A 72,089-nucleotide genomic window follows, 5' to 3' on the forward strand; every position below is an offset into this window, starting at 1 on the left:
ATGTTCGGTAAATTATTGTTCTTTCTGCTGCTTCCATTAAAACTTCTTTAGTGGGGAACAACTTCACTTCATTACCCTCCTTTTTAAGCATTCCCTTGAACTTGCTCACATCCTCGCTTTTTTCTTTTGTCACTGCAGCATAATTCCTTGCTTCCATTGCTTTGTCTATCTTCTTTATACATTCCACCATTTCTTCCTCAGATAACACAAAGTCCAAAGAAGGGCGGTTTACAACGTCTGAAACAGAACAATTCAAACTTTCATAACTCCTCACTCGACACTCATCCATTAAACAAGAGGACAAACGTTGCACTGCCAAGACAGCAAAAAAACCACGTGTGTAACAAACAAAACCAACAATCCAACTGACAAACGCTATACTGGAAGCAAGCTTCTTTCCACACAGCCATACCTGTGCCTGTTAATTGTAATGATGTCCACATGATTCCCAAGAATGAATTTTAGATAATATTGATTACTTACTTAGGTTCAAATTCAAAAGGTTACAGGAAATACTTTTCTTCTCTAGGCACAAGGCCTGAAATTTTGGGGGAAGGGGCGGTCGTTTAGATTGACCCCAGTACATAACTGGTATTTAATTTATCAAGGCAAAGTCAACCTTGGCGGAATTTGAACCCAGAATGTAAAGATAGACAAAATACTGCTAATGATTCTGCCAGCTCACCACCAAAGGTTACAGGAAATAGAAATGATATTATGTCATCTACTATGAACACTAGTTATGTAAGAAAATTGGAACAGGGTTGCAGTTAGGAATCAAAACCATATTATGAACATGGTGTGTTGGGGACTTAGTGTCTCTCTACAGAATTAACTGTTAATAATACAGCAGGCCAATCATTTGAACTAGCATCTACTAATATAATTGACAGTATGTCTCCTCTGTCTCTGTTTGTCCATCCCAATTAACTGCCATGATACTTTCACTATTCCTGTATATTATTAAAACACAAGTTGTTTTAGCTGAATGCAAAGTAGAAATGTATGTTGTAAGTTTAACTGTCCATGTTTAAATTCTATAGAGTTATGTACATATAATTCATTCATCATCATCATCATCGTTTAGCGTCCGTTTTCCATGCTAGCATGGGTTGGACGGTTCTACTGGGGTCTGTGAAGCCAGAAGGCTTCATCAGGCCCAGTCAAATCTGGCAGTGTTTCTACGGCTGGATGCCCTTCCTAACGCCAACCACTCCGTGAGTGTAGTGGGTGCTTTTTACGTGCCACCCGCACTGGTGCCAGACAGAGCTGGCAAACGGCCACGAACGGATGGTGCTTTTTATGTGCCACCGGCACGAGGGCCAGGCGAGGCTGGCAACGGACACGAAACGGGGCGGTGCTGGCAACGGTCGCGAAACGGAAAGTTCTCTTACATGCCACCGGCACTGGTAACACATCTGCAATTTCCATTGATCGATTTCCATTGATCGATTTCCATATTTTATAACTTATGCCTATGAAGTTTCTAAAAGTACCCCACTAGTCTTAAAATAATAAACAACTACATTTCCCTTCAAAACTTATCAGATTTTCTCTTAATTCTCAACAAGATTGGTTTCTTAACTTTAAATTAAATTGATAAAATTTTATTTTTTGATTGCTGCAAGTTCTCAAATTTATATAGATATGTAGTTGTCAGTTATACCTTTCTTAACTACCAAAATAATTTCAAATTAATTCCTTTTGACTCTACACAAATCTTGATTTGTTTATTTTCTCATTTATTTTATGTAGAAAAGTATAATTAATCAAATTAATTTCAATATGTTATAGATATCAATTTTATTGATCTGTAAGCTATTTGAATTCAGAATAATTGAACCAATTATAATAATTCATCTGACACGACCTTATATTTTCTTTGTCATTTTGGCAACCCTAAGATTATTTCAAATTGAATGATATGTAATAATGGTTTCAAATTTTAGCACACGGCCAGCAGTTTTAGGGAAGGGTGTTAAGATGATTACATCAATCCCAGTGCTCAACTGGTACTTATTTTACCAACATTAAAATGATGAAAGGCAAAATCAACCTCAGCAGAATTTGAACTTAGAATGTAATGTTCAGCAGCATTTTGTGTGCTCATAATTCTGCCAGTTTGCCACCTTAGAATGGTATGCAATAATATAACATAATGAGGCCTAGGTTTGAATACTTTAGAGCAATGTTTTCCAAAGTGTGCTCTGCATTAAAAAGAAGGAAAAAGAACAGTCCCAGGTAGGTGCCTGTGTGACACCTTGAGCAAGTGTCTTCTACTATAGCCTTGGATTGACCAAAGCCTTGTGACTGGATTTGGTAGACGGAAACTAAAAGAAGCCTGTCATTTATATATATATATATATATGAATGCATTTGTGTGTCAGTGTTTGTCCCCCCAGCATCACTTGGCAACCGATGTTGCTGTGTTTACAACCCTGTAACTTAGCAGTTCAGCAAAAGACACTGATAGAATAAGTACTAGGCTTACAAAGAATAAGTCCTGGGGTCAATTTGTTTGACTAAAGGCGGTGCTCCAGCATGGCTGGAGTCAAATGACTGAAACAAGTATAAGAATAAGAATAAAAAAGTTATGAATTAGCCATTTTTTAATAAAATTTCAGAATTTTTTTCTAAAACAAAAACAGAATATGCAATTTTCAAAATAGTAAGTTATTTTTTACATTTTGTTTTGTTTTTTTTCCTGTTAATAAATTCTTTTTCTGAAATAATTTTGGTTTCATTAAGGTGGCAGAGGTGTTTTGTAAAATTTAGGCATAGGCTTCTTGAATTTTGGAAAATTATATCAGTTTCTGCAACAAAATTACATTTGAGAACCATTGCCTTGGAATACTACTGTCACTTTCTGGGTTCACAGTTTTAAATGTTGTTGCAGATCTTTTACTATTATGTTAAATACATAAAATTTATATTTCTCAACTTGTTTCCATGTATCACACTGAAAAACAATTACCCCTGATTAGAGCTAGCAAACTAGAACACTTTATCCAAGATATAAATGTACAAATGTGAATGCTATCTTCAGTCTCTGCAACCTGGATGCAAGAGTACAATGGCTTTACCAAAATTATAAACATGAAGACCAAGTACTGAAGTTTAGCATCGTAGGGATCTTACTGTTTGCTTAACAAATAAACTCCATACGTTTTCAAATCAAAGGATTCAGTACATTTCGTCCCCTAAAGCATTATTGAGTCAATCAATGAGGGAGTCCAAACTTATAACCCAGTTTCGCAAGCATTCCACAAGACATTAAAGGAATTGTAATATCAAAGAGGAATAATCAAAACCAGCCCTTGTTCTCTTTACATTCTCACCTCTTATTCTAAGTTCGCTGATGCATTATGGGATTCAATCGGGGAAGGTGACCGCCATAACTGTTTACACCTAAGTTCCACCAGTCCCCATGAAAACGTTTCAACACATGAAAATTAAAAAAAAAGGTGGGAGACGTTTAAAAATCAATTAATAGCAATAATGCCACATGTTAATTGTTGCATCCCTTTCTGTTCTGCCGACTCTAAAAGACATGCAAGAATCCGTTTCTATAGTCTCCCTAAGGAAGAAACCCGTCGTGCTACTTGGGTTGCACTCATAAGAAACAGTAACTTACGTATTGATTCTAAGTACACAAGTGTTTGTAGTCTACATTTTCCCAATGGCAAAAAAACCCACGACAAAAAAGACCCTTCTTTTTTCCCTTGGTCACAGGAATGGCCTGCAATTATCAACAACTACAACATGATGCGAACCCAGTTGGGACTGGATAACATGTCGCCAGAACAACAACGTAAGAACCGGCCGATGACGCTAAGAATTCCTCCCATTTGTCCGTGGGCTAATAAATATATTAATGTGACATCGCAAAAAAGTTTGAATGAGTTGTTTTCTCCGAAGATTTTGCAATGTGACATCGACTTCGAAGACATAACTAAGGTCTCGAGTAATCGGGATTTTCTCAATCAAATCGAAGTGAGTTCATCCAATTATTTTCTCATTTAATTTTCATCAGGCTATTATTTATACACTACGGTCACTTGACACACGTGTATGTATGAGTGTCGTTTATATTCTATTTATTTTCATATATAAAAATCTTTGTTTCGCGTGTCTTGTTTCCCCAAATGAAACAAGAAGTGATTCCTTTAGTAAACTTCCACATGCATCAGTTTTGGGAAAATCTGCGAATTTATTAATTCATTTATTTTTCCATAATTAAAAACTTACGTATCGTTTTCTTTCTTTCTTTTTCTTGAATGTTTATTCTTGAGGAAATATTCAACTTGTGGACAGACTGTATACAGTATATTTTAATTAACACTTGCTAAATGTTGACAATTTAACCACCAGCTTTTTAGTCCTTCGAACTGTTAGTAGCCAACGCAATCATAATTTTATTATTTGTTTTGTTAATATTGCACTCAATATTTTAGAAATATCTCTTTTATTAAAATATGACAGTTAATCAATACAAACGCAAAATTTACAACACTGAAATATATACAATATCGCCTCCACCCTTCTCTACCTTTCTCTCTCCTTTTCTTTGACATTCTTTCAGCTGGTTTTATTTATTGAATGTTAGTATAAAACTAGCAAAAGATTTCATAATAAAATGTTATTTGATTGCATTTTCTTATTTCGGTTTCATAAACTAAACCAAGTAGATTGTAGTAGATACATTACCATTATCGATATGGCTGTGTCATTAAGTTCGCTTCGCAACCACATAGTTTTGAGTTCAATTCCACGGTGCGTCACCTTGGACATGTTTCTTCTCCGATAGTCCCGAACCGACTAATTCCTTTTGAGTAAATTTGGTGAACGGAAATTGTGTGGGAGCTTGTCATACACACACATATATGTATCTGTCTTCACCGCTTGACAACCGGTGCTGGTTTGTTTATGTCCCGTAAGTTGCCTATTCGGCATAAGCGATTGACCAAATAAGTTTCTGACTTTAAAAAAAAAAAGTGAGTATTAGGGTTGATTTTTATCAACTAAAACCCTTCAAAGCAGTGCTCCAGCATGGCTGCAGTCACATGGCAAACAAGTAAACGTGTGTGTGTGTGTATATATATATATATATAGGCATAACTACAAGTTTCGCCCCCTCCCCATAATGTAATTATAATAAAAATGGGTCCTTACAGAAATTAACAACATTGTGGTTCAATTTCCATGAGGGTTAATACAGTTATTGATTAGACAAGAAAGTTATATATCGTCATCAGAAAATATCTAGATTGTTTTATTTATTTATTTATTTGATAATGAATCACTGAAAGTAGTAATGTATTTCAAGTAATACTCCTCAGCAGAAAGGATGCTGTCTGAAACATTAGATGTTTCTTCTTCCTAGGTAATTTATTACACTTTTGAACTGAGTAATTGCTAACACAGATCATCCCTATTTTCCTGGGATACAAGCTCTTTATTGTAGTTGAAACAATCCTGTTTTAAAATATTGGGCAAGAAAATTTGGAACTGTTCAGTTTCACAGATTAAAATTTTTTTTTTTTTAAACTAAAGAGTTTGATACTTTGTATGTTGGTGTAATTTCTCACACTGAACACGGTTTACTTTCAACATTTTTGACAATATTTGATATTTTAGAAGTTATTTCGTGTTAAAGTTGTCGTATTTGGGTAGTTTTAACCAATCAATGATGTATATTCAGCTGTAGAAAGTTACTGCTGTTAGCGATAGTAATTGAAGAGAAACAACTTCTGGATCATCTCTACTAAATGTCACCACTGTGTTCTATTTTATGTTTGTTTACTCCCTGTGTTGCATATTACATGCTTTTTGGGGGGTGGGGGTGTCTTGCGTCAGAGTAACCAGTAAACATCAAAGAATCAACACCAAGAAGGAAGAAATATTATTTACATATATTTATTCATTTGCCTGAATGTAGTTAGAGATACAGCAGTAATTGTAGTGGTAGTGACAAGTTCGCTCACTGGTTGGTAGTTGATAGTGTAGAAGTGGCTGTCTGCCAGTAGAGCGGGAAAGAGTAAGGAATGCATGGTGCTGAATAGAAAGGAAGAAAGCTTCTCTTTTGTGTCAGCTGTGGCCAAGGAGCAACACTTTTCCTTCACCCTTTGCTTGACATATGAATAGAACAGAGTTGACATTTAGTAGAGATGACCCGGAAGTTGATCCTCTTCGATTACTATTGCAAACAGCAGTAGCTTTCTTCAACTGAATACATGTTGTTGATTGGTTAAAATTACCCATGTATGATAACTTTAACACAAAATAACTTTTAAAATACGAAATTTTGTCAAAAATATTGAAAGTGAACCATGTTCAACATTAGAAATTACACCAGTATACAAAGTTTCAAACTATTTAGTTAAAATATAATAATTTTTAAGTCTGTGAGCGAAACTGTACAAATCTGAAAATTCCAGCATAGTTCAAGAGTGAAATGCCTGCATGGATATAATACAAAAGACTGGATGTAATGCAGTTGATTAGTTTGAAAGAATACAATTTATAATGGAGGAATGAGCATACTCAGGTCAGCATCTGAGTGAAAGAATTTAGAGATTGTTGGAAAGAGGACTACAAATTCATTCAAAGTTCTTTTTTTTTTTTAATTTTTAATAAATGAAGGGGGACACATGTTAAAGAAAAGGTAGTGTGGTGAATTTTAACTTTTATAAAATATACAATTTGTTAAGTAATATTTGTAGCCACTTTAACATGGCTGTCCATTCAAGCAGACTCTACTGCGAGTTTTTAACCCCAAGAGGACATCTCTAGCTAGTTAATGATGCACTGCTGCATCTGATATAATTGCAAGCAGGGGAGCAAACCCCTACCATCTCCTAACAACAGGACAAGTAGACCAGTCCTGGTTTGAGCTATTTCTGCCACTCCTCAGTACTGGACACCTCATCTGCCAGAGATGATAGTAGCTCACTTCTGCTCGCAATATATATATATCAAGTGAACACCAATTTTGTAACAAGCAAAAATGCTAGTTCTAAAATCTCTAAGAGAACAACACAGTAGTTGTACTGACAAATAATATTCGTAGCTACTTTAACATGGCTGTCTGTTTGAGGGGACTCTACTGCAATTTTTTAACTCCAAGGGGACATCTCCTTTTGCTCATTAATGATGCATAGCTGCATTTGATATAATTGCAAGCAGAGGAGCAAACCCCTACCATCTCCTAGAAATGATAGACAAGGTGTCCAGTACTGAGGAGTGGCAGAATTGGCTCGAGACCAGGACTGGTCTACTGATCCCATTGCCAGGAGATGGTAGGGGTTTGCTTTCCTGCTCACAATTATATTGGATGCAGCTAGAGATGTCCTCTTGGGGTTAAAAAATCCCAGTAGAGTCTGCTCGAACGGACAGCCATGTTAAGGTGGTTATGAATATTACTTGTCAGTACAACTACTGCTTTGATCTCTTAGAGAGATTTTAGAACTAGCATTTTTGCTTGTTACAATTTGCAAATTTTGCTCAGAAAAGAATCCAAAAGTTTCTTGCATTAATTTCAGTAAGATTGAGTTCTTGGATTTCAGTGAGGTTTTTTTATGTGATTATCTTCATTTTCTAAAATATATGAGGGAATAGCAATTTCTTCTTTAAGGAAAGCTGAATTTACATTTTGATGGTAACTGCTCTTTGGTTCTTTAATTCCTATTAGAGAATACCATTGTTTTGTTGCTCTAGTCACTCCTAATGAAGCAGAGCTTATAGTATATAGATAATCGATCAAATGACTTGTTACAATCCACTGTACCAGTCCCCTTGATGTAATATGATTCTGCCTCATAGAGGACCACACAATATACTTGAATATATGGGATGTAGTCCTGAATTTAAGACTGTTAACTGCAAATAGACTAGCATTTTTCTGGAGGGAATTTTTCTCTCAAATGTTACAATCTGAATCTAAACATCTGCTTTAAAGTAGAAGTAAAATGAAATACTATTAAATAACTAGCTTGTTAATGGATCTAGAGTTCACATTTACTACAAGCATATTGTTGTACCAGCAAACTTAGTACTGCATACCTTGGAGCAATGGGTTCGACAAGAAATAATCAAAAACTAAGTTTGCAGTACCATATAACTTTTTACAGTATTATAGCATTGATAACATTGACTGAACACTTATAACAACAGTATTCATAACATTCCTTGATCGAGCAACTTTTCTTCCAACTTTTCAGGAACAAATATTTTAAACAAAATTAAGAGGTTATCAGATTGCTGTTAACATTTTAGAAATATATTTCAAATTCAAACAATTGTCTACTGAATCTTGTTGGCACATGAATTGCATGTTAATATTTGTGTTTTCTTAATTGCAATATTGTGTTTCTTCAAAAAATTCTTTAACTTTTCTATTATTTTTCTGTACCGGTCAATTTACTTCCAGTCACCTCCCTGTCTGTCATCAAGATTGTATGATCTTTATTCATCTAATTTGTACACATAAAAACCCGTAACATTTCTTTTTAGCGCCTTTTATCATATGCTCTTAAATATTTTTCTTAAATATTAATCTAAATATTGATTATGAGATCTCTAAAAAGAACTGCATTTTTTTTTTCATTTTACCGAGCAGAAGTTGCAGAGTGGCTCAAAGGCCAAGAGTTTTGCCCATTTGCACTTATGAAACTTATTGGTTTATCATCATCATCTTTGTTTAACGTCCGTTTTCCTTGCTGGCATGGGTTGGACAGTTTGACTGAGGTCTGGAGAGCCAGCTGCTGCACCAAGCTTCAATCTGATCTGGCAATGTTTCTACAGCTGGATGCCATTCCTAATGCCAGCCACTCCAAGAGTGTAGTGGGTGCTTTTTACGTGCCACCAGCACAGGAGCCAGTCAGGCAGGCCTGGCATCGATCATGTTCAGATAGTGCTTTTTATGTGTCACTGGCACAGGGGCCAGTCAGTAGGTACTGGCATCAGCCACATTTGGATGGTGCTTTTTAAGTGCCACTGGCATGGGAGCCAATCAGGGGGCATTGGTCACAGCTGCGAAATTGGTTTTATTTGACTCAACAGGTCTTCTCAAGCGTATCATATTTCAAGATGCATCAGGGATACTCTTAACTGGGCTGGACATGCATAGCTGCAACTCACTTTAGTTGCTGGGTCCTCTCAATCAGAAGAATTGCATAAAGTTTTACCCTGCATGTCCCTTATATGGAATAATATATTCATTACATCATTTAGATTTTACTTCTTGTTAAACCTTTTTTTTTTTTGGTGAAGATTCCATTTTACATATAATGATATTTATGAAATTTAAGGGTAACAACTTGCAGACAGTAGTGAGTAAATAACTACCTTAGCTGGAGTAGTGGTCCATGCAAAAGCCAGTATAATACATACAAAGGCAATAAATAGTGGGGCTCATTCAGTAATGAGAAAATCTATTCATTATTGTCAGCATCATCATCATTGTTCTACATTTACGTTTTATGTTTGAATGGTTTGGATGATTCTTGATCATATGGTATTTTATCTGGAAAGTCTAATATTCTTAGATTGACCCAACTACTTTCCATGTCTTTTTTGCTCTACATCTACTGCTAATACTTTCTGTCCTCAGTGCATGGCATTTTTTCATTTAAATATGTATCATCCATAGAAATATTAATATTTCTAAGTCTCTCTAAAGGAGACTACGGCAGCGGTACTGGATATTAATAGTTATCGCCAAGCTAACATGGCAGTCCAGGAAAATATATTACATCTATTTATCAGTAGCATCCACTTTTTGCAGATATTATTTAGTGTCTGGTTGATTTTTCAATTTATTTGCACACTTTCCTAAATTAATATTGCAGACTCAGTGGCTTTTTAATCATTCCTTGTCAATTATTGCAAAATTATTTTGTTTAGTGCTCTCATTTCACTACCATCCAGCATCACGTGCTCCAGCTAGAGACACGATATGCAATTAGTTTTATACAGAATGAGACACTGCACATGAATATTTAGAAGTTGTAGGTTTATATTTTCAGTTTGAGGAGATCTAATAATACCAAAACATGTCCAGAGTTGTCACTGTACTATTACGATCCACTCACTCTCCACTTCATTGCGTGCATTCTATTTTTAAATATTCAACATTTTAGGGTTGTTTCCCCTATATTTCTTGTATAGAATTGATCATTGAGCTAATGATTCTTTCATCTAACTATGGATGTAATTTTAATTAAAATTTCTGAGCTTGCTGCATTAAGTTATCACCGATATTATCATTGCTCAAACTGCATCTCACTCCTTGTTCAGCTCCAGAGAACTTTTTCTATTTTTAATATTCTTTGATTTCTATTTTCTGAGTACTATTTCCATCAGTTTCAAAACAGTTACTTGTTGAATAAAACATTGAGAATTAGCTGAATTAATCTGCGATAAATTAGACAAAAATCAATAATTAAAAGAATTTACCTCTTTAGTAATTTGGATATTTTATTTACAATGTTTTGGGTAGTGTTGCATTAAATTATAATTAAGTTGGACACGTACAGGATATACTATTAATTCTTTTCTATATCTTTATTCACATTTTGCATCATTATCATCATCAACATTTACCATCCATTTTCCTTACTGACATAGGTTGGAATGCTTGACAGGAACTTGCAAGGCCAGGGCTGCACCAGGTTCCATACTCTGTTTTGGTTTGGTTTCTATGACTGGATGCTCTTTCTAACACCAAATCACTTTACATAGTGTACTGGGTGCTTATTGTGTGGCATCAGCACCACACCAATGCTTTTTATGTTGCACCTTGGTTTTAGGATCTCAATTTTGTTGTGGTGGGTGGGTATACCTGAGTACAGGTAATGCACCACATATCTTGATCCTCTGTCATCCCCTTTGTAAGGTTCAGCATTTTGAAATTGGCCTTCAATATTTTGTCCTATGTCTTTCTGGGTCTCCTTCTTTCACAACTTCCCTCCCCTTCAAGTGATTTATTCCTAAAATTAGTCATTTATATGTTAGTAAACCTTTTTGTTTTTTAACATTGCAGTAAATTATTAACCATCTGTTGTGTTGTATTCTCTTTGTCTTTTTATGATCACTGTAAGTGTCTTTACTCTTTATAAGTTGGTAATCATTTCTCCTTTGTCAAAACCCACTTCTTCAGACTTGTAAACAAGCTTAATTCTACTTTCTCTGTATTATTATCCTCTGGAACCCATTCTTTGAACATGTTTTCTTTCAAAATATTAGCTAGAAGTGCAAACTGAAATTCAGCAGCATAATCTCATCAGTCTGAGAAAGTTGGCAAAGAGTATGGGCGATATTGCTGGTTTTCAAATGAACTGAAAGAAAAATTGTAAAACTTCAGCAGAATTCGTCAGCATAGCATATAATACACCCCAATTATTTAAGAAAATTCACATTGATTTTAAAGTTAGGGAAAACATGGTAATTGAGAGTAAAATGCTTTGTCCATGAACCCATGCAATGCTGATAGTAGACTCTTTAACAGGTAGTCTGGTACCTTCTCAAGTTAATCACCAATTTGCTCACACCTATTGTAAGATTTATCATACTCCTAAAATTTTTTCTGTTTTTAATATTTTTTGAAATATTTTATTGTTATGTATATATATACATATACATGTATATATACACGTATACAGGTGTAGGGTTTTTCATTTAGTGCTGTTCAGTATCCAAAATGTCAAGGAAGTTGACTACTGAGACTCAATGTATGATACATAACACCTTTCACATCAGCTTCTATTTCTGTTAGATCTTTTACAGCCTCTGTGAATTAATTATAAGCTTATGGAAAAGTCATTGCTGTGTAACTGTTTTCAAATTTGTCAGTGATGTGCTTCCATAAAGGTTTTCTCATCTCTTTAGTGCTTTTAGCATTAACATTGTTCATACATATTAAGCATCTGTCATGAGTAACTGCTCAGCATTGGCAGTATCATCATCATCATTGTTGTCGTTTAACGCCTGCTTTCTATGCTGATATGGGGTGGACGGTTTGACTGAGGACTGGCGAGCCAGAAGGCTGCACCAGGCTCCAATCTGATCTGGCAAAGTTTCTGCAGCTGGATGCTCTTCCTAATGCCTACCACACTGAAAGTGTAGTGGGTGCTTTTACGTGCTACCAGGGCCAGTCAGGTGGTACTGGCAATGATCATGCTCAAAAGGTGTTTTACATGTGCTATTTGCACGGGAGCCAGTCCGGCAGCACTGGCAACAACCATGCTCAAATATTATTTTTCATGTGCCAGGAAGGCAATGATCATGCTTGGATGGTGCTTTTAACGTTCCACTGGCACGAGTTGCCAATCAGGTGGTACTGTTATCGGTCACGTCAGCGATTTTGATTTCACTTGCCTCAACAGATCTTCGCAAGCAAAGTTTATTGTTCAGTGAATGAAGGGTACTCATAAGTGGGCTGGTTATACACCACTGGTATAGGCCACGGGTTATGGTCTCACTTGGCTTGCTGGATCTTCTCAAGCACAGCATATCTCCAAAGGTCTCAGTCACTAGTCATTGCCTCGGTGAGGCCCAATGTTCAAAAGTCATGCTTCACCACCTCATCCCAAGTCTTCCTGTGTCTACCTCTTCCACAGGTTCCCTCAACTGCTAGGGTATGGCACTTTTTCACACAGTTGTCCTCATCCATTCACAACACGTGACCATACCAGCGCAGTCATTTCTCTTGTACATCACATCTGATGCTTCTTAAGTCCAACTTTTCTCTCAGGGCACTTACACTCTGTTGTGTATGCACACTGACATTACACATCCAGCGAGTATACTGGCTTCATTCCTTGCAAGCTTACGTATGTCCTCAGCAGTCACGGCCCATGTTTCACTGCCATGTAGCATGGCTGTTTGTACACATGCGTCATACAGCCTACCTTTTACTCTGAGCAAGAGACCTTTTGTCACCAGCAGAGGTAGGAGCTCTCTGAACTTTGCCCAGGCTATTCTTATTCTAGCAGCTACACTTTCAAAGCATCTACCCCTGCTACTGACTCAGTCACCTAGGTAACAGAAGCTATCAACTACTTGTAGTTTTTCTCTCTGGAATGTAACAGAAGCTGTTCTTTGCACATTTTCAGTGTTTATTGCTCCTGAGCATTTGCCACATACAATAACTATCTTCACAGTTAGCCTTCCTTTAATATTGCTGCACCTCTTATGTGTCCATAGCTTACACTGGGTACATCTTATGGAGTTTCTACCTACGCCTTTTCTACAGACTGAGCAGGGTCATCTACCTGAAGGGATTTGTGGTTTGTCTGCCTTCCTACTTATTAAGACTTTGGTTTTAGCTAGGTTGATTGTAAGGCCCTTTGATTCTAATCCTCACTTCCACACCTGAAACTTCTCCTCTAGTTCTGATAGTGATTCAGCAATTAGAGCAAGGTCATCAGCATAGAGGAGCTCCCAGGGGCATCCTGTCTTGAATTCCTCTGTTATTGCCTGGAGGACTATGATGAATAAGAGAGGGCTGAGGACTGATCCTTGGTGGACCCTACCCCTACCTGAAATTCTTCACTGTACTCATTGCCAACCTTCACCTTACTGACAGCATCCCTGTACATGGCTTGCACAGCTCTCAATAACCATTCATCTATCCCTAGTTTCCTCATTGACCACTGGATAAGCGATCAGGGGACCTTGTCAAAGGCTTTCTTCATGTCAACGAAAGCCAGGTACAGAGGTTTATCTTTGGCTAGGTATTTCTCTTACAGCTGTCTTACCAAAATATAGCATTAGTGGTGCTTTCTCCTGGCACAAACCCCAACTGCATCTCATCTAGGCTGACACTCTCTTTCTAATTAGTTGGGTTATGACCCTCTCTAATTATTCGTATATAATGCATCACCTTTACCTTTGTAACAGTTGACTATGGTGCTGCTACACCAGTCATTGGGTATGACTCCGTCACATATCACCTGGTTGACTATATGGGTGACTAAGCTATAGCTGACACTGCCAGATATTTTGAGCATCTCAGCGGTGATTCCTGATGGGCCGGGGGCTTTCCCTGTCTTCATACCCTTAATTGCTTTAACTACCAAGGTAGTATGTATTAATAAAGTAAATCATCAATAAAAGACCTTATTGAGACTGTTGGTAAATATATTTTGACATTAAAAATATTTACTTAGAAATTATACACATGCACACATATATGAATATACATCAGTAAGAAAGAAAAAAAAACTTGAGTTGGTGTACTTGTGTATGCATGTAACCAAACATAAACACTATTATAAATACAAGGTAGATGCATATATTTGTGTTTTTTATACACTTGTATTTACACTCTCACACATATTTATTATTACTATTTTATGTGTCCACATGCAGTATAATGTTTCATGTTTCTATAAATTTTCAATAATTACAAGCAAATACACTGTTACACAGACATGCATACTTCCCACTCTGTATGCAGAATAATTTCTGCTTTTATGACTCTTTAATTCATTCTGCAGCTGAACTCACATCACATGAGTTTAAAAGCTTTTAAGTACTTGTATATATAATGATATTGAAAAGCAGTGAAAATTGTACCTCACATCAAAATAGTAGTCATTTATTGAATTTATACTGAATTTTACCCATTAGTAGTTATATAGGGAAATATACATTTTATATTTAATAACTTATGTTTGTAGTGTTTATTTGGGTAGGTACTGTCCACTTTGCTTACCCAGCAACACATTTCTAATATTCTTATAGTTATTACAAATATATTACAACTCCCAGTTTCCAGAACATTCTATTTCATAAACTTCTGGTCCTAGCTCACTCGAAATATAGTTTCTGTCCTCAAACATACCAAGGATATAGTGTTTTTGGACATACACACATACATATGTATTTATGTGTGTGTGTATATATAATGGCCAAGTGGTTAAGAAGTTCACTTCACAATCATGAGGTCTTAGTTTCAATCCCACTGCATGACATGTTGGGTAATTGTCTTTGACCATATCCTTAGGTCACCTCAAGCTTTGTGAATGAAATTGAATAGATAAAATCTGAGTGTATGGAAGCTTGTCAGATGGACTGTACCTGTAATTCAAAAGGCCATCCTGTCTGAGTATTATGTTAAGGTACATATGTGCATGGAATACTCTGCCACTTACTTGCTATACCAATGAGTAGGCAGTTCACTTGATTGAACAAAAAGAATATTCATTGTCAAAATCAATAGATACATTTACTTCTTAATTTACTTTTATTTACCTACCTATCTCCCCAAACCTTCTTAACTACCTACTACTTCTTTCCTTTGTGGGTTATTTAGGTACACCCACATATATAGAGGAAACTGTTTATTGTGACTACTGTGGGATGGAGTCTTTTGAAGCATGGAATAAACTGCCTGCGTCAGTTGTTGACTGCCATGACACTGCATCCTTTAAGGCCCTCATGCTTTCCGAAATCCGCTGAAACTACACCTGATTATATATACACTTTAGATGAGTTGTAGTGCACCTGAGCACTGTACACAATGTTTTATTATTATTATTATTATTAAATAACAACCAGTTAATAACATTAACTAGAAGATATAAGAATGTTCTGAGCATGTTTGGAACCCCACTCTAATTTTGATAACAATAACCCTGAGTATGAAATGTGACTCAGCTCTACGTTCCCTAGCAGATCAAGAAAATTGTATCACACTTTTATTTCATAGTTGAGAGTTAATAATATGAAAGCCATCTAAACATAAAAATAATTATCCCAACAAGAATATAAAAAATACATATACATGTGCAGGAGTGGTTATGTGGTAAGTAGCTTGCTTACCAACCACATGGTCATAGGTTCAGTCCGACAGCGTGGAATCTTGGGCAAGTGTCTTCTACTATAGCCTTGCTGGTGTGTTTATGTCCCCGTAACTTAGCGGTTCAGCAAAAGAGACAGATAGAATAAGTACTAGGCTTACAAAGAATAATTCCGTGGTCGATTTGCTCGACTAGAGGCGGTGCTCCAGCATGGCCGCAGTCAAACGACTGAAACCAGTAAAATAATAAAAGAAAGAAATACAAACCAAGGGTAAAAATGGATATAAATGCAAAAAGAAATGGATATAAAACTGTGTTTATGAAAGTAGGGTATAATTTGAGTGAGATTTGTCTGTAAATCATATTAAAGTCAATTAAAAAATGTGATAAATATACATGTATATATTATTGTTTTACTGCTTCTAGGTATTCAAATTATTCATATGTAAGAAAACAAAAAACATTTATGTGATTAAATATCTGGAGCAAAATGTTGATGTGTTTAACGCATTTGATAGAGATTTCTCTTAAGTCATTCTGTTGTTAGTTTGGTAGCTAAGCAGAAGAAGTTGTGGATACTGTCTTTCCTACCTGATTAAACAGTAAAAAAAAAAATCTATAACAAAGAAGTCAATTTTCAAGGAAACTGAGAATGGGCTCCTTGAATATACAAGATAGAAAAATAAAATGTGTGATGGTGTCTGCAAAAAGTTCTGAAAACCCATGAAAGATAGCATGAGAGGCCATAAAACTTTAGTGCTTGTTAAAGTTATTCTGATAAACTTCTGGAACAACCTACTAAGGGCAAAAGACCAAATTTATGATTAGTACAAAGTCCTGGCCAGACTGAGGTGATGTAGTGGAGAATTAGTCGAGATGAGATGCAGTTTGGTTTTGTGCCAGGGAGAAGCACTATAGATGCCATTTTTCTTGTAAGACAGCTACAGAAGTATTGTACTTGGCATTTGTTGGCCTGGTGAACTGATGGCCTCTGAAGAAGCTAGGAGTAAATGAAAGGCTGTGAGAAACATACAAGCCGTGTATAGGAATGCTGTTAGTAACATGTAGAACAACAAATTTAGTGTACAGTTTGGAGTTTTCATAAGCACATAGAAGATGCAGTGGAATTGCAGGAAGGTTAATTGGAAAGTAAACTTTGTATGTGGCAGTAAACATTAAGAACACACAATAGATTCTTTCAAATGCCCAGGAAGTTTCCTAGAAGTAGTACATAATTTCCGTTACTTAAAGGGTCCTGATTAGCAGTGGGGGAAGAAATTCTGAAAGTATGGTTACTAGAATAAGAAGAGGATAGAGAAAATTCAAGGAGTTATTACCTCTTTAGGTAACAAAAGGTCTCTCCCTCAGAGTGAAAGGCATATTGCACAATGCTTGTGTACAATTAACAATGTCACATGATAGTGAGATGTGTGATCTGAAACCAGAGGATATGTGAAGATGAGAAAAGAATGAACATAGTATATTCTGATGGGTGTGCAGGTACAACAAAGTATAAATGTGTTGAGGTCGAGATTTTGGATATAAGAAGAAACATGTTGTGAGAGAAGACTGCACTCATTGGTATGGATGATGACAATTGTATAAAGAAATGCTGATTACTTAACCCTTTAGCATTCAGATTACCATCAAATTTTTAATACTTTTAAAATCACTTAGTTGCAGGAGTGGCTGTGTGGTTAGATACTTGCTTCCCAACCACATAGTTCCAGGTTCAGTTCCACTGTGTAGCACCTTGGGCAAGTGTCTTCTACTATAACCTCAGACTGACCAAAGCCTTGTGGATTTGATAGATGGAAACTGAAAGAAGCCTATCATTATATATATATATATGTGTGTGTGTCTGTGTCTGTGTTTGTCCCCCCACATTCACTTGACAACCGATGTTGGTGTGTTTACGTTCCCATAACTTAGCAGTTTGGCAAAAGAGACTGATAGAGTAAGTACTAGGCTTACAAAGAATAAGTCCTGAGGTTGATTTGTTTGACTAAAGGCAGTGCTCCAGTATGGCCGCCATCAAATGACTAAAACAAGTAAAAGAGTAAAGAGTATAGTTTTGAATTAATCATGCAGTATCTTGTAACTTCGAGATTTCACTGAGTTGATTTTATATTTTTAGAATGACATTCTAGGGTAGATACAAGAGGCCAAATTTTGACAGTTTGAAGTTAAAACTAGTAGAATATTCAGGTTGGATAGGGCTAGTTTAAATGCTAAAGGGTTAAAGTGGATAGTACTTGTAAAAGAGGGAGACTCAGGAAGACATGGGATGAAGTAGTGAAGGCTGATCTCAAGATGTTGAGTCTTATGGAAGAGGTAACAAAAGACTGAGATCATTGATGTTTTGCTGTGCTCAAGGAGACCTGTCCATCATAGAAATAACTACCATAATTTGATAGTTATTTCTATCTAAAGCATCACCTTTACCCTTGTAGTAGTTGACTATAGTGCTGCCACACCGGTCATTGGGTATAACTCCTTCATGAACTATCTCATTGGTGATTCCTGATGGGTAAGGTGTTTTCCCTGTCTTCATATCCTTAATTGCTTTATCTACCCGGTTACTGTTGATTCTGGTAGCTGGTCCCTCAATTGGGTCAACCTCTGGCAGACCCACCTCCTCCCATTCATTCTCCACATTCAGCAGTCTTTCATAAAGGTATTTCCAAGCCTCTTTCTTTGCTGAATCATTAAACGCAAGGGCACCATCATCAATGCAGACACATTTCTTTCCTATGACATCACGGTTTTCTCTTACACACTGTCTTGCGATCTGAAATACTTCAGTTCTTTGGTCCTCACATCGCTGAACATTGGCAAACTTCTTTTCTGCTACTGCCTTGGCTATGTATATACCTGTCTCCTAGCTTCCCTTTTGGCTATCTGATACATTCTCCTGCTACCCCAACTCTTCCAGGCCTTCCAAGCCTGTTTTTGGCTCTAATGGCCCTGTCTACAGTATTGTTCCACCACCATTTTACCCTAGGTCTGGAAGGGACTTTGCACCAGCCACAGATTTGGTCTGTAGCACTCAACAAGCTGTCTCACAGGAATTCCCAGCTGTCTTCTATGCTGCAGGACTGTAGCTCCTCCTCCCTATCACCAAATTTCTCAGTAAGGATATCCCTAAACCTCTGACCATATATGTGTATGTGTGCATATATTTATGCATATTTGTCTTAATGTCTGTGTGTGTTCCCCCACTGTCACTTGACAACCTATGTTGGTGTGTTTATGACCCTGTAGCTTAGCAGTTCAGCAAAAGAGACCGATAGAATAAGTACTAGGCTTAACCCTTTAACATTCAGATTACTCTGTCAAAGGTAATGCTTATTTATTCATATCGCATTTTAATTATTCATGCATCATCTTGTAGCTTTAAGATTTAAATGACATGATTGTATATTTTCAAAATGACATTGTAGGGTAGATATGAGAAGCCTGATCTGGCTAGTTTGAACATAAATAAAGTAAAATATTTGGGCTGGTTTAAATACTAAAGGATTAAATAAAATAAGTACTAGGGTTGATTTGTTCGACTAAAATCCTTCAAGGCGGTGCCCCAGCATGGCTGCAGTCAATTGACTAAAACAAGATAAAAGATACTTCAAATTGAAAAAAATAAAAAGTGAGGGAACTGAGAGGCTTGCTTTTTACCAGATCAAAATATTTTGTTTGAGAAATGGTAGCATCTTATTAATATAGACCATTGAAAATTATTCTGAAACCGTACATAAACTTGTAAATGAAGCTTCATTTACAAGTTGTCTATCTCCATTTTCTTTTGCTTTGTTATCTTATGTGCATAGATATATATTTTTAATACCCAGTACTCAGTATTTATTTACAACAGCTATCCTTACCAATTGTCTTTGCTATATATGTTGGCTAGTACACTTTCAGCCCATATGGACTCTGCTTTTTGTGCAATTGTATGTCTAACAAATCATACCTATTTCTGCTTCATCCTGTTCTCAAGTTTCGACACTTACGCTTTACAAAGTCTGTTTTTTACATAGAGCGAAAAACCCTTTGTTACCAATAGAAATAATAACTACCTATATTTTTTTATACTTCTTACTTTGTCTTATAATTTTCACTACTTTTACCTCCAGTATAGACTACATCACCTAAGTATTAGGTCGTCAAGTATGAAATTTGTAGTAAGGTATATAGTAAACTTTGACAGCTGCTCATTTTGCACCATTATTATATTTTGAATCTTTATTTTTTGTTAGAAAGCTGACACGTCTATTTCTTTATTCTAACTCATTCATACAGTTTTGAAATATGAGTTCTTTCTTGGAAATGCATCACAAACAGCTCAGAATATTACTGGAGTATTTCAGACAGTATCAAATTGGTTTGCAAAATTTCGTTCTGGTAACTTTGACCTCACAAATGAGCAACACGGTCAACCAGAAACAAAGGTGGATAGTGACAAACTGAAAGCCACCATCGAGTCAGATCCATCTGAAAGTGCCTGTGAATTATCGTTGTTGTTTGGTGTTAGCAAGCAAATAATATTGACTCACCTAGTTCAAGTTGGTAAAGAGAAAAAGTTGGATAAGTGGGTTCTACATGAACACAATGAAAATCAGAAACAGCAATGCTACTTTCTTGTCACAAAAATGAATCATTTTTTTTAATCGAATTGTAACGTGATGAGAAATGGATCCAGTACAACAACTGTAAACATTCAGCGCAATGGTTGGACAAAGACGAGCCACCAAAACACAGTCCAAAAAGCTAAATTCATCAAAAGAAGCTGATAGTGTGTGTTTGGTGGTCTGGTGCAGGTATGATCCATTATGATTTCTTAAACCTGGCTCATCAATCATGGCCGAAGTATACTGCAGCCAACTGGACCAATTGATGCAGAAACTTACCAAAGAACAGCCTAGATTAGTCAATAGATCCACTCCTATTTTATTGCAAGACAAAAATGACATTGGTAAAACTACAGGAGCAGGAGTTGGAATTTCTCCATCATCCACCATACTCACATGATCTTGCCCCCACTGACTACCACTTCTTCCAGAATGTGGATAACTTTTTGATAGGAAAAAAATTAATTTCAATGGTACTATAAAACAGGCCTTCCAAGATTTTATTGACTCTAGATTCCCAGGCTTTTACAGTTCTGGGCTGGACAAGCTACCACTGAAATGGCAAAAGTGTATTGACAATATATTTTGATGAGTAAAACTATTCCTTGTATTTATAAAAGATAAGAAAACTTTTTTTTTTCTACAAATTTCATACTTGACGACCTAACAGAAATTATTGATTACCTTAAGTCAATCAATGCACTTCATTCATGGCTATTTCTACAACTAGACCCACATTGCCACATTGTGTATAGACTCACATTGCCAAATATACTGCCAGAAAAATTAGCTTCTATTCCAAAAAAAAAAAAAAAATTATGTACCCTAAATCAATTCCTATTCCTTATATTTTCCCCAAATCATTCAATATATGGTGTTATATTGAGATTTTTAATCAGTAGTTCTCTGAAGCTTTTTGCCATAAAAAATTTAGATTCCATTCTAAAACTAATCTACAAAACCCCTTTTATGTTTTCCTTACTTTTTTCCTGCTACTTGTAAAATTCTGTTTTGTCAGTGTGAACAGTTTGTGCTCATTCCATCATAAAAAGACTATATAAGCTCCTGTATTTACACATAATGAATTCTTATATTTTGTTCCATGCTAGCATGGAGAACGGACGTTAAACGATGATGATGATGATTTTATGTCTGTTTTTTCCAAGCTACCATGAGTTACATAAGTAAAATTATTGAGGCAATTTGTATGGTAACATTTTATAATACTTAAAGCTCGTTGCTTAGTTTATTGTAATGTCTAACAAAGTTGTAATTTATTTGAAAGCATCTCAAACATAATGTTGGGAGAGATTATAATGATGGAAAAATAACATCATTTTCAGTAATATTTTCTTTATCTTGTTTCAATATTTGGTTATTGAGCTAGAAACCAGCATTGTTTACTTTCCAAATTTCTAATACAATCAAAGACTAATTAAGTATTTTGTATTTATTTTAAACCAAAAAGAAATAAATATTGTGTGTTAATCTTTGTGTCAATATATGCAAAATTGCACTGTTTATACCTTTTGTATCCTTAGTAATTGTGTGTGTGTGCATCTAAAACTAATTACTCTGTTGTTTACAGTTCACACTATACTTTATTGACTATTAATGATTTTTAATTATACTGAATTAGAATTTCTAAAATCATTGATTGAAATAGCCTATCAATTTTCTGAATCTAATTTTTCATCTAATATAGTTTGATATATTGTAATAATTTTCTGCATGAATTAGGTTTCTAAATGAATCTTAATATTTTAAAAATATAATATGAAGAAATAATTTAAGTATTAATTAAAAATTGTGTTTGTGTTTTTCTCTTGCATCAATTTAGCCGGAAAGTAGCTATGAATAATAATATAATTTATAATAGAATTGTTGTTGCTAAAATGAGTGTTTTATTAAATAGTAGTATATACAAAACTTTTTTTAATGTTAAATACAAAAGTGTAATTCTTTCATTAACTAGTGTTTTTAATTAAGTGTTTATTTATAATAATATATGAAGATTGCTATGTTCTTCACATCCTCAATATATAATAAATGTTATTAATGTTCCAAGAAACTTGACCTCTACTGTTCAATTGCTAACACAGCTTTTCCTTTCCAGGTTGATTGTCAGGTAATCAAACAAGAACCACTCTCTGAAAGAAATCTTCCATTATTTGGGACTAAAACTGATATATCATCGAATTTAATTGATAAATTACCCTCAGATGTTATTGACAACTCTGGCCAGCTAATCATTCCTGCAGATTTGCAATCTCACATTAACTCTGAGAATTTAACCACTCACTTTAATCTACCTGATATTACAAACTATTTTAGTCAAACTTCTTCATTAAATGATTGCATCCTAGCACAACCCACTGTTTACAACCAATCTACCATGCCTAATAATGCTCAGATTCCAAGAATACAGTCTAGGCTTTCACACATGACTGTAGATGCCCAACAAAATATGGAACTTCAAAACCAAATACAAAGACAGAACAAAAGATCCTTATATGGGTAAGTTAACTCTTCTAGCTCTTAGTTTATGTTCTTTCAAAGTAGAAGAAAGGCTTTGGAAAAATACTCAACTCAAACTTTCATCAAATTCTAATAAAGACTTGTCGTTTGACTGTATGTCTATCCTGTTGACATCTAAGAGCCTCTCTTCAAACACTTTTTGAAGTGGTGGATGAATAACATAGGGGATATTTTTCAAGTCTGGATTCATTAATACAGAAAACTTTCATGATTACAGATCTCCTTGGACTGGGGCTCATTTTAAGCAAGGAGTCTACTGCATATTGACTTTATCAACTATTTTACATTGTTATCACCTTATTAATGGACATAAAACATATCAGTGAAATCTGGATTGAAATCTAGAATTGAAACCACTGCTTCTACTGTGAAGTTTGCTGTCTTACTGACTAGCTTGTACAACTGCCATTTAAGAGTTTCTAAACTGGAAATTATTTTATACCCTATAAATAAGGTTTGTTTTTATGAATTTCTAATTTTATATTGGATTATTTTATGTCAATAAATAAATTTCTCATAAAATTGCTGAACAACCAAAGGACAATTCATTTATCATCTTGAATAATATATAATTATTTAATAATCATTGATAGATCACCATACATTTTCATGGTCTACTGCTACACTACTAACATTTTTTATACACTGGACAAGACTAATTGTTACTTTGTTGTTTGTGTTTAGCTAATTTCTGTGCATCTTCTTTCAATTGTATCAAGTGTACATTAAAAAAAAATCATTTAAATTATTGTAATCACTTCAGAGTGATCAATAAAAGTATGTTTTTTATTTATATTTTCACCTGGAAATAGAAACAAATGTCACTTATCTCTTAATTCTTGTAGATATTTATTTGATTCAGATACTTAACAGCTGGTCCTCTTGATGTTAAACACTCACCATTTGATTATACAATCAGAATGGTAACTAATTCTTCAAATACCTTCAGTGAAACAAAGTGAATTAAAGTTCAGCAATGTTTCTCTCCTAAAAGAAGATTAAAATACTTATGATAGGTTTTGAACCCATAATTTGTAGGTTTGTAGAATATTATGTATGACAAAACTGAAATATTTTGTTCATATATTTTACTAAGTAAAAATTTCTGCAAGTACAGTCATCTTGCTGATTAACTCCATTGTCAGGTCTAATCAAGCAAACCTATTTTGACAAAAAGGATTCCAGCCTTGAATGTCTAGTCCCTTTTTTTTTTGTCTTTTCAGTGCAGCCTTTCTTTTTCTTTTCTTTTTTTTTTTTGTCGTTTTTTTTTCAGGCAGTAGGATGAGATTTGACTACTGTTTTTGATTACATTGATTGATCATATAGAGGTTCCTTTGTTGGTTTGTTGGTCAGCTTGTTTATATATGTGATGATTAAATCTGCTGAATATCTGAGTTTACCCAAAACTATTTCACTTATTTGGAACTGAAATGAATATTTTTTAAGTCAATATAAAATATTGAAACAAAGTAAAAAAAAAAAAAAAATGATTCACATCAAGAAGAACTATTTCAATATCAATCTAATATTTTAGTGATAAAGCATTTGTTATATTTTAGAAGTTTGAGTTATGCTATGGGGAAAAGGGCATGTTGCTTGTATATGTGATGAGAATAATTGTTTCAAATTAATGTGATGAAAATAATAAGAGTAGTAAATTGGATAAAAATGTTTTTGTTAACATAGTGTAGCTGATGTAGAATTAATTGTAAAAAACATTTAAGAATGTAATAGCTACAGTTTACAAAACTGAACAAAAATAGGAAATAAATTATTAAGTGATGTATAGTATTTAAATAATGTAAAAATAAACACATTTTGATTGTCAATGATGAGATTTTTCAACATCCCACAGATAACTGAACTGGAAGAGTAAACTGCAACAATCCAGATTAGTCCTCATTATAATTATAGTTGTCATAATGCTCATTTCAGTATTGGATTCCTGACTAATTGGTTCATCATTAATGTCTAATTTCCATATTTGCTTTTACTACCTTAATGTTCTGCTTCATACATTATCTTCATGCCATGCAATGCATTTGGAAATGTTGAGATTACAAATGTATCCTCTTTATGTTTATCTAGTTAGAAAGGATGTAGCCACAAAACAATTGCAATTAGAACCTTGAAAAATGTTCAAATTTAATCCATTGCACAACTGGTAAAAGATTGAAAATAGGTATAAAAAAAAAATAGTAATAATAAAAAGTGTGGAAAAAGTGAAATATATGTTATTTATTGTTGTTAACTCTAATTAAATGGATTGTACATTTTAAAGGCATTTAAAATAGAAGAATTATGTATAGTTTTGCTTTATATTCTAATGTATGAATACGTATGAATATATTTACCTTGTTGAAACATGTTCCATAGAATATGTTATTTAAGCTAAATGTAATATAATTATATAAAATTTAGATAATGCATTTCTTGGCTTGTTATGAATTCATCTGATAAATTTAGAACACTTCTGATATTGATTGCTTCTATTGATCTTTTAAAAGCTACTCGAGGTTTGGTGCTAGTTATTCATTAATTATTTTATATGCATTTTTTTCTTCATCTCTTTGAATTCCCAAACAGAAGCTATTATAAAACTCCAGATATGCTTAGTCAACTGCTAGTTAATTATATTGTATATTTAGCTCTAGTCCAGTGTACAGTTAATTAGATTAGAAGACAAATCTAGCTACTTACAAGCTTTCTTCTTTCTGTTCTTTGCCCCTTCTTCCTCCATTACCAATTACTTCAAATATTCCAACTCATTTTCAGAAGATTATTTCATTCTGTAGTTAAAATTTAACATTTAAAATTATTTCTGTTCTGTGTTTCTTTATTTGCACATATATTTATCTAAAACCTACATCTACCATACTGTTACAATCCAACAATACTAATATAGAACAACAAAACCAGAAATTTATTAAAATACTCTTTTTCTTTATTATAATTGTTTTCATTTAGTTTAATATTTTCTTGTGTGGGAGAGGTGAGGGCAGGTCTAGGTTTCAACTCAATATTTCAAGTTTCTAAACAAGTATTTAATTTTGTTTATTACATTCAACATTTTTTGTATACAATAAATATTTATTATTCACTTGCTTCAATGCTAAAAGGAATGAAAGAAATTTAACTAAAAAGTGCTATCAATAGAATATTTCATTATTTTTTTCAAAATATTTGACAGCTATTCTAATATTTGATATTAATTTCAGTTATGTTATCTTTGTTGCAAAAATATTTAATGTTATTGTGTTATCTTTATTATAAATGAATATTTCCAACCTCAAATTGGATTATTTTGCACAAACTTAATTGACAATAAACACAGTAACATGCAGGCACAGTATTGACAACATACATGCATTAACCCAGAAACACATATATTCCCTGAGTCCTTAAGTATCTCAAGCTGCAATTATCTGTAGATGTTGGATGTATTAAACAGTAACTAGAATAACTAAAGTAGTACATAAGAGCTGTTTGTAACATTGTGGGACATCCATACTTTGTGGAACTAACTTGGAACTTTGATTTCCTTTCTTGCTTGATTGTTTAGTAATCTGTTGACATAGCCACTCTTGTTGAAGTGGCTATGTGCACTTAGGTTATTTTGGGTTATTTTGGTATTAGGTTACCTGTGAACTTAGGTTATTTTGGATAAGCAGATTTTGTTGGTATCAGTCACCCTTCTAGTATCAGCTTTGCCATAAAGAGCAATATCATAAGGAGTTCTGCATGCTGTGAGTACATGCCAATGATAATACCCAATGAGACTGAAATGCATTTGGCATTCTCACTAGCCACTGCTGAGACAATTATATATTATAAACACAGCATGTCCATAAGAAATGTTATTTCAGGATGGATACCAGGTAAAGTGCCTTTCAACAATATATTTACATTAAGTATGATGCATAAATAGTATGTTTTTTTTTAAATTTATATTGCACTTTGTGAGTCATAGCTTCATTGGTTAGAGGATTCCAATGGGCTAATTATTGGTTTTACTGTATGTCTGATAGCAAGAATGACAAATGAGAATCTGTAAATTTGTTGATTCTTTTGAAGAGCATTGGCTTTACACTGGTATTGACATCCTTTATGTGTGTGTGTGTGTTTGTTCAAAAATATAAACATGCACACATATATATGCATTATGTGAATGTGTGTGTATACAATAAATATTTATCATTCATTGCTGTATATAAAGTCCAACACACACACGGAGTGGACTTCTGCAGAGTTTCTGTCTGCTACATTTTCTACTCAAAAGATATTGGTCAAACTGAAGCTATGGTAATAGATATTTTCCCAAGGTACCATAAAGTAGGCTCAAACCAAAGAACCATGGGGCTGTGAAATGAACTTCTTAACTATACAGTCATGCTTGTACTTGCAAATCATCCCCAATGCCTCATTGTATTCATACTGGTAAAAACTCACGTAACTTGTTTATGAGTTCTTAGGAACTCATGACAGCCAATAATACAAGAGGTATACCAACTTTTTGTATGATTGCTCACAAAAAGTATATTGTTTTGTTAAGTTGACTTTAATGTTGGAATTAGTTGTTCCTTTGTGTGTTAACAGTCTTGAATGTACATGAAGTTGTGAAGAGGAACATCAATGATCTATATTAGGGTCAGACATACTATACCATTTCCAGCAGAAAAATATACATAAAACATCTGGGAAAAAAATCTATGGTCAAAACAGCAACAGATTATGTCATAGTTTGAAGCAAGGGCTATAGAAATGAGAAGCATACATACACACACAACTAAATGTTGGTCTAACCTCTGGCTAGTGTGCATTAGTCAAGGACTTTTACCAAAAGAAGATGTCTAAGAAGCTAAATACTAGAGCACTGTATGGATGAAGCTTAGAGACTATATTTACTAAAGAGTACAAGGATCAAATTTCATATATCCAATTCAGTAGTTGCTGATGAATTTGATTGTATAGCACTCCCATCGGTAATGTACAGTCAATAAACTAGTTGCTTTAGTTTCTAGATAGTGTCCAAAAGAAGATTAAATTGCTTAACCCCTTAGCACTCGGATTACTTTGTCAAATGTAATGCTTATTTTTTCACATTGCTTTGAATTAATCACAGCTTTGAGATTTTGATGATGTGATTGTTTATCTTTAGAATGAAATTGTTGGGTAGGTGTGAGAAGCTAGATCTGGCCAGCTTAAATGCTAAAGGGTTAAAAATAGATGGAAACAAAACCTTTGCCTATTATGAATACTCATGAATCAGCATTAAACACCACCACTGCCATCAACATAATCAAATTCATATACACAAATATATGCATGCCATCATCAACATTATCAAATGTCTTTTAGAATCGGCAATTATAACCTTAATGTCATTGGTTGGTGTGCTTATCTTATCTACCACATTAGTTTGTCAATGCCTTTAGCCTGTATTTCTCTTCCTCCATCTAATTATCTCCGTAGCAACTAACTATCCAGTTGATATTGCCTTCATATATGTTTATTGGATGCTGCTGACATATGTTATGGTTGTCTTTTTCAATCACTGATTTTCTTTCATTTTGTTTACTCTCCAAAGAATTTTCTGCATTCAATTCAGTACAAAACCTGTTTCCATAGTTTTTATGTAGGTTTGGAGTATCTTCTTTCTTTATTTGCATGATACATTATCAGGAAAGATAGAGAAACCTCATCTCAGCTCTTTTATTTCATCTTTGAAGTTGTTGCTTGCAGTGACTTTAAAGCCCACAGTTCCATTTAAATTTCTCATTTTACCTTTATCAATGAAGGTGGCAGTGTGAGTTTCTCCACATTATCTTTCACTTGCAAAAATATCAGCCAAATCTCCCTCAAATTTTTCCAATTTTTCAAAGACTAATTGAATAATGTTGTCTCCAGATTCTGTACTTCTAAATAAGCGACCAAATAGTTACAACTGAAATGTCTTTGATCATAAACATATCTTATCACCCAATGACCTGAGGCTAAACAATAACTGATTGGCTTGCTAGCTTAATTACATTCTTAGAACAAAAAATTTGACTGTTCTCCACTCATGTTAAACTAATTCAGGATCTAATCTATGCCTCTCTCATTTAAGATTAATGGACACACTAGAATGGTTAACAGTTCAAAATTACCTTTTAAAAAACTCAAAGAACCTAATAAGGGAGAGCTGTTTCTCTAGCTTGATGCTCACCCCTCAATGTTCATTTTTGAAGCAGTGTATACCACCGTCAGTAATTCTCCTCATTGATCATGTGGTTTTAATAATGAAAAGATTGTAAGAAAATCTCCAGAAAATTTCATGGAATTAGGGCTTTATTTCAGGAATAGGATCCTCTTTGCAGAGATGTTTTTAATTTTGAAAAGAGTTTCCTAAAAAGAAATAGGTTTGATGTCTTTGTGAAAATAAATATTAAATGTCTTTAACTTTTTCTCTTTTAATAGTAATAATAATAATAATAATATATGCGCAGGCGTGGCTGTGTGGTAAGTAGTTTGCTTAGCAACCACATGGATACGGGTTCAGTCCCACTGGGTGGTACCTTGGGCAAGTGTCTCCTACTATAGCCTCGGGCTGACCAAAGCCTCGTGAGTGGATTTGGTGGACGGAAACTGAAAGAAGCCCGTCATATATACACACACACACACGTGTGTGTCTCTGTCCCCTCACCGTCGCTTGACAACCGATGATGTTGGTGTGTTTACATAACTTAGCGGTTCGGCAAAAAAAAGTACCGATAGGATAAGTACTAGGTTTACAAAGAATAAGTCCTGGGGTCGATTTGTTCGACTAAAGGCGGTGCTCCAGCATGGCCGCAGTCAAATGAAACAAACGTATATATATATATATTATTATTTCATTAAGATCACAGTCATTGTAATTACTGAAATTGATATTTATTACATCAGATAATTTTAAGTTTATTTTTTTAATGTTTCACTTGATACCCTTTCCCACCCTTCTACTACTTTCTTATATATATAAAGAAAAGAACTAGACAAAAATAATTGATAATTTCTTTTAAATAATGAGATAATCTTTCATGTATAATGATTTATTTCTATTCAGCTTTTCTGTAGTTTACCGAAGAGATAGATTGAGAGAGAAAGAGAGAGAGAGAGAGGGTGACTGCAGATATTGCCAGAATTAATATATTGGCATATGCACAACGTGTATGTGTGTGTTTATATATAGAGAGAGATACACACATATACAACATGCGCACATACACTATCAGATTTGTTATCCTCCATTAAGTTGTTTTGTTTTAAGAGGAACAACAGTTACAAGTCGAGCGAACTGCTTTCTATTGCTGTATTATTGCTTGTTTTGCAGGACCGATAGCCAGCTAGCAAGCTAACTGACAGCAGCGGGTCTGGTTTATAATCAGCTATTATTAGATTGGCTGGTCGACTTCTACCACGTACTACTACCCAGTCTTAAACAATTTATGTAACTTCTGTCGAAAATCTATCTATCCAAATTATCCTCAACTGTAACAGATCTATGTAGATTATATTTTGAAAACGAATCAGCGTTTGTGTATCTTTGTAATTCTTTCGCTGGAAAAAAATATATAAAAAAAAAAGATACCTCTGAACCTGTACTATGGGAAATTTTCTGCACTATGAGAAAAAATCTATTTTATTGAATATGTATTAACTGTCGTTAAGCCAACCTGACAAAGCCTCAACAAGATGGCGACTGAGTGGCATAAGGTGGTCCAACCTAGTAGTAATCTGACTGTTGTCGATAATTCAAGTAAACAAACTACTGAAGATAAACACTGTCAGAAAACGAAAGATAGTACGCAATGGGGGGTGCGAGTTTTCACCGATTTTTGCAATGAAGTTGGTTATAATGTGGAGTCTGCGACCCAAGATGTGTCATTATTATGTCAGGTATTGAAGCGATTATATGCTGGAGCGCGAACAAAAAAATGTGAACTTTATCAGCTCACAGCTTTCCGTTCTCTTCGTTATGCACTCAAACGACACTTTGAGGAAACTCTCAATCTGGATATTATTAAAGGAGATGCTTTCGTCGAAGCGAACGAATCCTTTGTTTTTATGGAGAAGCGTATTAAAGCCGAGGGCAAAGGCCTGATACGACATTACCCTCCTGTCGAAGAGCAAGACATGGCTCGTTTAAAAGAATATTTTAAAGCAAACATGCAGAATCCAACTCCACGGGAACTTTTGGAGTATGTTTGGTTTATTTTGCAATATTACATGTGCAGACTGGGAAGAGATGGACAGACAGAATTGAAGATAACTTCATTTGTTATTCGGACTGATGCTCAGGGAGAGCGGAGCATTGTTCAAAACGAATCTGAACCTCTGGATGGAAACGGGGAAAATGATGAGGAATTAGCTGGAGGGCTGATACCATCGTTGAAAGGAGATGTGCTCTGTCCAGTGAGGGCATACGAGTTGTATATTTCTAAACTGCATCAGGATTTTGATAGACTTTTCCAAAAACCTAAAAAACTGGTTGATTCTAGTCAACCGTATTGGTTCGATCGCATTCCGTATGGTAAAACTCCTCTGGGTGGTATGATGCCTACGCTAAGCCACAAGGCAGGACTGTCCAAACGTTACACTAACCACAGTCTGAGAGCTACGGCCATAGAGAAACTACTGTGGGGTGGCATAAACAGAAAAGATGTTCGTGCTATCAGTCAGTTATTCGGACAGCCAACATCTGTTTCACAGAGAAAGAAGATGGCATCTATTCTTAGTAACATTGCTGGAGAGCAAAGTACATCAGCAGTAGCAACACCCTTCTTGGAAGAGGCTCGATTAAATTCTAAGATCACCTCCAACAAAAGGGTAAATAATTTCAGAAATGAATTTCAACATCTCTCAAATAATTCTACTGCCTTATCGCAGAAAAAGAATATTAATCTCCTCACTTCATCACCAATATCATCCCTAAATACTTCGTGTTTACCAAAATCTAACGCTACAAGGCCGCATCTTTCAACAACCGGAGATTCCAGCGAAAAATCTGTCAATTGGAGAGAACAAGTTACAAACAGAAGACAACAGATAAGTTCCAGTGAGGCAAAAAACAACTTACGGTGTTTACAAAGTTTACATTTTGGAAGAGGGAGAGAATCGAAAGAAAAAAGTTCTAGCAGAATTGAAACTCAGGAAGAGAATCGTGTTGCCGACCAAAGTTCAGAGACATCCTCCTTTATGATTACAGATGTGCATTCTTGCGCCAACTCTTTCACGTAAGCATAACTTTTACACGATCGTCCCCAGTCTCAAGATTTTTTTTATATAGAACAATTCTTATATTTAAAAACAAGCTTTTTAATTTTCACACACGCATACACCATACATGCAATAAACACACACACACATATATATAATGTTTGTATGTCAAACCAAAATTATCGCACGTGTTTTCTGCGATGCATTCGGGTTCACCAATGTCATGGAGTGGAGGTTGGTAGTCGGAAACTGCAGAGGTCCGTCCTGTGTGTAATGTAGTGTTTGTGTTTATGTAATAATAATTCAGCTTTGTCACACGCTTATTTCGCTTGAGAAATACTTTAAAGATACATGTGTGTGTCTAATGTTTAGTGACTTTCACTTTAACAGTTGAATACATTTTATTGCAACTGACATTTATATATGTACGTGCGTGGTTGTGCTTTCCTTGAAGGGGTTCAATGTTAACTTCTCGCTTGTATGTTTCACTTTGGGCCGGAGGGGTGGGGTACCTGCCCTTCTTATTACCAACCACTTTACAGAATGCATTGTGTGCATTTTTCGGGGCATCACAACTAAAGAGATTGGCATGTCCTCTCGACCCTGCGTTGTTTTGACTGGATGCATTTTATGATGGTACAGTTAGTTTGCTTCGTACCCCATTAGTACTTACTACTTTATGGTGTGTTCATTCACTCACGATGTAATGAAGGTGCATTACAAAGGGTAAATTTTGACAAACTTGTCCAAATTTACCTTTAAAAAGTGAAAGAGAAGGGGTACTGATTGTCTGATCAGTTGTCAATGTGTTCTTTATTTTTCTGTGTATAAAGAGAATAATCATCATCATCATCGTGTTCATCAATATCTGTTTAAAAGTCCTACAACAACAAAAAAAAAGCCCTCAAAAACAATGGTTAAACTACTTTAAGTTTATCTGTTACTTCAACGTACGGCTGACAATACAGTTAGTCTAGCCTTTACATATAAATTCTATTTGTGTTTAATTTAAATAGCAATTTACTGTAAGTTCTTTTTGTGGGCAGAAGAATAATGGGGTACTTGCCCATCAAATGAGTGGTTAACAAACTGTGGAACATGTCAGGACAATCTCCTTTATTATTCTGTGTACTTGAAGAATAAAAAAATATATTCACCACAGCAAAAAGCTTAAAAACTGAAGTTTGTCTACTTTAAATTTATCATAGGTTTTCTAATCATACACTGCTTAAATATTTATATCTACACCAGCGATGCTGGTATGGATTGGTGGTCAGTATGGTTCAAGTTAGCACATTTGAGGGTGCTGCTAATGTAGTTGGGCTGGAAGACTATATGTCACTTGTGGGTTTCATTCTCAGCTTGGTTTCTATGGCCAGATGCCCTTCCTTGTTCCAGCTACTTTGCAGTATTGCAAGTTCCAAGTAATTTGCAGAAAAAAGTATTGAGTATTTTTTTCAAAGCATCAGTGCTTCAGAGGTAGCTATGTCTATGACATGACTGAAGAAACCTCTTGACTCCATGACTTCTTGCTCATGAACCTGTTTATAGAGTGGGAAGCATTAAGGATAAGATAAACAGAGGTATGGATGATAGTCATAAGAATGGTACTCAGTATTCTGAAGCAAGTATGTACAATCAGTGAATTGTGAGCAAGAGAATAGAGCAGTAACAGTGGCAAGATGATCCATGTGCTTGAGAGAGAGAGAGCGATAGCAAGGATATGTGGGTGAAAATAAGTAAGAGTATAATGGCAGGTAGAGTGAACAAGAAGAGGGAAAGATGAAGATTAGAGTAAAGTGTACTGGACACAACAGGTCCAATGTTGTGTGGTCTCCTAAAGATGGGTTAACAAATGGTGAGTATGGTAGTTAGTGGGGGCCCATACAAATAGGCAGATAAGGATGATGGGAGAGGTCCCATTCATATGAATGGCTAGGGATGTCAGAGAAGTGAAATAATGTCACAGTACAGAAAAAAAACAGTGATAGTCAACTAGGCTGTAAATATACCTACATACCCATGCAAACGGATACACATAAAATGTATACCTCTCAGTCTACATCATTACCATTATCCTTGTGAATTTCAATTTGTCATGCTTACATTGCTGAATAGAGGTTTTCTCCAACACTGCATATCACCAATCAACACTGTCCTTTGTCATCTCTTGCATAAGGTTTCACACAATTTCCATCTACAAAATATCACTCAGTGGCACTCCGTTGGTTATGACGAGAATTCCAGTTGATCTGATCAATGGAACAGTCTGCTCATGAAATTAACATGTAAGTGGTTGAGTACTCCACAGGCACGTGTACCCATAACATAGTTCTTGGGGAGATTCAGCGTGACAAGGCTGGCCCTTTGAAATATAGGTACAACAGAAACAGGTTGAAAGAGCAAGAGAAAGTTGTGGTGAAAGAGTACAGCAGGATTTGCCACCACCCCCTGCTGGAGCCTCGTGGAGATTTAGGTGCTTTTGCTCAATAAATACAACACCCAGTCTGGGAATCAAATCCTCAATCCTACGACCGCGAGTCTGCTACCCTAACCACTGGGCCATTGTGCCTCCACATCATTCAATAGACATTCAGTAAACCAAGACTGAAGTAAAAGACACCAACTTAAAAGTGTTGAACTCAAAATCACATGATTAAAAAGCAAATTTCATAACCTAAAGGTTATATATATAATTTTATACATGAATATTTTTATATATCTTTTTTTAAGTTTATTTGTGTGCATATGTATAAGTGTGCTGAAAACATTTTGCTGGGACTCTAGACTAGTAACATCAAAGTTCTTGTAAGTTAGTGGCCATGGAGAGGATGTGGGCAGGACATCACACATTTCTATGACAATGAAATACTGTCACTTGTGTAGTTTCCTCACTTACCAAAGCATATGGAAAGTATAGTTTATATATGTGACTATACTTCTATTTTTGTTTGTGTATGTGTACTATTATTCTCAACCTTTATTACAATTTTTTCATCCTCTTGTGTTCTACACAATTCTATTTTTACCCTATTTGAATTATTCTTTCCGAAGCAAGTAGTAGTTACTGGTTAGACATTTTATGTCCTTTAATAACTATTCATTAGCTAACCCTAATTCTAAAATATGTCTATCTTTGATCTCTGTTAAACTCTGTTACACTTCCAGTATTACCGATACTGTTTCTCTCTCTAAGTCATGTACACTTTCACCCAGGTATATATATATACACACATATATAAATAATGTGGATTTTTTATACTTCCTTTATTTTTCAAAATTAAGATAAAGTTCTTTTTTAATCTAAAATATATACTCTCCTTCATTTTTTACAATGCTCTTCCATCTATCTGGTAGACTTGCAAGGCCCTTCTTCCAAAATTCACTTGTCTGTGACAAAAATACTCCTCCAGTACTGTTCTGACCTCGTCTACAGAGTTCATGTTTTTTCAGTCCAAATGATTTTGGAAACTGTGGAATAAATGATAATCAGATGGGACAATGTCTGGCAAATATGGTTGGTGGGGCATCGTTTCCCATTCAAACTGCTCCATCCTTTAGAATGTCGTCCTTTTTGTATGTAGCCGAGCATTATCCTGATGGAAGAACACCTTTCATCTTGAAACCAAAGATGGTTGCTTTTCTTCTAGCGCTGACTTGAATGACTGGTTGAATGACCAAATCCAAGCTTCTCTGCTAGTTCAACAACAGTTATGATGGAATTCTGTTCCACCAGAGTTTGCAGGAAGTCCTTGTTGAGCTCTACAGATCTTCCAGGACAAGGGTCATCTTCGAGGCTATAGTTTCCAGCTTGGATTTTCTGGAACCATCATTGAAACTGGCTTATGCTTATTGTCTAATCCCCATATACTGCATTAATAATTCCTTGCACTTTCCATTGCATTGTTGCCTTTATTGAACTCATAAAGCAAAATATGCTGAATATGCTCCTTTGCCACTTCCAGTATAGCTTTGAAAAAATAACTGTTAAAATTGAACAGCACTCTTCAAAAGTTGAACTAAGAATAAGGTCAAGTTAAATTTACTACCTGCTTTTATAGCAAGTTGATGCAGGTAGTTTATCCTGTCTCCCTCTGACTTTTAGTTCATGCAACTGAGAAAACCGCTATTCTTTATGGGATGACCCAATATATATATATTTCTTGCACCTGTAGACAGCTCTTCAATGATTTCAGTGAATCCCTACACTCTTAGTAATCTTGCAAATTTGCAATCAACAATTGAGCTGCTACAAAGACAACTCACCTAGTAGTTTTGTTCACTCGGAATTGTATGTAACTGCTGCATAATTAAAGGCTTTGACTACAGTAAGTCAGCTTCTGTAATAGAACAAACAGACCTGTGCTGAAACATTTTTGGGGTCATAGGCTTAATAAAAGGGTACACTAGTTCCTGAGTGCATTAAGTGTAGTTGTTTTCGTTGCAAAGTCCAGATATTCAGGTTTGTGGATGGTACCAATATCTTGATGCGCAACTTCCAACTGCATCTTCCATTGTGTAGTGCTACTTCATTACTGCATGTGTACATGTTGAAAAGGTTTTCCAGTGGGCTGTCACTAGATACCATAGGAAGCTGAAAATTTGATTATTATATAGGGAAGCTGCCCTATCATATGGCACATAGTCATATATTTTCTTCACAATTTGGAACCTGTGCTCAACTAGTTAAGTAGTTTTGAGTGACTTTCTTCATTGACCACTAAATCAGTTCTTCTTCAATCTTGCCAGTTGAGAAACCTCTGCAAATGTCCTAGGCAATGCTAATACTCCTATGATTAGCTTATAGAAAAGTAACTGCAATATTACATCATACAATATACATGCTCAACAGATTTTCACAAAATTAGCTTTTACAAACCACACAAAAAACAAACTTGCAGAATGTCAGGTATGTCTTCTGTCTGAAACATGACTCTGTTGCATTCCTTTTAAAAGACATACAAAGTATCTTGTTTGTCTCTCATTTTTCAAGATGATTTATACTTCACCTCTTAGACACTATAATCTCTACATCATTGATAACCCTTTGTACTTCTTTTGCTTTTAATCACGTAGCCATGGATTTTATGCATATACCTAGCATTTCACTATCTTTTAAAAATTTAGAAGGACACTTAAATAATGCAGCCCTAAATACACTATGTCTGGAAAAGATGTGATGGTCACAATGGAGTGCTTTTAATCATAGATATGCTGGATCAGAACTGACCCAGATAAACAACAACAATTATATAATGAAAGCAAATCCTGTCCTGTCTGTTTAAGCTTATCCTTCACCTGTTAACATTTTTAGTCCTTAATAACGCATTAGTGACTAAAAACTTTCCAAAATCTACTGTCTTGGCCACTTTAGACATATCTTTAGGACTAAACTAAATGGGTTGCAAAGGGATTACAACTCTCTCACACTGATCAAGGCTACTTCACTCATAGAATTCTCAACAAAATCTCTATACGTATATAATTGGCATACTAGTTATAACATGGGAAATTTTCTCAGAGTTGTCTTCTGTATGCAAAAAAGCATAACTAGGGATTAACATAATGTAGTGAACCTAAAAAGAAATGTTAAATCAATTAAAATTAAAAATTACGCTGAAGAAAATCATTAGTGTGAAGAATAATAATTATTGTGAAAGGCAAGGAAGACAACTCTGGAGTCCAAATTTGTTGAAAATTGTATCATCTTGTACTTGTTTCAGTCTTTGAACTGTGGCCATGCTGGGCTACTCCTTTGAAGGGTTTAGTCAAGCAAATCGACCCCAGTACTTATTTTAAGCCTGTTACTTATTCTGTTGAACCCTTTTTGCCAAACAGCTAAGTTATGGTGACATAAACAAACCAACACCAGTTGTCAAGCAGTGGTGGGGAACAAACAAAAACACAAAAGCACACACATGCGCAACAGGCTTCTTTCAGTTTCCATCTATGAAATCCACTCACAAGGTTTTGGTTGTTCTGGAGTTATTGTGGAAAATACTTGCATAAGGTGCCACACAATGGGATTGAACCCAAGACCATATGATTAAGAAACAAGCCTCTTCTCACACTGTTACACTGCACCTATAGTTTGATCTTAGGTACATACAGTGACAACTCCAGAAATGTTTTGATCTTAACAGGTTTCCTTAGCTGACCATAGTCTTACAGGCCTTAAAACGAATGTGAAAATATATAGAAACAAACACGCTATAATGTAGTTCTGCATCATGCTCAAACATTTGAACAGATATCTGTTATAATGCAGTTACTAGTGCTTCATAGAAATCTGCAATTACTATCCAATATTAACACCAACTTACAAATACTTAGGCTAATGTTTAAAGCACTTCACTTGGTTAACCCTTTTCAAGCAGGTTGTTGAGTGTAGTTTGTTGTTCAACAGACCTTTAATCAAAGACATTGCAACTAATGCATTTTCAGACAGGAGAATATAATCTGACAGGAATTTGCCTACTATATCTAGCAGGCTTAATTACTGTGTAGCTGCTCAGTTAGATTATTGGTTATTGGTTAAACAACAAAGTGCAATATAAAGATCTATTGCTCTAGATATCCTCACCTCTGCCTAAAAGATGACCGCAGAGTGATCTCGGCCATATTTGATTGTTGATGTTGTTTAACCTCAGGTCAGCCTTGACCATGCATACTCATGTATGACTGAAAGTATTGCAGCCATGATTCATTATCATTATTTAACACCCGTATTCCATGCTGGATGGTTTGACAGGATCTGACTAGCCTGAGAGTTGCATTGGTCTCCAATGTCATCTGTGACAAGGTTTTTGTGATTAGATGCCCTTCTTAATACCAACCACTTTACAGAGTGCAATGCCTCATCTTTTGCATATCTAAGACTGCATTATCCAGTGTATCTGGAAGAGTGTAATCTGAGCTACTTTTGTAGCAGGTTGAAACAACCAAGTAGTCACCCTTTAATTGTATAGGATGTTCTGTGGGAGTCTTGGTTCAGTCTGTTATTTGTATACCTGTTATTGTTGTTTAACCCTAGGTCTACTTTGACCAGATAGATGTATAGCTGAATGCATTCCAACTATGACGATCCCACCTTTTTTCATACATATTATAGCTAAGACTCTATTATCCAAATGTGTCCCGTTTGTTAAGCTGATAAAGTATTTGTTGGATATGTGGCTACTATTTCTAGTAGGTCAATAAATTGTGTAGAGGTTTCCTATTAATCCAATGTTTCTTGTTTCATGTTAGAGCCAACATTTTAAAAATTTCTTTTCTCATATGGAATTGAATTGTTTGTTAATATGTGAATATAAAGAAATAAGTCAAATGCTTTGCTTCTATTGATAATAGTTATATAGTGTCTGAAAGGACTCTTTCATTGCAGAAGCCATCATGTATTCCTTGAATAAGATTTGTGAATTATTGTGGTTGAGTGAAGTTATCTGAATTCTTTTTGCAAGTTTCAAAGAGGAATATGTGAGTTGGTGATATCAAACATAAGTCCTCTTCAGGGATTTTGAAGGCGTGTATGTGAGTGTTGAGTCCCTGTAATGCTGGGGGGGGGGGGGGGGGTTCAGTTGAATTTTTAATATAAATTTGCTTTTTTTGTGATTTATCATAGGTACATATTTTTAACAGCTTTCTTTTCTCTGGTTCATTTTCTATTTAATTTCTCAATGAAATTTAATTCTGTTATGTATGGTATTAGTGTTTTGTTTAAGGTGGTTGTTCCTGGTTTTTTATCAAGCTGACTATGTCACTTGGGTAATTTGGATTTTATGTTTTTACGCATTTTTGTGGGATGAATGCATGGAATGAATTATCTATGTTTATGTATCATTGTGTCTTGCAATGTGATTGCCATTCTGTTTTAAGGAATTTTCTGTCAGGTATAGGCAACCTATTTTGAGAAGCAGACTACATGAGATGTTCATCATCAGGTGGGTCACACTACTAAAAAGACTGAAGGTAATTTTTCATTTAGGTGTGCCATTCAGAAAGCCCTATAGGCTGTAGTTTGCCCATGACTACTCTATGATTACTTGACCTGGTAAAAATAACAGCCTAATTTCTTCCAAACTACATCCTGTTGTCTTTAGAAGTGGGTTACCCTGGATAATACAATCATGGATTGTATTATCTACTGGAAAAAGAGATGGGTTGGTTTCAGCTGAAATACCTTCAGAATGATGGTCATGAAAGTAAAACTTAGTTGTGCCCTTAAAAGTCTCTGTATGTTCTAAAACTGTTATTTGGAATGGGTGCAATCTCTTCAATTGTTACTATAACTAAATTAGGATGTGGCTAGTTTATTCTTTGCAAGCATTAGTTACATTATCATCTCATTTAGGCAATTATACAGCTACTGGATAGTCTAAAGAAAACTAATTAAATGCCAGGTCCTGGTATTTGTAAGCCTTAATTATTTGAATTAATAAATCTAGATTTAGGGTAATGTTAAGTGTCTGAAGTTGTTTTGCTGGGTTAAATAACTTTTTGTTTATTGAATTTGTGATACGATTATTACAGACAGATGCAGGGTCCATTCAGAAAGGTGAATAAGTGTTGTTTTAACCCCAGATTATCCCTGAATGAGTAGACCTCTATTCAAAGCTGTTCCATCTATGATCAACCTATTTTTATTCAGACATAATGTATCTAAAACTACATTGACTTGTGTCTTTCCTCTTTTTAAGAAGTGAGAGATTTCACTGCCATTTCTTGTAGGCTCGACAACAAATGGTAGTGAACAATTTTAAAGCTGATCTAAGTTATTGAGACAGGTTTGACAGTATGTTTATTAGATTATTCAATGATTTTCTTCTGTAATTTACTAATATAACATTTGTTATCATATTTTTTTTTCTTCACTTGCAAGATCTTTCATGTCCATGTACTTCTCATTTTGAAAATTGGAACAGTTGAATAAGGTTACTTAAGTAATCAGTTACTGTTACATAGCATTTGCAGAAATATGCAACCATGTTTTACTTCTGTTGGCATAACATTTAAAAGTGAAATCAAAACATTTTATTTCATACATCATGAGCGGTATGGTCACTGCGAATCTATACATATTTCTATCTATAAAAGTGAATGCAGTGTTTCTGTCTGGAGTCCTAAGCTCTTACTTTACCTATTTCCCCCTATTTTTGCTTGCTATTGGAGCAAGCTTTTTGATTTATGGTAGCATTATGTTGTAAAATATTGTTGACAGAATTTTATATTAAATGCTATTAAATGTAAATTTCACTATTCATATATATTATGTGCTTATATATGTGCATGCACATATACACACAACAGTTATGCATGTGTGTGTGTGTGTGTGTGTGTGTGTTTGTGTGTATATATAAATAAAAGAAAACATAGAAGTGATAGTTTCTTTATATAAAAGTCTTTGAATTTTCTTAAAGAAATGAAATATTACTTAAATTCTTTTAGAATGTTTGTTTTGTCTAGCAATGTAGAGTCAGTTTCTGTTTTCATAACACACACATATGAGAGAGGGAGAGATTTCTGTGAATACATTTCATTAATGTTCTGTAACTTTAACATTTGTTTTTTAACATGGTATTGCTTTACACATTATATTATATGTTTATTTATTTCTCTGTGACATACACACCAGAAAAAGGTATAAAAGATGTTGTTCTGCTCTGGGATGATAAAATTTGGTAGAATGTAGCAGAATAATGTATGATATAATTGTCTTTAGTGTGATGATTTTCAAATAAGTGACGTAGCACTCATCTCATCTGAATTGTTTCTAAAGCTGGATTGATGAATAATGTTGCAATTGAGTTTTACTTCATGTTATAAGCCTCTTCATTTTTATTTTGAGCATTTTGTGGTGGCAGTTATTGTAAAAATGAGACCTGACTACAAAATAAGCTAGGTGAGGGTATCAGTGGAGGTATCAGTTACTACCCTTCAGCTATGTTTGGTGCAAATATTTGTGACTACTAAAATGTTGACAATTGAATTGCAATATTTTAATTTATTTTTAATGTTTTTGTCAATTTATATCCAACATCCATCATGTATTATATTTCATTTCTCTTTATGTACAGTGAGCAGAATACACCAACAACGTTTATGAAAACAGTTGAAAACCCTACTCATTCATATGTTGTGCACAAACATCAAGGCCACATGCTCTCCAATATGACCAATCTTTGGAAAAAAGGTAAACTCTGTGATGCTTCCATTGGAAATGGAACAATGAAAATTATGGTAAGTATTAAATATCAAATCATGATTATCTAACTCTGTATCTATTCATGTACACTTGTTTTTCTTTATTATTTAAGTATTTTCCTTTAGTATGTTAATATCAGCTGCTAATCCAAATCATGAGCACAGACATTATAGCACATAAGTATTTTAAAGCCAATTTTCCCTGCTAAAATAGGGGTTAACTTAATGGTTCCACTGACAGTCTACATTATTAATATGAGATAACAAATATGGGACAAATGACAGATCTCTTCAAGGTGAAGGCCCTGCTTGACATGTAGAAATGCTGTTGGGAGAAACTCCAAATGGTGTACTCAGTGCAAGTTTTGGACACATAAGAGCTGCAGTAACATCGCTGGAAAATTAACAGAGACAGTAGTCTTTACACGTGGCTAATGTGCAAGTACATTAAACACTAGGAATGTTAAAAAAAATAGACTCCCTCAAATGTCGGGGTGATCCTTAGAAGTAGTTAACAGTTTCTGTTACTTAGGTGAGGTTGTTCTGAAAACATAGCTGCTAGAATAAGAATGCACTGGGTAAAGTTCAGAGATCTGCTACTCTGTTAGTAATGAAGGGTCTCTCTCTCAGAGTAAAAGGCAGATTGTATGATGCCTGTGCATGAACATTTATGCTACATAGCAGTGAGACATGAGCTGTGACTATTGAGGACATGTGAAGGCATGAAAAAAATGAAGCCAGATGGGTAATGTCAGTGTGCATATACGACTGAGTATAAGTGATTTGAGAGAAAAACTGGGTATACAAGGCATCACGTGTAGTGTACAAGAGAGAAGACTGCAATGGTACGTTCATGTAATGCTTATAAATGCAGGTAGATGCATCAAGAAATGCTGATCTCTTATTGTGAAGGGGTAGACCCAAGAAGACATGGGATGAAGTGGTAAAAAAGGATCTTCAAACGTTGTATCTTACAGAGGAGACAACAGGGAACTGAAACTTCTAGTGATTTGCTTTGCTTGAGAAGACACATGAAGCTAAGTAAAATTGTGTTTGTCCTTGCATACAGGCATGACCTCTGGATCCCTTTTCAGCTGAGTGATCCTAATCTTGCTGGCTCATGGGTGCTGGTGCCACATAAAAAGCACCTATGCCAGTACCATGTAAAAGCACCCAGTACACTCTGTGAAATGGTTGGCATTAGAAAGGGCATCCAGCTGTAGAAACCATACAACAACAGACATGGAGCTCGGGCAACTCTTCAGCTGGCTAGCACCTGTTAAACCATCCAACCCATGCCAGCAAGGAAAACAGATGTTAAAAGATAATGATATATCATATTGGTACTTTGTAACATTGGAGTCCACAATGTGAAGTGGGTAAAAGAAAAATTAAATGTAATGAAAACAATCAAAATTGGAAAATTGAAATTGATAATAATGTATTTTAAATCACTTGCATTTGCCAAACAAGCCAATGAATTGTTTTCAGTGTAATCAACAACAGATTTGTTTGAAATTATGAATATTGTTTATGATACCTGAAATCTCATGGGCTCTTTGACTGGTTAAGAAAAAAAGTAAAAGAAAGATAACTAAAACTAAACCATGCAAACAAAGAGACAACTATGTATGTGTATATATCATCATTGTTTCAATGTCTACTTTTCCGTGCTTTCATGGGTCAGACAGAGTTTATTGAGGTAGATTTTCTATGGCCAGATGTCCTTCCTGCTGCCAACCCTTACTTGTTTCTAAGCTTGGTAATATTTCAATATAGCCAGACGTGTTTCCACAGAATATTGAAAATAAAGGACATTCATTTACAGCAATCACGCAATGTCATGACATGAAGACACAAGTTTACAGACATATACGTGTGTATGTATGCATGTATGCACATACATTAATACATAATTTTTATTATTTTTTTTGTGAGGCAGATTCTCAACATACCTTGTGTTAGAAGTATATAGAGTCCTGTGTTTCTAGCCTATGTAAGTTAAGAGCAAATATATGAAGAAATGTAATATTGTGATTATTCATGATCATGTACTATTTATTGGAATACAAAGGATTATTCATCTCCTCTTTTCTTCCTAAATTATAAAATAGTTTCCTAATTTCCTAAGTCAATAATGTGTTAATGTTTCCAATCAAAGAAATGTGTTATGTCTCTGTACACAAAATATATTTTTAAATAATATATTTTTGCAGGGTTTGGGGTTCAGTTAGGCTTTTAATGTGATTCTTTGAAATATTCTGCTTTTATTGTTTTTCTATAAATATGTGTTCTTTCTTTTCTAGGTTCACAAAGTTGTGTTGATTGCTCTTAGTCCACAACTTTTAACATTGCCAAATGCCACTGTAACATCAGGTTGTTTCCAGTTGACATTTTCTCAGGATATTGGTGGTGATGCTTTATGGGCATTTGCTAAATATATGTATGAAGGTGTTGTCTCCCTTAATGAGGAGGTATTGGAGGATATGGAGCATATTGCAAAAATCCTTGGTTTAAGTGATCTATTAGATATGTGTAAACTTTATCGGAAACAGGTTTTGAGTTCTATTGACAATCCTGTCACAACTAAGGCCTTAATCTCTCAACCAACTGAATCTCCAGGCATTATTAGGGATGCCATTTCAACAGAGATTGTTAATACAATGGATACAATGCCTAAAACTGATGGCCCATCTTTATCAACTGGTGTATCTTTCATGGGTTTACCCAATAGTGATATTACTCCATCAATCTCGAAACCAGTGCAACAGTTACAGAACTTAGCTACAGAATCAATGACAAATCAAATACAGTTCCAAACAAAACAATCAGTTCCTCCGGTGATCCTTTATTCAGCTGATAAAGACTCTTCAGTTTCAGGCTATGCCAATGATTCTGTAGGATTAAAACAAGAACCATCAAGTCCTTTGAAAAAAAGGTGCAGTAAAAAAGATTTCTTATCTTCTTTCCCTTCAAGACACTCAGACACACATATTGTTGTCCACGATGATTTATCAGAACCTTGGCAACCACATTCTTACTGTGATAATGAAGACCCAAAAAGTCCTCCACCTCCAAAGCGTCTAAAATCTTCAGAACTACCTGAAGATTCTTTATCTAATTTATCTCACTCAAATACTGAAGATTTCAGTCCTCACACTAAAAGTGCCAAAGACTCTTATCCTATCAAAATTGAACTTGAACGAGACAGTAACAGTGATTTAGAAACTTCTGGGATTCCTTATGTTGTGTCGTTAATTCAAGCCAAAGGCCTGGACACTACTTGAACTTGTTTAATTGGCAAAGGATTTAGAAAAGAATGATATAAAGTCATATCATATCAAATAGTTATCAATGATCTCAATTCATCTCATTTTAAAAATTGGAAGTTCCAAGTAATATCCAGTTTTGTTTTTTTTTTTTTTCTCTTCCAAATGAGTTCAGTTAAGAAACCTTTTTCTGCTAATAAACTAATGATCTGAGAAAAATATAATATCAAGAAAATGCAACTTTTCTTTACAATTAGAGATTAAAATGATGAAAGATTTTTTTTCATCATCCTAACACGGTTTCTTTCAAAACATTTAAACTGTTTGAATACCTCTTTTAAGGAGAAACGAGAGCTATATATTTTCCTTCTACTCAATTAGGTCACTTTAGCATTTGTGTCACCAGATGACAGACATGTCAAACAGATAATGATCAGCGTTAAAAATTGAACAATAATATTTTCAAGGTGGTAAAAGCTAGATAATGTATGTGGCTACGCAATGGAGTGCTGTTATTTTATTTATAATTTCAGCTTTATCAACAATTCTTCATTTAAATTCATTGGAAGGTTGGTCTTAAATAGTATAAAGAGTTATGAAATATTTCAGTCTAAAGCCTCTGAATTCTTTTAACTTTCAATTTACTCTGCTTTAATCTTTTATTTTCTAAGCATTGTTCCCAATGATTGTAATTTAAGATTTTTAAAAGTGAATAACAAATATATTACTTATGTGATCAACCTTTGGTTTGGAATTATATCTGGATATTTAATTTCACAACATACAAAAGTTAGCTCTCATATTGAAATTTAAATATTTTAATTTATTAAAGATTTTTAATTGTGTGCTGTTATTGTTAACAATGGCTTTGTCTGGATTTTTTTTCAGCAATCCACTGGTGCCTAGCAACTGATAAATAGATTAATATATAGTGTATTCCATAGTTTGTATGTTGAACTGTGGACAAGAAAATATAATTTGTTTTTAATTTATATCGAAACCAGTGATGATATGCATGTAAACATTGTCATGGTTAATTTAGCAAACATTCTGTAACTGGATCATTTCATTGAAGGAAACATGGCATAAATATATTACATTTTTTACATTATTGAAAAGTTTACTTTGGTAAAATAAACAAAATAATCCATTATCTGAATTTGCTTATATTTTATTGAAATGTTTGCAACATCTTGCAATTTAATTTGTCAAATAAAACCTGAAACATTTTTACTGATGAAAATTATAACCAACTTTATAACTAAATGGTTGCATGAAGATTAAGGACAAAATGTCTTTTGTTGCTGTTTTTGTTGGATTAATAATTCATACTTGTTACCTAAGGGTTATTGTACCAATCTATATTTTTTTCCCCTTATAAATTCTGATATGCTATCTTTAAAGTAACAAACCATCAAATTTGTTATTGAAACCAGTTCAATTAATTGCTTCATATCTGCAACAAATACATTTGAAGTCATACCAGAAGAGATTATTAAACTGAAGTTTGTACAGTGAGACAAAAAGTCAGACAACACAATATAGTTTTGTGCATGGAAATGTCGTTATGAAAAGTATAATCCTTTCTATTATAAACACAAGGCCTGAAAAGTATGAGTAGTATAATGAAAGCCAGTCCTGTTAAGTCTGAGTGGAACTGAAAGAAAGATCAGCTATATGTATTAGTTTCAGCATAATTGTTGCATGACTGCTGAAACTAACCTGAGATTTCATCATCATCATCATTTAACATCCGTTTTCCATGCTGGCATGGGTTGGCCGGTTTGACTGAAGTCTAGAGAGCCAGCAGCTGCACCAGGTTCCAATCTGATCTGGCAATGTTTCTACAGCTGGATGCCCTTCCTAACGCCAACCACTCTGAAAGTGTAGTGGCTGCTTTTTACATGCCAACAGCACAGGAGCCTGTCAGGCAGGCCTGGCATCAATCATGTTCAGATAGTGCCTTTTATGTGCCACTGGCATAGGAGCCAGTCAGGACGCACTGGCATCAGCCACGTTCAGATGGTGCTTTTTCATGATTTGAAATTACTGTTCACTATGTAAAATATTTTAACTGTTTGCTTGTTTTGTTTTGCCTGTGGGTTTATAATGGAGCTGCAACCCTTTTGAATTCATTAGAATAAGTTTTGTATAAATGTGAGTGTTGACTTGTGTTAATATGTTAAAAGTTATTTATGCTAGTGAACTATTGTTATGATGTATGTGTAGAAACACATGCAGTAACCCAGAAAAACTCAATTTTTCAACTTTTTGCAACTATATACTTAAACTCTGTGCAAAACATGTCTCTTTTCCTCTACCTGTCACTCTAAGCTTTAGCAATTAGAATTAATATCACTGAATAATAGGATGCCTTCATAGCTTTTCCTGTAAAAAAATGCAATTTTTAAAAAAGATCATTTAAATTGGTAATATGAAAAAAAAAAAAGCTGATAGGATGCACAAGCACTTACACACATGATTATAACTTCCGCCTACCAAATTCAATAGCAAGGCTCTGGTTGACCTGAGGCTATAGCAGAAGACACTTGCCCAAAGTGTCAAGTAGTGGGACTGAAGCCGAAACCATATAGCTAGAAAGCAAGCTTCCTAACCACACAGCCATGCCTGCAGCTATTAAAAATAAATTGATTAATCAAATATTTCTTACATTGTCTGCAATAATTTGGATTACACAGAGCTTCAGACATAACAATGGGATGATCCATACAATTTTCAGTATCAATACCCAAAATGATTAAAATTATAGTCAGACGAAAACTGCATGACTATCAGGAACAGTTGTTGAGATACCAAAGGCACAGGATATGAAGGTGTTTTCTTGTTTGTTAATGAGATTACTTACTTATTCAGTTAATGGTGCAGAAAGAAAAAAATGCATTTCAGAATTCTCAGGCTGATGGAACATTTTTTTGAGAATTATAGTTGTTTTAGTGCAAGAGAGTTGAGATGAGATGAATGGATGCTGTTTTCTTGCTGTGACAACTGTAAAAGTTCTTTAAAAAAACAACAACCTCCTACTGTCATCAATATTTGACTTAGAAAAGACCCTTGACAAGGTATCTTAATAATCTAAAGGAAGTCGTTCACCAGAGGTCTGTTTACAGACCTCTATTTTGAGGTAACACAGGAGTCAGAAATTTTTATTGTGTATGAGGTTATAAAATCATTGCAGAATCTATCAGAGATTCATAAAAATGTTCAAACCTGCAAGAATGGTTTGAAGTCTAGAGCACATCATAGCAAAAGTCAAAGTGCTAATTAATAAATGAGAAATAAACAGACATTAATGTTTTGTTGAAATACAAAATGATACCAATGTTGATTCTAGTTAAGCTGTCTGCCTTTAGATTGGAGGCTTCTTGTCAGATGATACCATATATAACCAACACTCTATCAACTACTGTGTGCACTCATGGTTTGGTTGTGGCTCATAGACTCTCTTAAGTTATGTACAGTAAAAAAACTTACTATCAATGCCTACTTCTGTATAGATCAGTGGTTCTCAAACAGGGTCCACAACAAAAGAGTAAATTGGGGATCCACAATAGTTTTTTAAGGGCCCTGAAAAAATTTTGATTTAGCTGTATATATTGGTATGTATTGCAAGAAACAGCCAGGTTTCTTTCTCTAACATTTTACATATTTCAACAAGTTAATGTGTGAAAAACAAAATAGGAATTTTGAAAGATGTTTCTATAAAACTAGTTTTTAAACAATGAATGGTTATAGGTATCCACCAAAATAAAATAGTAATCAAACTGATCCATAAGTAAAAAATGGTTGAGATTCTCCAGTGTAGATTATACCATTCTTCACCCGCTTCCTTTAATACAACACAATTGCATCCAAAAGAAGGCCACTTGGCTGATTGGCAAAGATTTACTCCCAACACATAACAATCTCTAGCCTCTGTTGCTCCCTTCATGGTCTCAGCTTCTCTGAACCAGCTAATTGCATACCACTGCCACCTGACACATTGGCCCCACTGTTTCTCAATTCCCTCTGGAATTCCCTTTTCATGTGGACATCAGCTTACATATTGTCAATTTGAATATCAGTTGAATCAATCTCTGAGGACCTGTGTAGTTTATGAGCATTGTCCCTTCCTCCTGGCTACAAGGAAGAGGCAATGCACAAAAAAAAAGGTAGACAGAAAAAAACTATATAGGAGAGGGGAAAGGAAACTGTGTGCCTCTATTACAAAAGGTCTTTCAGTAATATTGTATACATATTATTATATGGTCCTTTGAGAAAGGAAATTGTTTTCAGTTTAGAATTTGTCACATTTCACTCCACAGTTAGCTGTCAACTTATAATGTAAGAAGAGGCAAAAAAATAACTTGGTAGCAGAGTACCCAATGAACTGCAAGCTACCAGCTCAGTTGTGTGATGCCAAAATAAAAAATCTCTCTCAGAAAAGTCAAGTAAAAGATAGCATTTTAAACTCTTAAGAGTAGCCTCCCTTGTCCTATGCTTAAAAAACGGGGGAAAAAAAAAACTGACGCGTTTACATAGACTATATTTACATGATTTTGTGACATTCAATGTTAACGAACAATTGCAATGGATTATTTTGAATCGAAATTCAAAATAGATGGATGGGTTTACATTACGTAAAAAATACTATAAAGTAACAATGTGTAACAATTACTAATAGTAGAAGTATCAGAGCTGATAACCTTGTATTTCATATAAATTCTCTTTATATTCATGGTTTTCAATACTTGTACCGGTGTTGAAACAATTTCCTTTTTAAAAGGGTCATATATCCAAGTATCTAATCTGAAGCATCCGCTTTCATTTTAATCTTATTAGTGTTGATTAAAACACTCACACATATCAGGAACGTTTTATACATTGTAATTTTGAATATCAAAATTAAATGAATTCCACTTTATAAAAATGACAATGAATAATTCAGTTAATGGCTAATATTTTAATGCTAGACATCATAATTTTCTTTGTACCTTCCAACCTCAGTATTTATTCCTTTTTTAAACTGACTGGTCTGAAGAAGTGAAGGTGCACAGCTTTTGCAGGCTTTCCTAAGTTGGCTTGACCAATGTCATTAATATTCCTCCCTAACATTTGTAAATCAACATCTGTATGAAAGGTATGAACAGAGAAGGCAGTGGTGGATTCCGGATGGTGAGACACTCTTGAAAGGAAGGACTGGATGTACTGATTATTGCAAGACCAAATGGGGACTCACTCACTAAAAGACAGGAATGCCTGGGTGGAGGCAGCATGAGTCTAGCTAGGTCTAAGGAGCAGTTAACAAAACGTATACCTACGTATAGTGTATCAATGCCTGTTGACCAGAGACTGAATCGTGTCCCTTAGTGACTTTGTCAATTTGTTGTGTGGCTTTTAACTGTATGTAGTCGAGGATGTCTTGTGTCTAAATATGCTTTAAAGCAGAATGCGTCAAGTGAAGTATGAAACTTTAAAGAATATCTTAACAAAAAGAAAAACTTAAAGCAACATTATTTAAACTCAGAAAACAACTGCTTGATTTTTTATTTAAAGAATTTCCACTATATATTTAAAAAAAAAACGCTGAATACTGGCAGAGGAAAAGTATGACTGCTCATCAAAATGACAATAGAAGTCATTCCTTCTTAAACAAAGGTTTTTAGTGATGTAGTTAGAGGTGTAATAGCAATGCCATCCACCCAAATCAATGTTGAAAGACTGTTTTCTGCATTATAAATAATCAAACTACATTTGTGGGCTTACATGAAGGATGATATGGAAGAAATAATTTGGTTTCCGAGAGCAAGATATTACATTTTCAATGTGGATTCTTGATTCTATAGAAATTTCAAATTCCATATTCTATAGAGATATGGTTTCTTTATAAAGGTTGTAAGGATAAAATGTTCAAACCAATCCTTTATGGTCATTGTTACGTCTACTTTTCCATAGATTGAACAAGATTTTTTGAGATATGGCTAGATGCCCTGCCTTGTTTTTTAGGTAAGGTGTTTCACTGGTCTTTGTATGTTGAACTACTGAGTTGCTGAATATAAACAAACGTAACTATTACCCAAGTGGTGTCAGTGGGAAGACATATGAAGACAAACACATTCACATATGCAAGATTGTAAGGTAATATTTTAAAAATATATTAGGGTGCTATGTTAGCAGGTTGAGTGACAAAGTAGGAACTCCGTGAAGAGGATGAGCGATAAATTTTTAATAGGATAAGGTGTTTGTTGATGACAGGTAATATTCTGGGATGAACTGTTACCTATTTCTGAGCTGGCAGAAACGTTAGCACGCCGGGCGCAATGCGTAGCCGTATTTCGTCTGCTGTTACGTTCCGAGTTCAAATTCCGCCGAGGTCGACTTTGCCTTTCATCCTTTCGGGGTCGATAAATTAAGTACCAGTTACGCACTGAGGTCGATGTAATCGACTTAATCCGTTTGTTTGTCCCCTCTGTGTTTAGCCCCTTGTGAGTAGTAAAGAAATATATTTCTGACAAGCGGGCTGAATCATTGTCAATTAGAGTGTTCTAGTAAACAACAGGGAAAGACCCCCCCCCCTTCCATTTTCTCCCAAATTTGTTTATTTAAAAACATTTTTTGGCTAAAACCCCTCGTTTTCGAATACGGAGGTTCCGGAAAATTGCCAAAAATCGGCATTGCAAAAAAATTGCCCCTATGTGTGAAGAATACTGACTAAAGTGAATTTTCCGAAACTTTTCACTCTACTCTCGGGAAAAAATAATTCCACCACAAATTGTAATATAATCGGAATCTACACCATTTGAGGCATATTTGTAGAAATTTTCATTCCTGGAAGTTATGAGGCAACAAATTCGTGAGCGAGTATACGTGTAGGAAAGCCGATTTTTCATAGAAAGAATTTAAAATCAGGTTTGAAAAACCAAAACAGACAGACGCCTACACCGCCCAAATTGTTGAAATTTTGTTTTCATAGGTATGAAGTCCGAAAAACAAAACGACACTTTCATCACATTTGACCATCTTAACATCTGCTCAATCAGAAATTGTAACCTAAAGCTGAGTCTTGTTCCGAGTGCTCAGCAATTAAGATGGAAATGCTTTCTTCTCAAAGTAATAATAAAGACTTCATTTACAAAGACACACTTGTCACCATTTCTCTAATCTCTAAAATGTAATTAAATAGACTTTTTTTTTTACTTACTAAACCACAACTCCTTGATATTCACTTATACTGAGAATCACGACTCTTTCTACACTTAATGTATTCATGAATATATCACGATGCATGATTTAAGATTCTTTTCTAATTTTGGCATAAGGTTAGTAATTTTAAGGAGAGGGTGAAACCTATGGGACTCCCCGCACTAAAGTCATCAGTTGAAGTCTACTGCTAATATTCTGTTGCTGGAAAGACTTCCGCCCCCCCCCCCACGCCATTTTCACCCAATTTTGTTTATTGAAAAAAATTTTTTTTTGATAAAACCCTAACCCTAACACCCTGACCCTATCTACAGAAATGTTTTGAAATTTTTGTCCGAATCATAATGTCCGTATTTTCCCGCATATTTAGAAAAAAAACAAGTTCTTAAAAAAAAATTTTACAAAAAGTTTTGGAAATTTTTTTCAGAATCATAATCTCCGCATTTTCCCGCATATTTTGAAAAAAGAAAATCTGGAAAAAGTGAAAAAATGAAGGAAATGGATGTGGGAGGTTGTATATTTAAAATGCCGATTTTGGCCAATTTTTTTGCAGATTCGTATTTCCCGTAGTCGAAAAAGGGGTGGGTTGTGTCGACCCCCCCCCTTTTTTTAAGGGTGGTTTTCGGGGGTGGGGTACGGGCGGAAGTATTGCCAAAAATTTGGAATCGACCTCGGCGGAATTTGAACTCAGAATGTAAAGATGGATGAAATGCTGCCGAGAATTTTGCCCAGCGTGCTAACAATTCCCGCCGACTTACTCCACCCAAATAGTGTTACATCCAACTTGAGTTAGGCCCCAACTTGAGCAACACTGAGTAGAGGCTCTAGTTGGCTAGAATTCTTTGCAAAGGTGAGTTGCAAAATTACCAAATTCAGGATATTGCTGGCATTTTTTGTTGACTTGAAATAACTTGAGAAAAGATTTGAAACTGTCTAGATAAAAAGGATATTTATTTCGACTATATAAAAGTTGTGGATAAAATTTACTATAGTAATATAAATAAACAGGCACCGTTTTGATGGAAATGTTTTGGTAATTGTAAATAATTGCTTTTAAACATTGCCCCAATGTTTGTTAGAGAGCAGACTTTAGCAAGAATGCTTTAAATGTTACCTCGATACATTAAACAACTAAGTAGCATAATAATATCAACAATTATAAATTTAAAACCTTCTAACACTTCTACCATCAATAGAACTCTCTTATGTGGAGGTATAAATTGTATAGTGTCATGTCTGTCTATCGCTTTTTCTGAGTTGCAGCGGAAGGTAAAAATAGTTTTTTTGTATAGTTAAATTTTTCTGAAATATTGTTTACTTAAATTTTTTAGTTAAATATACGTTTTATTAGCGTTCTTATTTTTAATGCATGGATTAGATAATTTGAATAACTCTAACGTTCATCTGAGATCTAGTTATCTTTCCTGTATACAAAATTTAGTCACTATACACATTTAAATCGAATTTGTCAATTTTGGTATGTTAAAATTGTTATATAAAAACTTATATTCACATTTATACACAACAACTTTATCTCCCATTTCTGGTAGATTATTCATTAATAAAAATGCATTAGTTTTACTCAAGTACAGTACCTCGCTTAATACTAAGCCGGTTTCATTTAAGCCGTTATTATCCTTGGAAAGTCATTATCCCATTTCTTTTCAATTATACATTGTGCTTTTAAAAGAATTATTTATTACACCAAATCCCCTCTTTTGTTTATTAATGGAAGGTATTCAGGTGGTAAATAAGTCGTTATTGTAAAATAAAATAAAAAAAGTAGACTCAAAACGATATTCTTGTATTTTCAGATTTCGTATTTTAGACAGCCATGCAATTTGTATTACTGTGCAGAGCTGCATGCAAAACAAAAGCGATAACATGAATTTTCCCTTTATATGAGCAGCGAAGGAGCCTCTATGAAAACCCGCTAGAAGTAGCAAACAAATCTTTTTCTACTGTCATAAAGAAGGACCTAATAGATGATGTAGTTAACAATAAAAAGATGAGCGGGTACATTTAGAATACCTTTCAACATTAGTTTGTCCAGAGTTGACCTAGAGGGTGTCTGCCGTTAAAAATAAATAATAAATAACGAACTGCAGAAAACGTAGTTCTATTAGTGGTAGTTATAGTTGTTTACTGGTCTGTCTAATAATGAGTTATTTAATATATATGTCTATTAAAAGAGCCTTCTACTCTCAGTGAGTTTTGTAACACCTGATGATACAGCAATAGTTTTAAATATATCACTAGGAGGCCTAACTTCACTATCCATAGGACTAAGCAATAATGATATATATATATATATATATACATACACATATATGAGAGAGAGAGGGAGAGAATAGATAGGTATATATCCTGGCAGGTACTGTTCAAACACTGAGTTATAATCTAAGTTATGGCTTACCATAACAAGTGGTAAGAAACACCTAAGATTATTTAAAGTAAGTGATCCAAATGTTATTCACCCATTGGATTATGATAGTTAAGAGAAGTACAATGAATATGAAGATTAATACATTTGTACATTTTCTATTTTTACAGATAATTACACAGCATATTCAATTTAAGTCTGTCTGAAATATGATTCCGCTGCATAGATGTCTAGCAATTGCATTTGCCCCCAGTTTCATTCATCTGGTTAATAGTCTATGCAGCTTTATTCTAGGTTCAGCCACTGTCTTGGTTTGAAGTGAATGTTTTAGTTGAAGTTTGATGTTTTAGCTGGTATTGTATTTATTTCGACTAATAAATATCCTATAGTGTTTGAGTGCAAAGAATGTGAGAGAAACGTTTGGGAATCTGATACACCTATAAAAACATTTATTGGGTTGACCCTATAATGACCCAGGTTTGAATTTTGAATCATGGGTACTAGATCCTAAATTAGGTCAGAGTATATTTCAATTACTAGCCTTAGATAAATTACAAATTAATGAGTTTCAGAGAGATATGTGTACAATTATGGGTCACTAAGTCAGATATATTTAGAGATATGAAATAGGTAGAACTTACTTGTAAGATCAATCCAAATCTTTATTTTATAAATCAAGTTTAAATCTACATGTAGATTTTGTCATCCTAGATAAGTAGTAAGTTATTTCATATTTGGAGTTTTACATCTGGAGAATACTAATTACTACTAGGATATAGGCAAACTAGATATTTGCTATGTAACTCTAGTATCTCCTATGTGCAAGGTGCTTACCTAATTAAAAACCCTTTCTCTGAAAGTTTTTTAATGCCTTTTTGTAAAGGTGCTGACACCTTAGGACTAGTTCTTGCTTATTATTTAGTAACTGGTGTGTTGATGTGAAAATACAGAATATCTCTTCTAGGCAAAAATTGCATTTTTCCCCCTCTGATTACATAAGGCTCTGCCCTGCCTATTATTTCCAATTCTATATTAAAGTTAGTGATTCTATCCTTTAGAGACCAGATAAACCCACTTAAGCTTATGTTCTATATTATGCTCTCTATCCTTAAATGAAGCTAAATGATTTGCTAGTCTCACCTTAAAATTCTATGCAGTAGAAACATATGTAGGACAGATTAAAATATGTTGTATAATTGACTGTAAAAATAAAAACGTGCTGATGTATTAATCTCCTTATTGTAATTCTCTTATAAACACACCCACACACATATTTATACACATATATTCATACATATATATACATGTATGTATATAAATGCACACACACCATAAATAATGTGGGGGTTTTTTCAATTGCATGAATTAAAAATCGTAACAGTTTATTTACTAGCAGAGAAGCTTGAATTTGGTCATTCAACCATTCATGGACACCTACATACCATTGGAAAAGTCAGCAAATTGGGTCAATGGGTTCCTCACAAACTTTCCGAGTCTAATCACATGCAGAGAGTGAACATGTGCTCTTCTTTGCTATCATGTCTCACAAATGAACCTTTTTTTGACCGAATAGTGACTGGTGACAAGAAATTGGTTCTCTATAAAACTGTCAAGTGCCGAAGACAGTGGGTAGGGAAAGGAGAAACACTGGCACCCTAGGCTAAAGAAGGTCTTCACCCATGTAAGGTGCTGTTATCTGTTGAGTGGGATGTGAACGGTTTAGTCCACTTTGAATTTTTAAACCCAAACCAAACAATAACAAAGGAGATCGACTACAAGCAGCTTAAGTCAGCACTAGAAGAAAAACAACCATCTTTGGTTTCAAGATGAAAAGTGTTCTTCCATCAAGATACAGCGAGAATGACATACAGCGAGAATGACATTCCAAAGGCTGGAATAGTTTGAATGGGAAACAATGCCCCACCCACCATATTTGCTGGACATTGCCCCATCTGATTATCATTTATTCTATAGTCTTCAAAATCATTTGGACAGAAAAAGTATAAATTCTGTAAATGAGGTCAGAACAGTACTGGAGGAGTATATTTTGTCACGAACAAGTAAATTTTGGAAGAAGTGATTTGCAAGTCTACCAGATAGCTGGAAGAGCATTGTAAAAAAAATGATAGTATATTTTAGATTAAAATAGAAATTTATCTTAATTTTGAAAAATAAAGGAAGTATAAAAAATCTGCATTATTTATGAGATGACCCAATATATATTTGAATACTAGAATATCTAAGAACATTGTGAAGAACATTCTGCAGCATAGTTATATATATTAAGAATATCTCACATTTCTCATGATAAAAGAAATCTCATTTACTTCTGTACTGTAAAACTTGTTATTACATATACTACTTTAATTGTATATTTTTAATTCATTTTTTTGTTTTATAAGTTTGTAAAAATTTATGCCCTGTTGATTAGTTCAAATATCTTTTTAAGCTTATAACTGAGAATGTCTGCTGATGAAGAGGAGGAGGAAGAGAATGTTTTTTCATTTAAAGATGATCGCCCAGTACCAGACTCTGTTTACACATATCCTTCAGGATTGAGAGAAAGTGCTATTCCATTGGTTATTGATAATGGTAAGGTTTCAATTTAATTTTATAAACATTTCCTTTTATCTGGTTTGATATAAACTGAATTTTTCGAGTCAACCAATCCATTACATACTAGATGACTTGGTGTTTCTATGAATATTATCTCTCTGACAGTCCTTCAGTTAAACTTGTAAATGTTTATTCACTGTACACTCTTCCAGTTTTCCTTTTTGCAAAACCATAAATATACTGGAAGAAAAATAGGTCTCCATTGAAATGATATGAACTCTAGATCTTTGAGGAATTGTTTAATGAATAAAGCAGGCAGCTAATCTCATTCAAAATAAGTTATATGAATTGCATCATTCTGTGTTTTTCTTTTCACCATTATCTTCATTGTCAGTTTTTGTATATGTTTAACCATGCTTACACAGGTCACAATGGCTTATTGTACACATATTTATAACACTGAATTTTGTAATCTCTGATCTAACATTGCTACTATACTTTCAATACTCTATATCTAACTACTCTTTCTTTAAAATAAATGAGCAATAAGGAAGGATTGAACAGTGAAATATATTTGTAGTAGTTGGAATCTACTCACTTAATGCTATTCCTGCTATGTTGAGATTTAATATAATGTATACTTTCTTTAATTTAATGATTTATTATAGAAATGACTTTTGTTTAGCAGTATTTAAAAAAAAAACTTGTGAGTGAACTGGTTGGTTTTATAATTGAAAAGTTATTTTTACAAAATGAAATATGTTTAAGTATGTTTTTTTTTGCTGATTGTCTAGATTGAGGCATTTATTTCAATAAACAATATAAATTTCCTGAGCAGCTGCATACTTACCAGGAAATCACAACTTTTTAGAGAAATTTTCTATTGCTTGAACTGTCACACTGTTTTGCTAAAATAGTTCCCTAAGTGGCAAGAATTATTCCTTAACTTCATGAATAGCTGTTTTGATTCATAAACTTTCAATTTACTGTATTTTGAGTCAATAAAGTAGATACCTCAGATTTAGAAAAAGACTAATGTTTAGTTGACACTTTTCCTATCAGAGTGAAATAAATAATTATTGATTGATTTATTCATTATACAAAATTAGCTAAATGAAATTGTTTTGAAATTTAAAGAACAATCTAAAAGAGAATTGCATTTTTTTTTTTTCATGTATATTTCAGGTTCTTATCAATGCCGTGCTGGCTGGGCCTCAATGGATAAACCTCAGTTAATATTCAAAAACGTGACTGCTAAACAAAGAGGGAAAAAGGTGTTTTTTATATAAACTATAATTTTTTTTTTTTAACTTCATTAAATTTCAAAAACTAAGATTTTATAAAAGACAAAATATCTTAGTATCTGTTCAAAACAATAGTTTTTATCTCTATAACAATCACATCTAAATATATGTTGTGCTCTAACCATAATATATTGTTGGCAGTTGTGAAATAGATTCAATATTATTAGTTGGTATCATTATGTCCCTTAAGTATATCTAAATAGAGAATATTACTTACATAATCTGTTTTGGCACCTTATATATTTTGAATTCAAAATCTCCAGTGACAAATTGACAAAAAGTATAAATAAACATCGATAATATATTCTTGCTGATGAAAAATGATTTGAGTTTTCCTACACACACACACACGTCTATCTACATATACACACACACGCACACATTTTTGACTTATGTGTTTTATTTTATAGAAATACATTTTCAAAAAATTTTATTTTCAATTGTACATAGGAATCTGAACTGCAAGTAGGAAATGATATCAGTAATCTAGAAGTTGTGCGTTGGATTCTTCGGACTCAGTTTGACAGAAATGTGGTTACACAGTATGATGTCCAGGTAAATTGAGTCGTATGTGTATACATACACAAATACTTGTGTTTTTTATTCTATGTTGTTTCATTTCTAAAATCAATTCTGGTAAGTGAACTTGTGTTAAAAAGTTTTTTGATTTAATGTTTAGAAGTAGTACACACAGCCAGTATCTGTAGCCACTCAACTTTCTTGGGTACCAGATAAAGCTTCAGTGTCTTTTTGGAGTTGTATGTTGAATGAAGATGCATCATTTTTAGAAATTACATAAAATTTTGTGTTCTTGGTATGTTTTAATCATATATTTTTCTTTGTTAGCCAGAGAAATAAAATCAAAGAGGAGAAAATTAAAATTACAGTTTTTTAAATATATCATATTCAATCAAAAGTATCAATACATTTAATAATCCACTCGATAATTTGATTATTTACTTTTCTACAAATTTTTTAGAGAATCCAGAGCCAAAAAAGTTTGTAAAAATCTGTAGAAATAAACTTTGAAATGGGAACATTGCACTGCTAATGCAAAAGTAAGACACAGTATTGACTTATAAACCTTTAATATACTTGGTAGTATATTATGGTTGCAGAATGAAATACTATGTCCTTGCTGCAATTAATATTTTAGTTATTGGAAGAAACATCTCCTTAACCTGAGATGTTCTTTTGAAGCCAATGCTTAGCTCTGGTTTCATTGCATGAAGCAAATGAGAAATCTACTGTTGGATGATATGCCTCTCTTCTGAAAACAAAATTTCCAGATAAAATATCTCAGGCAGATAGCTAGGTTAATAAAAAATGGAATAAAGTGTTCTGTGCCAAAACATGATTTGTTAGATGCAGATTTGAATTTATGGAACTTGAGGAGGGACATTACTTTATTCATTGTGATTTGTATATATCCTGTATTATTCTTTCACAAGGATGGTGTTAGGAAGGGCGTGTAGCTATAGAAACCATGCCAAAGCAGACATAGGAGTTCAGTGTGGCCCTGTGGCTTGCCTGATATCCTATGAAACCATCCAGTCCATGTTAGCTTGTTAAATGATGAAACAATTTAAAACAGGCATGGCTTTATGGATTTGGTTTTACAACCACATCATGTATTCTATTATAGCCTTGTTGACCAATGCTTTGTGAGTGTTCAAAAGGCCATCATATTTATATACGTGTGTTTATCTGTTTCCATTTTCATCTGTTGATACTGCTTGGAAGATGGCGCTCTGTGTTTATACTCTATAATCTAGCAAATATCAATTCATTAGTACCAGACTTAAAAATAAGTCCTGGTTCAATGTGTTCAATTAATACCTTTGAAGGTGGTAATCCAGTATGTCAATGACTTAAAGTCGAGTAAACTGTATGAAAAAATATAGTTGTGATTTCTGAGTCCTAAACATTTTGACAATTTATGTAAAAATTAAGATATTTTTTGTCTCAAATTAGGAGTATTGTTTGATGTGGCATTACCAAGTTATTCTGATGGTAAATGAACCAAGATGAAATAAAAGTAGTTAAAATGACATTTTCAAACCAATAAACATAAAATTACATGATGAATAAATGGTTTGCATAAAGGATGATGATAACTGGTTGAGAGGAGTGAAGGAAATGAATGTAGAAGGAAGCAGAAGAAGGGGGAAGCTGAGAAAGATAATAGAGGAGGATGTGAAGGCAATGGGCGTTTGTCAAGTGGTGTATAGGATGAGTCAAAATGTTAAAAAAACATTATGGGGTTCACAAAGCTAAACATTGCTCAAGAAAGGAAAAAAACCATTTAAAAAAGTATATTGTTGAATAAAGAGTTAACGTGAAATGATTTGATAACAAAGGGAAACGACTCTGGCAAAAGTTGTGTAAAATGTTTACACAAATAATAATGACATTATTGTGTTCAGTGCTCAGGTGCAAAATGTCAGGAAAGTGAACCGTGTATGAGTCATGATATATACATGTGTACATGCGTATGGAGGTAGGGGATATCATGTGTAGTGTTGGCGAATTTCAAGAAGCCTGGAGGTTTTAAAGGATGCAATATCTCGGCAGCTAACAATTGATGCAGGTAATTTGTTCCATGCTTCAGCAACACTGCGTGTGAAAAAATGTTTCCGAAAGTCATGGGAGCTGTGCTGTTTTCTGACTTTGTAGGCTTGCCCACGTGTGTCAGACACTTGGAATTCAAAGAGATGCTCAAGATTGTTGTTGGAACAATGGTTAATAATTTTGTGGGTGTTTACCAAGTCAGTTGCCAGATGATGGAGCTTCAATGTATCCATGCCAGGGAAGCAAGGCATTCGGAGTATGGTAGATGCCTGATGGAGGGTATTCACTTGGTTGCATATCTCGGAACAGTTTCCAGGAGGTCAATGTTCTCAGCAAGATAGGGGTTCCAAACTGGTGAAGCAAGTTCCAAGTGTGGCCACACCATAGTCATATACAACCTTAAATAGATAGCTAGAGAGTGGCTGACAAATGTTTTGTTGAGTGATGCCTAGACACCCCTGGCCTTCTTGACAATTTTAGAGATGTGCTTTGTTCAGTGCAAATTGCTGCTGACAGTAATGTCCAGGTTATGTTCACAAGAAGACTTCTTGGTATTAGTGTTGTGGAGGGAGTATGTGGACGCTGGGTTTTTCCTCCTAAAATGCATGGTGGTACATTTGTCCACACCATCATCCATTGCTGCACTGTGTCTAGGTCCGATTCGAGAGAGATCTATAGTGTTCAGGATCTATCCTTTTGATCTACAACTGTGACTACTTCCTTTCGGTTGAGAATGAAGGACTTCAACCAAACTCAAGATTATTAAAAACAAAATGAACAAAACCTGTTTTTCATCTTTCAAATCAGTCAGATTTAATGGTTACACACACATACATAAGGATAATGTCAAAGAGAAACATTCATTCCTCTTTAAATCATATCTTTGAAACTATTAAATGATAAATGACCATTATTCTCAAACAGTGGTTATTTTTGTTTTTTCAATCTTGATTGTACAAGATCCAGTAGCTACAGTAAAGTTAGCAACCTCACAAATATATTCATCTGAATATATAGCCTTGCAATTTGTTTCATTGTCATTAACTAATTCAGCAAACATTTTACAAATATTAGTTTAAAACTTCTTATAAAAAGAAAATTACAAAAATAGATTGTTTTATGTAAAGGAGAAAAAGGAAATATTTGATAGAGATAAGACAGAAGTAGAAGCAGTTGTAATAATTTTACTTTTATAATGTCTACATTTATCTAAATTTCTGTTGTGTCTGATAAGTCACAAAGGAGATCATCAATCAACATTTCAGTGTTGTCTACAATGACTGCTTTATAGTAACAAGATTACTCTGATAAAGCAGAATCATCTTGTCTTTTGTATGTTTAGGATTAAATGTCTGTTTTTGCCTTCAAGACATGTTATATAGCAGGGAAACATGGCTGTTTTCTAGCAAGTTGAGCAACTATGTAGATGTTGTCCTCAGTAAATGAAAGCATAGTTCTGTTTGTTCTTTTATATGTTATATCATACTGGCCTTGAAATGTAACATGATGAAAGGTTTATTTTAAATGTGCACATTTTAAAATAGACAGTCTTGTATCATAGAAACAAGTGTCTCAGACAGATTGGTTGTGTAAGGGTTAAAGTAATTTTCTTTTCTTTATTCCTTTTTCAGGAGCAAGTGTTTGACTATATTTTTAACCATTTGGGTATTGATACTGAAAGTTGTGTGGATCATCCCATTGTCATGTCTGAAGCTCTGAGTAATCCAAATTATTGCAGACAACGTAAGAAATATTTGATTAATCAATTTATTATTTTAATATCTGTGGTTAGGAAGCTTGCTTCCTAGCCATATGGTTTCAGGTTCAGTCCCATGCTTGGCACCTTGGGCAAGTGTCTTCTGCTATAGCCTCGTAATTGAATTTGGTAGGCAGAAGTTATCATCGGCTTTTTTTTTCATATTACCAATTTAAATTATGTTTTTTAAAAATTGTATTTTATTTAGAGGAAAAGCTATGAAGGCAGCCTATTATTCAGTAATATTAATTCTAATTGCTAAAGCTTAGAGTGACAGAGGAAAAGAGACAGGTTTTGCACAGAATTTAAGTAAATAGTTGCATTAAGTTTTTCTGGGTTACTGCATGTGTTTCTACACATACATCATAACAATAGTTCACTAACATAAATAACTTTTAACATATTAACACAAGTCAACACCCATAAAACTTATTCTAATGAATCCAAAAGAGTTGCAGTTCATTCATTATAAACCTCTTGGCAAAAAAAAACTGGCATGTAAAAAGCACTATTCAAACATGATCGATGCCAGGCCCACCTGACTAGCCCCTGTGCTGGTGGCATGTAAAAAGCACGCACTACACTCTCGGAGTGGTTGGCATTAGGAAGGGTATCCAGCTGTAGAAACATTGGAAGATCAGATTGAAACCTGGTGCAGCTGCTGGCTCTACAGACTTCACTCAAACCGTCCAACACATGTCAGCATGGAAAACGGACGTTAAATGATGATGATTGAAGCATTGCATCAGTTGTGCTGGGTCTTTGAATTTCTTTGTGCATTTTTAGCTAGCTAAACTATCATAAAGGGTGTTTGTATTGGAGAGCAAACTGTTGGTTTCTTGTTTATAACAAATTTGTAATGATATTTTTGTTTTCATTCCAGAAATGTCTGAGTTGTTGTTTGAATGTTACCATGTCCCTAAAGTTGCTTATGGCAATGATGCATTATTCAGTTTGTACAAAAATCATCCAAAACCAGGTATTCTCATTATTCATTTAAAATCCTTTCAAATATGTCATTAACTTTTTTTTTTGTTACAATTTTTCTTCATCAGGTAAATTGGAAAAAAAGACAGACGTGTTCGTTTGTATCCATCTCTCAAATGAAAATAATAGGAAATTTGGAAAATTGTTTTTAAAATAGGTGTATCCTGCATTGAATAGCTTAGGGTGGATTTAATTTGTGAAATCTTTCTATTTATGAATTTTAGTTCTATTTTTGCTGAGCTGATAGCCTCAACTACAGATAAGGATCTCTAGTGATGGGAATAATTCCTTAAAAAAAGGAAACGTGAATGATGCACATGTTGACAAACAAGAAAAAGTAAAATATCAGAAAGTTATAAAAGTTTGCAAATTGTTGATAATCTTTCTCATGTTAACTCCTGTTATTTTCCTTCTATTGCCCCAGACATTGAACAGCATTATAACAGCTTTTATCGTCTACATGTTAAATGAAATCACTTTTTTAGATAATGTAATTCCTTCCTTTACTCATCTTCTCTTTACATTATGCAAGCCCAATTTTACATTTTTCACTTGACACAGACAAAACTGTTTTTTTTAGTTAATAAATCCCTAGATATGTTTTATATTATTAATTGTATCAGTCCATATCAGCCAAATGTCCTTTGGCACATTTTACTTTCTTAAAGGAAAAACACAATCTGATCTGAGACAAATATAGAATGGTCAGAACTGTTAAATTTGATAATGTCTGTCTATCTGGGGCTTAACGACAATCTTTGTATTGATAATTTTCCATACAGATGTTAAATTTTAAAATTTACTCTATACATTAGCAAGAGTTTTCTTTTTCTTTTATTATCAGAATCAGCAAATGCTTTAATAGTTGACTGTGGTTATCAAACAACTCATGTCATTCCCTTTATAAATGGTCAAATTGTTGCTGAGAATTGTCGCCGTCTAAATTTAGGTGGTTTACATCTTGATTCATTCCTACACAGACTTCTTCAGTTAAAATATCCCAATCATTTGGCTGCAATAACTCTTAGCCGTGCTGAAGTAAGTATAATTCTTGAAAATTTTATCAGAATTTGCATTTTTCTTTGCAAACTGAACATATTGTTAAAGCAGTTTATATTTTTTCTTAATGTATGCTGGATTCAGTTTTTTTCTTTTTCCTACCAGCTCTTATTGCCTTCCATATTAATCAACTGAAAGACTTTTGGCTTATTGGCCAGAAAGCTGGGATTAAGGACTAATGAAACATAATAAAGACAGACTCACAGCAAGTGTAAAGAAATGAGCTAATGGATCTTCAATTAAATCATTAGCAGATTGCAAGGGAGCAAATAAAAAAAATTCTTGGTATTAGTCAAGTTTGACGAAGTACACTGTATGCTTCCCAGATTCACCACAAGATACAGTTACTGAGGGAAATCATTTTTTCCATTACGTACACACCTTTAAGCATTGCATTCAAAAACTTTCTATTTTTGCCAAACTCTTTGATCTTCCTTTCTTTACAAAGATCTGGTGTGTCCTATTTCCAAGTAGTGTAACATCACTGAGTATACAGGTGTCTTGCCATGAATTGCAACATCTCAAATGGAGATGGTTGTGGTAATCTTTTTAATCTCCTATCTCTCTTTTTTGATCCAGTTTCCATAGTCAGATTTGAGATTTCTATAGTTCATATCTTTAAGAATTCTGGCAAAGTGAAGTCGTTGCCTGCCATTACCAATGTTGTTTAGCCATGTAGGCTCTCTTTAATGTACTTGGTTTAGTTGTCACCTACATGCTTCCTTCAGTACATTGACTGGCTAGTTATTTCTAATTGAACAATTTAATTCAATTACACTTCAATCTATTACATGCAATCTTGACACTTCATCTTTTTGCTAGAGCAAGAATTTTTCCATACAAATATCAAAGGAAGTCTAGTACCAAGCTCTACATATGTATGAATAAAATAACTAAAACCCTCAGAAGCTACCACAAGGACATAAAATCTGACTTCACATCCAAAGCATTACTAAAACTCCATTTGAAAACTAGCTTTCTTTTTCAGAGCAATTGCTAACTTATAACAAAGCTCATGACTACTGCTGCATATTCAAATATTTAGTACTGTATTAAAAACAAACTGACGAAAGTTCCAACATAATGACTTCTAATCCAGAGATAGCCATTGTCTCTTTTCTGAACTAGCATATTCTCTTGATTCAGCTCACTTCTGTTTGTTGTCATTCCCCCCAGATTTTCACACAAATCATTGCTTCCACAACTGCAGCACTCTAGAATAATTTGGCCATCTGCTTAGAGCCACCCATCAATCTGGGAGAACCTTCAAATGTCACAGTGGCTGCCATCTTGACAAGATACTTGAAGAAATTTCTGGGAGAACAAGTGCTATAAGCTTGTTCTAGGTGAAATTTTAGATCAGGCTGGAGGTGTCATTGGCTCGCATTCATTAAAAAAATGCTATGTTTGTTAGTGAATACATCGTATTGTCATTAAAAAATACTATATTTATTAGTGTGAAAGATACTGTTCAATCATCTAATAGAATGAAGATTTAGCTCTAAATAATGTAGTAGATACATACACATATGCACTAAAAAAGAAAAGAAATGGCAAAGAATTTTAAAAACAATATTTAATTAACTATGTTAATACAGATACTGTACATTTTTGTTTTCTTTTAATAAGACAAATATGTCTGGGTTGAAATCTACTTAAAATGGAAATATACTACAAAGACAATGAAATTAATCAACACTTTAGTATAAAAAATTAAGTCACGGAAAACCCATTACAGACGTTAAAGAAATATGAATTGGATTTGTAAATTTTCCAATGAGACTGAATTATAGGCAGAGTTTATCTCCATCTCAATATGCCTTTACTTACGAGTACCTGACAAGTTGCTACTCTTACTGGCTGATGAATAAGCAACAGGCATACCCTGGCTGTTGTAGGTGTACATTGGAGCACTGGGGTTGTTCTTCACTTGCATGCATGTCATTGGGTTTCCAACCATTGGCATGTTAGAAGCATTTGCTGCTGACATCATATAGACATCTGAATACTTTAGGTCTTTGTCTAAGTATTTGTGTTGCTGTGAGTAGGGCAATTGGCTATAGTTTGCTCCTGACATATTCATTGCTTGCATCTGTTGTACTGCAGCAGCTCCATACATCTGATACTGGGGCAACGGTGCAGAACTCATCTGCATGAGGTTTGGATAGGTAGAATTCTGAAGTCCAACAGACATCATACCTAGAATAAGAAATAAATAAATTTGTGTACATTTGTCTATGAATAAAAAAAAAGTGGAGCAGAGTTTGTAAATATCTACATAGTACTCTACCTAATATTTTCTAAATACAAGAAAATTTTGCCTGAATAGAGGATATCCAGAAGAAAATTAGAGCCAAAAATTTTCTCAAATTATAATTGAAAGTGTAACAAGAAAAAACTGAAGTATTTATTACACAACTAAACAATCATTCATGAAATATAATTAATGTCTATAGTGTACATAAACTGTATATGCATGATGAATTAAAAAAATATTTTTTTTAAATTCCGGATTCACATCCAATAGGTGTGGTACAAATTTAACCTACATATTCAGATGATTTACAACTTTAATCTGTTGTCGCCAATATATAAATTTCTTCTGATGTAAGTTGTAAATACACCTGAAATATAAACACTAACACAACACAAGAGGTGATATCACTGGAAATTTTGTCAAGTATATACACATATTGTGCCCTTCTGATTGATTTTGCTTTTGCAAATATAGTCTACTTTATTTCTTATGTATGATTGTTAATTCAGTGAATATCATTTTTGTGAACCATGTGCATTTGTATAAGTTTATATTTTTGTATAAGTTGTGTATTAGTTTTATATTTTGCAATTTTATGCTTTTCTATGGAAAAGTATAAAAACGCAGAAAACAAGCAAAACGTAAAAAAAAAAAAGAAAGATACTTATCTGTTATGTGTGTGCGATATCTCATCTGTGTGGAAAGTGATAAAGCACAATATACACTGCAAAACAACATCCATGATAAACAATGAAAGAAAACATTGCTACTTGGAGAAGCTCACCTCTTTTTGAGAGGTTTTACTAGCATTTTTTTATAAGTTTACTTCTTTAATCTCACTTTTGGATGTTTTTTTTTTTAATGAAAAAGTATCTTTATTTCATATAAAGTCCTAGGGCAACTTTTAGAGTAATATTTTAAAAATACTTTTATTCAAAGCTATGAAAAAAATTGTGTAATTCATTAAAATCATTCAAGCATCTGAATTAGTTACATATTTCTTATTTTACTATGGTTCCTGATTAACTAATTATAACATAATGAAAACCTTTAATTATCTAAGCTTATAACAGCATCAAAATTCTTATCTCAAAAAAAGAAAAAATGTAATTGAATTACAATTTAGTTTTCTAATACTTTAACATGAAAATCCTACAGAAGCCAAATTTCCATTGTTCAGTTTACCATGATTCTATTTCTATGAATTTCCAAAAAATAATTGGTTATTTACATTTTTTAAAAATTAAGCTAACACTAAAAAAGAAAAAAAATTTTTTAACATAGTGAAGAAGGAATTTTATCACAAGTATATTTGAGATTTTAATGATGTAAAAAATATAATTGGAGGATTTACTCATATTTTTCAGAAATAATTTCTGACAAACATCAATATATTTATAGACTTACTTGAAATAAAGTTAAATAAATTTAAAATTAAAAATATTTATCACAAGATAAAATGGCTAATTTTTTTTTTTTTTATGTAATCTAATGCATTCTAATGTTGAAAACAAATGTTTTCATATAATTAATATTGAAAAAATGCAGTCAAAACTGAGAATATTGTTAATCAAATATTTAATAGCTTAATTTTTTTTCTTCTTCAATAAATCTCTGAAAATTGGTCAAAAAAAAAAAAAAACTTTATAAACCATTAAAAGCTATTGGATTTGGTCAAAATGTTTTCACAATGGCTTCACTAAGAAAGTATTTCAAAATTTAGAAACTTAAACATACCTGGTGTCTGATTAACAAACATGCTTTGCTGACCATAAGGGTAACCAGTATTTACACTGATACCTTGTTGAGAACCGCTACCATACATGATTCCTGGAAGAGTGACTGCTACCCCCTGTGCTGGCTGCAACACCATACCGGAACCTACTGACCAGTCTTGTGATTTAGTGACATATTGTTTTGTTGCATCATATGCTTTTGATGTATCATAACCTTTTGACATTTTTCCGGTTCAGTTTCCAAACTTGCTGAGTTTAGGTTCCTTTCTGATATTCAAATCCTTTCAGAACTTGAAATTTCAAAGAGACAAAGAAAAAGAAAAGAAAATTATAAGCAGTGACAAGTTTTTGTTACTGTAAATGTACAATGTCTTTGTTATGCAATTGATACTTGGTTTGCTTCTATATTAACCTCTTAAAATAAATTTCAGTCTTGAGCTGATTTTTTTTTAATGATTTCTACATGTGTAGTAGAGTGTAATTAACCAAATTTTCCCTTACTACAGGAGTTAGTACAACACCACACACATATGGCAGTAAACTACCATGAAGAGCTAGCAAAATGGGCTGACTATGAGTATTATGAAGCTAATGTTCATAAAATCCAATTGCCATTCACTCTGGTAAGTTATCTTACCTTTAAATTTATATCATTAATGCTACTATGATTTGAATGGTCATATGAAGTAATTAATTCTTGAAGTTCTTTATGAAGTAGGATTTCATAAATTGTTTAAGACCTGGTATAAAGATGAAAATTCAAATTGATGAAATTAAAACTTATTTATGCCAATTAAATGTTAAGCAAATTCTATGAAGTTAACTTGATTTTCTTTTATTGGGATTACTGCTCTCCAATTTTTAATCATTACCATTTGTATAAGATTTTTAATGAACATTTATAACCAACCAACATCATCAATTTATTAGTTTTAGCAGTCACTTTATATTATGCATAATACAAATAAATAGCTAGAATGACAGAATTCTAGTTTAAACACCTCATACAACCTTATGTGGTGGTGTGGGAGATTTTCATAAAATTTCTGCAAATTTGTGTTCTACAAATGAGAATTCATACGATTATGCAAAAATATTTTTTTGGAGTATGATTTAAGGGCAATTTAGCTGTTATTTTTAGCACATATCACAACCACCTGATACTGACCTCGTGTCTTTGTCACTCTGACACGTATGTTTTTCAATATTTTTCTCCATATGAACACATTTAATGGGATGCTGATGCACCTAAAGATGCTATATTGCCGGGATTTAAGCAAAAAATTCGGACTATTCATATTTTTTTAAAAATTCAAAAAGTGGGACCTTTAGGATTTAAAAAGGAATTTTTATCTTTCCATAATCGTATGAATGTATTCTTGTGTGCAGAACAAAAATTCACTAAGACTTTCTGAAAATTCCAAAAAATAAAAAAGTTATGAGGGGTTATATGGGGTGCTTAAACCGGAATTTCGCCGCTAAAATAACTTCAATATGACAAAGACGTAAAAAGAAAACCAACAACTTAGCAGTGAGAAATGCAAAAGTCCAGTCTACAAATGAAAAGCCAATGCATTGAAGGGAGTTCATTAAACATGATTTATACATTAATATAGAGACAGTAATACAGATGAGACTCAAGATAAAATTAGCTCGAAAGAAGCGAAATTGTGTATTAGAATTAGCAAAGAAAGGACGGCTCGGGTTTGCAAAAGTGTTAGTGATATTAATAACAAAACAAACGTTTCGAGTATCAGTTAAAGAAACTGAATGTCTAAGGATGTTAGGGAAAAAAAATCTAAAGCAGTTTATATTTGCTATGAACCTTGCGAAGTGTAGTGACTACATGCAATGTTTTTATGGCAGAGATAAACACTTACAAAACTTACACTTATTTACAAAACAAATACGTTTTACTTTTTTTTTCGGTACAAACTGTAAATCTGTTATTTAGTTAATTACTGAGAATTAGACGCTGTCTTGTGAGATTCATGCTGAAAATAATGATGGAGTGGAGAGACAATTTTGTAGAATTAATATCAACTATAACGTGATAAGTGGATACTCGTATTTTTTTTTTTTAATTTGGACAGAGGAAAAATTAGAGGAAATTGATCTAAAATCCACTCATTTGAAATAAGAATCGAAAATGAAGATAAGGATGTAGTATATATGCAATTGATTTTGGATCTTACAAATAATTACAAGTTAATTTGTAGTGATAAGCAGAAATGCAGAGCTAAATGAAAACAAGCTCACATGTGGTGTAAACGGCATCATATTCCACTTCAAGGGAGCTGGTAATTTTAAGGCATATTTATGATGGGCTGAGGTTAAGAAATAAACCGTCATGTTTGTAATCAAATAAAAAAAAAGTCTTATTTACGATACGAGAAAACGAAAAGGTAAATTTTTACCATTACACCAGTCTCATTTTGAAGGTGTGGTTTACATAAATAATGAGTGATTTCCGACTATTTTGATGATCAGTCGCTCAAAATACATCAAAAGCATACATTTACCCAAAATACGACGGGTATAAATTTCACTTTCAAAACCAAACGAGTACAATTGTAAATCCATACCGTTTAAATGTTTTCTATAGTTC

General features: G+C 33.9%; 3 protein-coding genes across 9 annotated transcripts in view; 2 read left to right on the forward strand and 1 right to left on the reverse strand.

Moving 5' to 3' along the window:
* Positions 1-3,357: 3,357 nt before the first annotated feature.
* LOC115230799 lies at positions 3,358-46,828 on the forward strand. Of its 2 annotated transcripts, XM_036512523.1 has the most exons (4): positions 3,358-3,993; positions 22,548-22,948; positions 42,280-42,442; positions 44,713-46,828. In XM_036512523.1, the coding sequence occupies exons 1-4, from the start codon at positions 3,499-3,501 to the stop codon at positions 45,691-45,693; spliced, it is 2,040 nt and encodes a 679-aa protein (XP_036368416.1). In that variant the 5' UTR covers positions 3,358-3,498; the 3' UTR covers positions 45,694-46,828. The 2 variants fall into 2 exon arrangements, with proteins under 2 accessions (XP_036368416.1, XP_029656788.1); XM_029800928.2 differs by lacking the exons at positions 3,358-3,993; positions 22,548-22,948 and adding an exon at positions 30,169-32,223.
* Positions 46,829-50,825: 3,997 nt separating this feature from the next.
* LOC115224331 (actin-related protein 5) overlaps positions 50,826-72,089 on the forward strand; it is a 49,327-nt gene continuing 28,063 nt past the window's right edge. Inside the window, exons 1-8 of one of the 5 annotated variants that reach the window (XM_036512540.1) lie at positions 50,826-50,847; positions 57,705-57,847; positions 58,997-59,085; positions 59,566-59,670; positions 63,318-63,429; positions 64,326-64,421; positions 65,274-65,467; positions 69,988-70,104. In XM_036512540.1, the coding sequence (XP_036368433.1) occupies positions 57,718-57,847; positions 58,997-59,085; positions 59,566-59,670; positions 63,318-63,429; positions 64,326-64,421; positions 65,274-65,467; positions 69,988-70,104 (843 nt within the window). In that variant the 5' untranslated portion in view covers positions 50,826-50,847; positions 57,705-57,717. Of the gene's footprint in view, positions 50,848-51,699; positions 51,811-52,601; positions 52,783-53,561; positions 53,723-53,931; positions 54,142-57,704; positions 57,848-58,996; positions 59,086-59,565; positions 59,671-63,317; positions 63,430-64,325; positions 64,422-65,273; positions 65,468-69,987; positions 70,105-72,089 lie in introns of those variants that run through there. The other 4 variants (XM_036512537.1, XM_036512544.1, XM_036512533.1 and 1 more) reach the window with 4 other exon arrangements.
* LOC115224337 overlaps positions 67,172-72,089 on the reverse strand; it is a 6,668-nt gene continuing 1,750 nt past the window's right edge. For both annotated transcript variants that reach the window (XM_029795211.2, XM_036512552.1), the window contains 2 exons: positions 69,483-69,771; positions 67,172-67,687 (listed from right to left, as the gene is read on the reverse strand). In XM_029795211.2, the coding sequence (XP_029651071.1) occupies positions 67,311-67,687; positions 69,483-69,705 (600 nt within the window). In that variant the 5' untranslated portion in view covers positions 69,706-69,771 and the 3' untranslated portion in view covers positions 67,172-67,310. The remainder of the gene's footprint in view (positions 67,688-69,482; positions 69,772-72,089) is intronic.

Source organism: Octopus sinensis, linkage group LG2 (genome assembly GCF_006345805.1).
Source record: "Octopus sinensis linkage group LG2, ASM634580v1, whole genome shotgun sequence".
NCBI classification, from domain to species: Eukaryota; Metazoa; Mollusca; class Cephalopoda; order Octopoda; family Octopodidae; genus Octopus; species Octopus sinensis.

Excerpts from the sequence above, each read along its gene's own strand:
- LOC115230799 (XM_029800928.2), top strand. The coding sequence starts at position 30,683 with ATGGCGACTGAGTGGCATAAGGTGGTCCAACCTAGTAGTAATCTGACT. Across the intron at positions 32,224-42,279 it reads TCTTGCGCCAACTCTTTCAC|TGAGCAGAATACACCAACAA; the intron begins GTAAGCATAACT and ends CTTTATGTACAG. Across the intron at positions 42,443-44,712 it reads ATGGAACAATGAAAATTATG|GTTCACAAAGTTGTGTTGAT; the intron begins GTAAGTATTAAA and ends TTTCTTTTCTAG.